General features: G+C 47.0%; 2 protein-coding genes across 3 annotated transcripts; both read right to left on the bottom strand.

The window, feature by feature from the left end:
- Positions 1 to 29,374: 29,374 nt before the first annotated feature.
- On the bottom strand, positions 29,375 to 30,280 carry LOC119405723 (putative deoxyribonuclease TATDN2). The gene has a single exon (XM_037672562.1). The coding sequence runs from the start codon at positions 30,278 to 30,280 to the stop codon at positions 29,375 to 29,377; it is 906 nt and encodes a 301-aa protein (XP_037528490.1).
- Positions 30,281 to 33,097: 2,817 nt separating this feature from the next.
- On the bottom strand, positions 33,098 to 52,685 carry LOC119406008 (transmembrane protein 59). 2 transcript variants are annotated; one of them, XM_049419282.1, is made up of 6 exons: positions 52,330 to 52,685; positions 51,587 to 51,692; positions 45,642 to 45,727; positions 44,158 to 44,361; positions 43,221 to 43,499; positions 33,098 to 36,473 (listed from the first exon to the last, which is right to left on the bottom strand). In XM_049419282.1, exons 1-6 carry the CDS (start codon positions 52,480 to 52,482, stop codon positions 36,345 to 36,347), a joined length of 957 nt encoding a protein of 318 aa, XP_049275239.1. In that variant the 5' UTR covers positions 52,483 to 52,685; the 3' UTR covers positions 33,098 to 36,344. The 2 variants fall into 2 exon arrangements, with proteins under 2 accessions (XP_049275239.1, XP_037528769.1); XM_037672841.2 differs by having other exon boundaries at positions 43,221 to 43,504; positions 44,163 to 44,361; positions 52,330 to 52,683.
- Between the last annotated feature and the right edge of the window lie 7,314 nt (positions 52,686 to 59,999).

Raw genomic sequence — 59,999 nt, 5'->3', positions numbered from 1 at the left:
GTGAGGAGTGATGAGTGAGTGAGTGAGTGAGTGAGGGAGTGAGTGAGTGAGTGAGTGTGAGTGAGTGAGTGAGTGAGTGAGTGAGTGAGTGAGTGAGTGAGTGAGGTGATTGTGAGTGAGTGAGTGAGTGAGTGATGTGAGTGAGTGAGTGGTGAGTGAGTGAGTGAGTGAGTGAGTGAGTGAGGGAGTGAGTGAGTGAGTGAGTGAGTGAGTGAGTGAGTGAGTGAGTGAGTGATTGAGTGTGAGTGAGTGAGTGAGTGAGAGTGAGTGAGTGAGTGAGGTGAGTGAGTGAGTGAGTGAGGGAGTGAGGAGTGAGTGAAGTGAGTGAGTGAGTGGTGAGTGAGAGTGAGTGAGTGAGTGAGTGAGTGAGTGAGTGAGTGAGTGAGTGAGTGAGTGAGTGAGGAGTGAGTGAGTGAGTGAGTGAGTGAGTGGTGAGTGAGTGAGTGAGTGAGTGAGTGATGAGTGAGTGAGTGAGTGAGTGGAGTGAGTGAGTGAGTGAGTGAGAGTGAGTGAGTGAGTGAGGTGAGTGGAGTGTGCGTGTGTGTGGCGTTAATGCAAGCGCCAAATAAATTAATTTGGGAGATAGAGCCACCAAAATTTTCGCCCCTTCTGCACCCTACCCCATAAGAGCAAACAGTCAAAACACATCGCATAAGTCCACCCCCTCCCCCCGCACCCTTGTCGTAAAGAACTCATTATCGTAGGTGCCCCGCCCCCATCAGTAGATAAATCCTGGCGCCGCCCATGCCGGAGTCGCTCCCGCTATGGAATGCTTCGCAATCACGTGGTTTTGGCCAGGGGCGTAGCCAGGGGGGGTTGAACCCCCCCCCCCCCGAAATTTTTCGATTTTGCATGTGCATATATAGACGCACACATACAAACGCACGCACGAACATACAAAAGGATGGTTGAACCCCCCTCCCCCCCGGAAAAAATTTCTGGTACGCTTCTGGTTTTGGCACGTAAAACCCCCGAATTGTTACACTTACGCTCCCATAGAAATTGTGCGAGCACCATGGCATTGAGGATGGTCTGCATTCCGACGATGCACAGTATGAACATGAGAGAGACGGGCTGACGTGCTCGAAGAAGCCGTGCCGCTGACGTTGCGGTACACGAACAGCGGCACGTACATCAGCAGGATGCGCCGAAGATGACGAAGCCGGACTCGGACATGTGGCCGAAATAGTAGGCGACGTCGCCCAGGCCCGCGCGGCGTAGCATTTCCTACGCGCAAAGAAACAAGCGTGCGTCGACGTGGGTAGTATGAGGTGTGCATATACATACAGTTCGAGGGGCTCGTTTCTTTGTTAAACACAACCAATGCCCGTTCCGTCGGTGGGATCCGAATCCACAACTTTCGCATGCTGCGGATTCGGATGCCAACGATGGACCCCCCGTCGCGCTATGTTACAGGTGCACCCGACAAGACAAAATCCTACCGATGCCCATGTGACCATCGGTCTCCTTTCATTATGCGATAGGTAAGCATCTTTCCCTCAGTTATTTAGGAAATCGGCCACCCCTATTTGTTCCCTGATGCACTCTGCAGTCGTCCTATCTCTTGATATTACGTCTATCATTTTTTGTTAAGGAGGGAAGGGGGGTAGGTAGATTACATTGGTAGGCCATTACAGGTTACTCGTCTTCTACGCAGAAGCAGCATACTTGCTAGCAAATGGAAAAGAAAAAGTAGCCTTTTTGAGTTTAATTCCCCTGTCTACAGACGTCTGCTGTTTCTAAACAGCCTGAAACATGTCTAAACTTACGGAGGGCTTTATTATTTTTATTTTTTTTTGGGGGGGGGGGGAGGGGGCGCACGAATGTGCCCTATCGTAAACTTTCGCGGCATATAACAATACCATGTGGTCTAAAGTACTTAGAACAACAGAGAGCTGAGCTAGTTGGTACGTATTCATTTAAAAAAAGAGACAGGGCGTGCAAGTCAGGACACCTTCTTTTTGTGTCCGTGTTTGCACGCCCTGCTCTTTTTTAGAGGTCTAAAGTACACTCGGCGAGACTGACGTCCCAGGCAACGTGTGCGCACCCTGGTGCCGACGCGCTTCTCGCGCACCATTCTTGACGAGTAGCTGAAGGGCACGAAGAAGGCGATGGCGAAGCGCAGCACGGTCCAGCTCAGGGTGTGGTCCTCGGAGCCGTAGAAGAGACGCGGGTACGGGAAGCGAAGCAGTTCCAGCTGCAGGGTCATCATCGTCATCATCATCATTATGATCATCATCAGCAGCAGCAGCCTGACTACACCCACTGCAGGCAAAGGCTTCTCGCGTGTTTCTCAAGTTAACCAGCACGTGCTAGCCGCGGCCGGTTATGCTCACAAACTCTTTAATCTCATCTACCCACCGAAATTTCTGCCGTACCCTGCCATGCTTGCCTTCCATAGGAATACAGTCTGTTACTCTTTATGACCAGCGGTTATCTTGTCGCTACATGGCCGGCCCATGCACATTCCTTTTTCGCGATGTTGAATAAGATGCCATTAACACGGGTCTGCCACTGACACACTCCTCATTCTTCTTGTTCCTTTTCACATATATCACATTCCTTCATGACAGAATGTGAGAAGAGCCTGCACCACTAATGTATATTCCTTCATGACAGTTGTAACGCCATTTTCCTTCGTCGTACTTAAAATAGTTTGTGGGGCTTTGCTGGCCAAAACCACGAGATGGTTTGAGGCACGCCGTAGCGCTGGGCTCCGGAAATATCGACAATCTGGTGCTCTTTACCGTACATTAACATCGCATAATACACGGGCCTCTGGCATTCTGCCTCCATTGAAATGTGACTGCCACGGCCGGGATCGAACCCGCGACTTTCGGGTCAGCAGCCGAGCACCGTAACCACAGTACCACCGTGGCGGACTTTCGATGATCGTGAACCCTTTATGTCGCGTTCTGTCTCTAATTCTGATGAGTGAGTTTTGGGCCACCAAATAAAGGGGCGCCAAAACGTCGCGGCAGAAATGTTGGCCCCGTATTATAGATCTAAGGCCAGACCAAGCCAATCTTTATAATTACAAACATAGTTACTTAATAATAGTGAGCTCTTATCGATGATGATTTCATCGCGAAATAAACTAATATATTGTTGAATATATGAGCTGGTGATTTGAGGTAGGGGCCTACTGAAATGCAGAAATATTTGTGTATTTAAATTAGGTGTCTGTCTTTGTTACGTCTGTACAGCCACTTGTGGCTGCCGACGATTTATTTATACAAGGAAACATGAAACGTTAAAGGGGCCCTGTGACAAATTAAGCATATCGTTTCAACGCTTGTTTTGGTACTGTGGAATGCGTCGACATCGTTGCGAAAGTGGCATCGCCGAAAACGAAGCCATTAAAATTTTATTTCACCCGATAACTACCTTGATTTCATACTACAGCGACACTCATCGGCTATTTTTGTTATGGGAAGTGACGTTTCGTCAGGTGGCAGTGACGACAAAGGCCGTTGCGTTTTGATTGGCTTGACGCGACAAGTACCATGTAAAATTCATGAGGTGGTAGCGAAGCCGTATTACTGAGCGCTAAAAAGAATAAAACCCCATTTTTATGCTTTCTCAGAAACAAATCACTCTTATTTCCAACTGATGTATTTTCAAAACAACGGTCAGGACGCTAGGTGCACTGTGGAAATGGTGGTAGTGGTAATCAAACGATATACTCTCTAGCGTTTTGCCTTTTGTGGCATCGGGCGATATCGGCCACACCGGCAGCTGCGAAACACGCAACGCTCAGTTCGGCAAAATGCTGTCAACGAAAGAAGAAATATTCTAAACGCTTACCAACCGACGCCTTCCGCGTCATCGGGCGGTAGCGTTTCGTCCGGGCCCTCGGAGCCATCCTCGCGTTGCGCGGGGCTCAGCGACGCACTTTCAATTTGCAATGGCGTGCACGACATGCAAGCCATCGCTGCGTCGCAAGAGCTCGCGCTCGAGGTCTGTTAGGTCTTCCAGACTCATTGCGCGCACTACACGACAAACGACGACTAGCTGACGCACGTGGTTTGTCGTAACCATGGTAACAACGCCGTCAAAAAGAGCGGTAGCAAGGTACTGCGTGAAGGCCACCATGAGGTGACATTTCCGGTATGTCTTTATAAGACGCGCGCGGTGATTGGAACCGGCCTTTGACGTCAGCGGAGAGAGATGAAATGCGAAAGAAAAAACGTTTCTCGTCGTCGTCTGCTTGAGTTTTGAACTTTGCGGACTAATAACTTCACTTTTCGTGCACCTACTTGCATCATTCTTTTTGCGTTTGTCTCGGCATTCATAACTATACACGCATTTGCGGTGCTACATAAGGCAGTCGCAAACGTTCGACACAAGAATCCCCCTCGTGCACAGCGCCAGTGCATTCGCGCACGCGTTCATTGTCGTCGTCTTCAAGCGAGACATGTCAATTCTTCCCCATACACGAAGTCTCCATAGCGGTCTGGAGGCCGCCTAACCTCTGGTGGTCGCAGTTGCCGGGTGGTTCCTGCTTGTGACGTCGAGGTCGACGGTTGCGAGGGAGTGTGTTTTGCATGTGAGCGAGTCAGGCCGTCGATCATCAGAACTCGCACGGCGTCTCTTCTGGCGTTGTGTCCGAGAAAATCATCTGCTACGCTCCCAATCTGTCGGTGATTGGGTTGTGTGTCCGGTCTGGCTCAGTTTTCCTCATAATGGTTGAGGTGACGCCGGAACCTTTTTGTGGTTGCTTTTACAGCCAGGATCGTGGTCCGACAGCGGCGCAGTGTTTCGCTTCAATCCAATCTGGCTTTTCAAAAACTTTCGGATGAGCACTTTCTCTCCTACTGCCGAAACGACGGGATTTCGTCAATGGTCTCCTGGCTCTCAGGGATTTGTATCTCCGTCTCCCGCTTGAGAAGATCGAAGAGGACATAGAAGCTCTCGTCCAAACATCGCTCTCGCAGGTGACATTCCTGTAGCAGTGTGAATGGTTGTGGTGCTGCCGATACAGGAATCTTGCAAGTCGGCACTGTATGGACCTGTCTGTATCCCTCAGGAGTGCTCTTTTCAGCTCTGCCACATAGCGTTCTGCCTGACCGTTTTTTGCAGGGTGGTGCGCTGTTGATGTAGCTTGTATGCCATTTGCCGTATAGAACTGTCTTATCTCGTTGGAAGTAAAAGCTTTTCCGTTGTCGGAGACGACCTTTCGGGGAATGCCAAATGTCGCAAACATGCTTCGGAGCACATCGATGACAACCGCGGATGTTGCTTGCTTCACGTGCCGGACTTCTACCCACTTTGTGTGTGCGTCAACAACCAAGTGGGTGCGCCCGAGTAGTGGCCCGCGAAGTCCACGTGCACCGTGTGCCATGGTGTCTCGGGACGGGTCCCAGGAGGGAATAGGAGCTTTGGGTGCGGCTCTTCTGCGTTGAAAGGCATTCACGGCATTGTCGCACCGTTTCCTCGATCACCTTGTCGATTCCGGGCCATTATATATAGCTCTTTGCGCACTTCTTCATGGCTACCATGCCTCGGTCACCAGCGTACAGAAGTGCCAGAACGTGGGATCGTGCAGAGCTCGGTATGATCACCCGTGATCCAAGTGTGAGGCACTCGAGATGAAATGCTAGTGCGGTCGCTCCGTCGTCGGTAAGGAGCGAACTCATCTCCAGTGAGTTTCTCCACTGTGCCATCCTGCACTGTCTTGTATAACCTCTGCAGGATGCTGTCTTGTTGTGTCAGACGTGCTATCTTTGTAGCAGTAAACGGAGGTCTCGACAAAGCTTCGAACAATAGTACATCGCCTGGTGGCCAGGGTTCATCGAGACGCTCTGGTAGTGGCAGGGGCGTAGCCAGAAATTTTTTTCGGGGGGGGTTCAACCATACTTTATGTATGTTCGTGCATGCGTTTGTATGTGTGCGTGTATATAGGCAAGCAAAACTGAAAATTTTCTGGGGGAGGGGGGTTGAACCCCCAACCCCCCCCCCCTGGCTACGCCCCTGGGTAGTGGCAATCGGCTCAACGCGTCCGCGTTTTGGTGGTTCTTGCCATGCCTGTAGACGATGTTGTAGTCATAGGCTGACAACTTGATGCGCCATCTGGTCATTCGTGGTTAGAGGACTTGAGCCGTTGGCTTCCCTGGACCCAGTATGCCGAGCAGCGGTTGATGGTCCGCGATGAAAGTCACCTTTCTTCCCGCAATATACTTATGGAACTTGTATGTTGCAAACACTACAGCAAGGCCTTCTCTGTCCAACTGAGCATAATTGCGTTCCGCTGGCCCTATAGTGTCCGAGATGCGAAAGCGATTGGCGCCTCTCTATTCTGATCATCACATTGAGAGAGAACAGCTCCTATGCCGTATGGAGAAGCGTCGCATGAGACGAGAAGCTCCTTCTGTTCGTCGTAGTGTGCTAGTATGGTCTGACTGAAGAAGCAATCTCTTAAGTTTATCGAATGCTTCTTGATACTTGGTCTCCCATCTCCACGTGGCTTCTTCTGAAGTAGCTGGTAGAGACAGCTGGCACTTGTTGCCCTGTTCTTCAAAAAACCTGTCGTAGAAAGCCAGCATTCCGAGAAATGATTGGTTTGTAGTTTGGTGCTGGAGCCTCCGTTATTGCTCGAACTTTCTCTTCGTTGGTGTGGACGCCTGTCTCGTCAATATGGTGTCCCAGAAAAGAAACTTCTGGAACTGCAAAGCAGCACTTGTTTTTGCCGAGGCGAAGGTTGCGATTGTGCAGCCTCTTCAGGACTTCTTCCAGTCTCTCGGCGTGCTCCGTGGTGTCCTTTCCACTGATGATCACGTCATCTAGGTACGCGCAAACGCCTGTGATGCCAGACAGCATAGTCTCCATAAAGCGTTGAATAATGACTGGAGCTGCAGAGATTCCGAAAGGCAATCGTTTGACCTTGTAAAGCCCTTTCAGCGTGTTCAGGGTCAATATCTCTGCTGTCTCTGGCGTTACGTGCAGTTGCTGGTAAGCCTGCGCCAAATCCAGGGTGCCGAAGACTTTGCCTCCCCTCAAGTGGCTAAGGACTTCATCTGTTGTTGGAAGTGGGTAGTCTGCCTTCTTTGATATACCTGGTTCACTGTGCAACGGTAGTCGCCGCATATTCGCAACGAGCTGTTTTTCTTTCGAACAAATACGAGAGGCGTTGCCCAATCAGAATGCTGCGCAGGCTCGATTATGCCTTGACTTTGCAGTCGATCCAATTCAGCTTCTACAGCTGACCGTAGCGCGAAAGGAACCGGTCGTGATTTTAGGAACTTTGGTTTCGCTCCTTACACGAGTTCCAGTTGTACCGCAGGACCAACGTGTCCTGAGATGTCCTCGTCGAACACAGACTGGTACTTGTCTACAAGCTTCGAAACAAGTTTGTCGTCTGATACGTCATTCATGCCCGTGATCTGTATACCCAGATGAGGAAACCAGTTTCGTCCGAGGAGGTTACAACCTGCTCCTTTGATGACAACAAGCGGTAATGTGAATTTCCTGTTCTTGTGCGCTACATTCACCGTTGCACATCCGAGAATTCGGAGGTACTGGCCTGACCATGTGCGTAGGAGAATGTCCGTTTGAAGCCGTGGTGGGTCATCTGTCCACGTGGCTTTGAACGTGGCCCCAATCATAGGTGTGCAATCTGCACCCGAGTCGACTTCGAATTTCAAGGACTTGCCATGTATGCGTAGTTGAGTCATGACCTTCTGCGTGCTGGACACGTCGATTAAGGTGTTGAGCTCGTAAAGTGCCACGTCTGGTGAATCCTGTTGAGCCGTGACTGGTGCTGAGACCACTGTCGAAGTTCCTTGTCGGGGATACTCGATGTTATTGTTCTTGTTAGTTCTTGCCTCTTTCCGCTTTTCAGGCAGGCCTTTTCTATGCGTCCGCGTTTCTGGCAGTAGTTGCAGGAAGCTGTCTGAAACTTGCAAGTGTCCAGACCATGCTGCGCGTCTAACGCCAACAGTGTTGTTTCTTCTTTTGGGCAGAGGCACTCGAGTGACATTGATTTTCTGTCTTGCAGATACTTGTGCAGGCTTCGTGAATCTCTTTGAATTCCATTTTCACGTTTTTCTTATCTTCGACGGCGTTTTCAGCTCACAGTGCAATGTCAAATGCTCTCTTGAATGTCAAGTCCTTTTCTGCCAACAGCCGTTGCTGGACCTGCTCGTTCCGAAGACCGCAAACGAAACGATCACGCAGCATTACATCAAGAGGCAGCATTGTCGGATTCGCTGCAGCGTCTTACGCTTGTTTAAAATTGCGATCTGCTGCTAGCTTCTTGAGCGCTGTTACGTAATCACTGGCCGTTTCGTCATGCCGCTGGTCACGACGTTAGAAGCGTGCCCCGCAGAAGACCTCAGAAGGCTGTGGATAGAAGTGAGCCTTGAGCATCTCGACTATGTCCTCGTAGCTCACTTGGCTGGGCTGCTTGGGTTGAACGAGGGCGCAGACGACGTCGTAAGTCTGTTCCCCGCATGACGTTAGCAGATGAGCACGTTTCTTGGAAGCGTCCGTAATCTCGTTAGCCTCGAAGAACTGTAGCCTCCCATACCAGGATCTCCAGGAGCCGGAGCTGCTGCTGAATTCGGATAGCCAACCAAAGTCAGGCGTCGCCATCTCGTTCCGTTCCTTGACGTCGGTGAAGTGCTGGTGAGTCCAGAGTCTTCCTCGTCACCAACTGTTACGTCTGTACAGCCACTTGTGGCTGTCGACGATTTATTTTATACAAGGAAACATGAAACATTAACAAGCGCAGCTTAGGCGTTGGAGTCAACCGGCTAACGTTCGACACAAGAATCCTGCTCGTGCCACAGCGCCAGTGCATTCGCGCGCGCACTTCATTGTCGTTGTCTTCAAGCGAGACATGTCAGTCTCTATTGTCATCAATTTTGCCAATAAGGGACAAATTAGTCGCAAATCTGTCTAAACTGACTTAATGTACCACTTTAGTGTCCTAATACCGCACTCTAAAAAAGTTTACTCTAAAAAAGCATGCTCACCGTTCTGTTAATCGGCTTCTTCAGCAATTCGGCCGTCATATTGATATACGTTGATTCGATCAGATACTGCAGTGGGAGTAGAAGCCCTGAAAAAATCCATAATACAAGGGCGTGAGATTGTGTTTTTTTTTTATTAAATGCGAAGCATTTCTTAGCGAACCACAGGCACTTTGGCCGTTTCTATCTACGTATCTATCTATCTATCTAGCCGCCTACGTCTGGGCGCTTTCCTGGTCGTCTCCATAACTTGTAATATACCAAAATTAGCATAGCAGGGGATCCGTGCATGACGAACACGATTCACTGGTCATGACATGAATAACGTAAAATACCTGTCGCGTACGTCATGAAACCCTTTCTCTCAGTCACGTGTGGCACATACCCCGTATACCACAGTTCAGGTTATGCGGGTATGTGCCACAGGCATGCAGACTGTAACCAACACAGTAATCGCGAACACACACATTGACAAGCAAGGAAAGGGATAATAATAATTGTTGGGGTGTTATGTCCAAAAACCCCGACATGATTATGAGAGACGCCGTAGTGAAGGGCTCCGGAAATTTTGACCATCGAGTATTCTTTAACGTGTACCGAGATCGCGCAGTACACGGACATCTAGCATTTTGCCTCCATTGAAATGCGACCGCCGCGGCCGGAATCGAACCCGCGACGTTCGAGTCTGCAGCCGAGCACCGTAACCGCTACACCACCGCGGCGGACGCAAGGAAAGGGAGGAAGCTGAAACAGAACACCCTTGGAAGATGCTCAGCTACCATCCATTGTCCACGTGTTCCGCAACGTAGACCACGTGGATTACGCAAAACCGGGGTGAATGCTTCCTATAATAAATCTGCTGAGAGAACCAGGCCCTCTCATCATTACCGGTGACTTCAACATTGATTTATCAAGACCCAACAACGCTTGGTCCTTATACTGCGTGAAAGACGGCTTGGATGTGGACATGGCATCAAAAGACCTCGCTGCCACGTCCACGACAGGAGACATCATAGATCATTTCATCGTAAGAGGCATCCAGAATTTCCACCAGCTGCACTATACCCCGCACTTACTACACTTTAGACTCCTCATAGCCGCGGTCATGAACAGATCCCATTAACAAGTCCGGTCCAGCTGCTGGTGCTCACTGATCACGGTGATGATGACCTTGTTCAAGAACTGTCAAAGAACCCCTTTCTATACATAAACACGGGTTCGTGAAACGTGCATGCGTTCTCTGTCATAACGGACACGTATAAGCCTAACAACTGTAACTGTGACTGTAACATACGTGTAGTGCGCCTGCGCGTGCCACTCGGCTAAGTATATACCTAGGGAAACTTTCCTGAATGAAGCTTAGTTGCGAGTAACGCCTGTCCTGTGAATTTGTGTTCCTTCTTTCTCCTGTTCAGATTCGCGCTATAAAGTATTGTAGAATATAAGCACTACATATCAGCTTACCACATCTTGTGTTGGTATCACCCATGTTGCTGTTGCCATCGTTACGCAGCTGTAAACAACTGGTTGTATAATAGATATGCGACTCTTCAACATATGAGTGTGCGTATACCACTTCCACATTTCTCTCGCGTCATTCCGTAACGTTTCGCTCAATGTGAAAAATTACTCCACAGTCACCATCCCCGCGCATGCTTCGCATAACATCGATTCCCACGGTACGTGGGATCTGCCAATTATTTTTTTCAATACCTCTGATACTCAGCTATTATGAAGGATCGGCCGTTCGTGAACACCCGACATTTCACGGGATTTTCCTTGTTTTTCTTAACCCAATAACTGTAAGCTCCACTCCGAAACGTGCAAGGCTATCGTGGTCACTCTGTTATCGTGGTGAAACACAGGATATCCTAAAACTCCACCGTCACACCAAGCGCAAGTCGGAAAAATCCCATACCACTAGAATCTCACGCAAACTTTCGCTTGTAAGCGCATATGAAGTATACCGCGGCCCTTAAAGGGGCCCTGCAACACTTTTTCAACATGGTCAGAAAACGCTGCCGATCGGTAGTCGAGGCCCCTGAGAACACGCGAGCCAAACATTATAGCGCAGCACGGGGCCTGGAATTTACAATGCTCAGCTAGAAGTCACTCACTCTTCTCTCGACAAATGATGACATAAACCCAAATGACCGCGCCATAAGCACAAAGTCCACAGTCATTGGCTGATTTGAGCATCGTGAGCTGCATAGTTACCGCGTTCGCCGCCAGATGCCACGACGTGCCTGCGCGCGCGCTCGCGATCACACCGAAAGTAAACCGCGCGCTCGAAGGAAAAAAAAGCGTGCTCAAGCTCATGACGCGCGCTGACGAACCGATGTAGCTTCTTACCACATCGTCATCTCCCCTCCCCCTCCCCCCCGCCCTGCGTAGATTTCAGCGCTCCCGCTGGTACGAAAGGAGAGAGAAAAGGCTCTTAAAGCGTGCGACAAACCCCGTAACTCCGCTCGCACTTGACGGATTCTAACAATATTTGTGGCAGCTGATTCATGAGGCATTCAACTCCTTTAATGAAGCCATTTGATTATTACTTCGAAAAGTGTTGCAGGGCCCCTTTAATGCAACGTATAACATAAGTATTTTACTCTTCTGAAGGACGAACAGGCGAATTATTACTCCTTACGACTCGTTAGCGTTTGCCGTCCGTGTGTCCCCTTCTTAATTTTTAGTGTACTAGTGTCTAGTAGTGGCACACTTGCCCAAATTCTGTGTCACGTACGCGCTAGTAGTTTTTGCGCACATCTATAGGACGGACGAATTTTACGTTTCGCCTAGCCACATGAGCGTCGCTGTAAGAAAGAGCCAACACGCGGCGCTGTTCATAGTGAAGTTGTTGCTTCAATGGCATTAGCAGCAACAAACTACAAAAGACCTCAGATCAATGAAAATAACTGGCTGTATAAGGGCCTAAAGTTACAGGCATGTTCATAACCTGAAGACATGATTTATTGACACGGGAACAGTGAACGTCAAGGAGCGGCCGACAGGTAAACACACAGACTGCAGGCATGGTCCGAGATGGTCGGTGCATGCGTGATCTCGCCAAGGAGATACGACCGCGGCCACAAGTTTGCACGTATGATGTAACGTAGAACCCCTCTACGTCCACCCAGAAGTTAAGGTGTACATCCCGAAAGGTCTGTATATCTGCACTTAATTTAGTAGCTGGCTCGCCAGGTTCTTAAGCTGGGGCAAAGTCCCGCGCCGTAAGCGTAACCTTCGTTCCAAAGGCGACCGCTACTAGCGCAGCTCGCGCGAAAGAGAGGTCTTCTTCCTCTTGTTCTTCGAGCGCCTTGATGATGATATTAACGCAGGCAAAACCACATATAGCATAGCCAACTGTAGCATGTGGCGCTCGCTCCACTCCGGCAGTGCGTTTCGATACTAATAACATGAACGAAGAAGACAAGGCGGCGGAGCGGAGGGCTCGCAAGGAAGCAGCAGCACGGGCTCGCCGTCAAGACCCTGCGGTGGGAGCTCGCGAGGCCGCAGAGAGACGTCAGCGTCGTGCGGACCCCGAGATACAAGCCTGCGAAGCCGAAGCAGCGCGGAAGCGGCGGCAAGAGAACCTCGAAAGGATACGGGAGCAGGATGCAGCGGCCAAGCGCCGAAAGCGGTGGCTACCTGAAGTTGGTGGCGCCGATGGGCGCTTCAAGCGCGATTTCCTCGACTACACGTTCGGCCACAGCTGCAAGGTCTGCGATCCGCTTGTGGTTCGACAACAACCTGACCACAATCGCTACTATAACAACGTATGACGTCTTTATATGACAGTAGAGGAATTGTACGGAGCATTCACGGTTTACCCAATTATCTCCGAGCCAGCTCCTCAATCATAATTCACTTCGGGGATATGGCGTGATTTTTTCGTTATCGCCCACAGGCAGTGCAGCAATAAGCAGGCGCATGATAAGTACACCTCAAAGGGACACTAAAGAGAAAAAAACACACATCTGTCTCGTATTTGTAAATTAAGATTTCACGATACCGAAAGCACCACTGTTACCGCGAGAAGTCGCTTGGTAAGCGAGAAAACGTGCAAAACGAAAATACGTGTGATCGAAGTTCTCACATCAGCTCGCCATGACGTCATAGATATTAACTGCGTCTGCTAGACCCTGCGTAATCGTTCATCGGTAAAAATGTTCGCATTATATTCTGCGGAACCCAAGTACTCAAAATTTGAACCTTCAGGAAATTTTACAGAACCAATATGGCTAAAATGCGCAAAAAAACTGTCATTAGTGGCGTCACAGTGATGTACACCTGCTGAACTTCGGCGCGAATTTTTTAAAATAAAATTTTTGCCTTCATTTTCTGTTCTAACAACTATTCTACGGTGGTGAAATGAATGACAATATAGTGCTGAAAGAATGATTTTTTTGTAGAAACCAACTTGATGTTTGACTTTCGCGTTCCTTTAAGCGCGGGGGTTTGAAAGCGTCCTCATCGTTTGGGTTGTATTAATCGCTTTTGAACTGGCCGAATTAGATCACGGTTGCCGGTCGAGCCAACAAGCAGCCTACCTAATGACTCCTACAAGCGCTATAACGACGCTCTTCGAATCATGATAGCGCAGTCTCAACTGATCTCGTCGAAGTCGTCGATCTTTGCGGGTCCCGGCACCAGAAGGTTCAGCCGATGTTCCTGATACAGGTCGAAGTCGGCGTCCGCAAAGCGCACGTGGTACGTGAGCTGGTTGGGCGCCGGCTGCTCGAACCACAACGGCCACGCGACGGTGCACGTCCATCCGCAGACGGCAACGCCGCAGTCTTGCCTCCATCGGCAAACTGCGCTGCTTCGACGGCGTCCTGGAAGGGCATCGGCTCTGCGCCGCGCGTACGATTTCAGTCGATTATGAACGACTCGTCACGCCTACAGGGGCGGCGTCAGGTGTGGGGGCGCCCCCACCTTCTGAATTCTGGTTTGCCCTCCTTAGCCCAGCGCTCCAAGGGCAAGTATAATCAAAAAACGCATAAGCTCTACACCTCCGTGCCCTCCCCCCTCCCCCCCCTCTCTGATAGAACTCACTAGTCGTGGGTGCCCCACAAACAAGGGTTAAAGTTGGGCGAGTTCGTACTGGAACATCTTAAGAAAAAACTGCGCAGCAGGACGAGACACCAAGTTCGTCAGTGCTTTCTTGGTGTCTCGTCCTGCTGCGCAGTTTTTTCTTAAGATGTGCCCCTCAAATCCTGGCTCCGCCACTGGCGAAGAGACCTTTGTAACTATAGGCGTGCGCACGAAGGGGGCGGGGGGGGCGGCCTCGCCCCCTTGTCATCTAGGAGGGAGGGGGCCAAAGTCTGCCCATACATTTACTCAGTCGGGCCTGTTGCGTCATTGCTTAAAGAGCAGGGTTATGGCCACGCAGGTTATGGCGGCCGAAGGTCCCCGACGTTGCATTCCAGGAACTGTTTACTTTCCATCTTTACTCCCGGAGAGCCAGGGACCAAAGGCAGGCTATTGTGAGAAGCACGTCATCGCGTCATTTCATCTTCAATTTTTTTTCATACATACATTGTGAAGCATGTTTTCGTTTGGACACGACCAACGAGGGGAAGGGCGGAGGAGGAGGAGGGGCGCTCCGATAAAACTTTGTCCCCCTCACGGGGAACCCTGCGCATGCCTATATGCTTGTAACGACAGAAACTCGAGCTAGTGAAAGCAGCTAAGACATGTTGACACGAACACTGAAGAGAACCAAACAATACAACGCTCAGACAAGACGAACCGACAACACAACAGATATGCGGCTTATGTGTTGCCTGGTTCTGTTCCTTTGTGTACGTGTCTGGACACCTTAGCTCCCTTTCATGACGAGCCCCATGTACGAGTCATCTAGCAAAACCAGTACGCCGTCATTAGCTCGCCCAACTATCGCCGTAAAGCCACGGCTTTAGCATTTCGAAAAGACGTTTGAACTCACTCCATTCTGGTCCCAACGCCGCGCAGACCCTGGCGACGAGGTCGGCGTAAAACGGCTGGTCGGGAGCGAAGGCGAGCGATCCACGCGTCCAGGTTTCATTGCGGCGTCCCCAGAGGGCGGTAGCCGTGGTGCTGTCGAAGAACTGGTCCTTGTGGGGCCTCGCCCGGTACGGCGCCACGGAGTCGTCCCACACCGAGCTCATCAGCAGCAGCATGCCGGCCAGCTCGAGCAGTGTGATGACGTAGTGGCGACGTATGCGCGTGAGCCACACGTGGCGCCACAGCACCAGCCACACCTGTCTCCTAAAGGTCGGTGGGAAGGGCATGCGCAGGATGTCCAGGATGTAGTCCATGGCCGTCCTCTCTTCCTCGGGAAGCCTTGTAGGTGCTCGGGGACTGGGATGCCAACGAATCGTTCTGCACACGAGCTAAACGAGTGTATTTCCTTGAGGCGCGTGCTTCAATATGCATAACTACGAACACAAACTGCGCGATTGCAAAGAGAAAGCTCAAAAATTCACTTCTATAAACGGTCGTCACTCTATACTGGCATTGGTGTAACACAGGCGGGAGGGGGGGTGCAGGGCTTAAATAACCCCTCCCCCTCAAAGCTTTCAATTTGCAAAGTGTGTCTATACACGCTCACAAACAAACGCACGCAGGAACGTACATAAAATGTGGCTGACCCCCCCCCCTCACCGTCTCCTCCCCCTAAAAAATTTTGTGGGTACGCCCCTAATAACTGCAACCATTTTCCAGGAGCTAGGCTAGTGTTACCGCTACGACAGTGGCGCACCGACGGGGGGGGGGGGGGGTTGGGGGTTGTAAACCCCCCCCCCCCCTGAGGCCGACCTGACCCCCCCCCCCACACACACACACACCTTGTACCTGCTTCACGTCATTGTCACCGAGAATCCAACGTACACGGTCAACGCCCTTGTTGACATGTCGTTTCAATTCAAGAGGTAGTCTGAGGTCGATTTTCTCTCATTTACTCCAGAAATGTGTTGTATTCACCTCATCTACTCGTAAACTGAAAGAGCGCAAACCGCGTGCTCTGTGGCTCTGCGTTCACTTCCAGTGAAGCAGCTTTGGACGAAAGAAAAGATGCTTCACGGGTCGTCAGTTCGACCCCTCTTCTTTTCTTGCCCCCTCTGATTACTGCATAGAGCAAGGAGATATTTCGGAATCTTCGAAACAAGCTATTGTTTTTTTTTTCATTTATTTGATTCTCGGAGGAAGTCTAAAAGGGGCAGTGTACGATGATAATGCGCCGCGTGACTTGGCCACAGACATCGGTGCACAGTGCATGTGACATCAAAAAGTATTGTGTATAGCAGCTCAGCCAGCTGTGTAAGCAGTGCTACATACATGTTTGTCCAGAACAAGAGTTCGCACTGTTGGCCGTTTATAACATTATTATCCGGTTCACATGGACAAATCTAATGCACTTACCTGCACACATGCAAATTATACCAGGTTCACTGGGACGCTTCTAATGTAATTAGAGATTAAGATATCAAGTGCCTAAATACCATTAAATTGTCGGCCTCACATGGCTTGATTTAGTGACACTAATGGCACGATGACGAAGTTGCGCAATAAATATATGTTGGTTTTGCCTTGAATGTGCAACTTTTTTCAAATTCTACGACATAAAACTCATTTTACAGAAATAACAAGCGCTTTAATGTATATTCCATGGCCTTACTCGCTATGGAAACGAAACAAAAAAAAAGCGTGATGAACATTTCCTGTTGCGATGAAGGTGGCGTTCTCGTTAATTTTTCTTAAATCCTTCATATTATAATGAACACGAATTATGTCCATCATGGAGCACCTTTGTTTCCTTTAAATAGTCAATAATGTATACACTCTCCTTGCCGACAAACATTCTTTTTTCATCATAGATGGGCTCTACAAAACACAAAATGAGAATGAAGGCACTCATTCGACGGCAAGCTCTAAAGTATATAGCCACGTGTCACCGCTAAAATGCCCTTTATATTTACGGTCTTACCAATTAGCTTCACTTTTTACGTGCAAACGGGGTCTAACGTAATTCAAATTGGCAGGACCGAATCAAGGTAACTATTGATTCCCCAAAACGAAAAAAAAAAAGGTAAAAGCATTTGAAGCACTCGGGCCCTTCCAGAGACATATGGTGCGAATCTTCTTTTTCTTGCCTTGTCACAATGCATTGTTTGCTAAATATGCAAACTTTCTCATAAACGTTTCACTGTTTGGAACCCTGTGCCCATGTCTGTCGCCATGGCAAATATAACAATGAAACTCATCGAGGAACAATGCCCTTAATCCATTGCAGCCGCAGTCAAAAATCTTTCACAGATACGTCTCAACGACTGTCATTCGAGCGTCAAGAGATCATAAGTCACAATTATTCTCTCATCTAAACTTATCGAACCAGTATTCAGTTCACCCTTGAAACAGAAGACTCCCTGTCGTTTTTGGATGCTCTTGTAACTTGAAAATAAAACTGTGCGAACACACCTACACAAGTCGATATTTTCTGTTCACTTCATACCTCCCGAAAATCCGCAATACATCAGTGGTAAAGATATTAATGCGAAGAGCCGAACGCACTGCCGCTCAGAACTTGAAGAAAAACAAGAAAAACACGATATATTCAGGAAACTCGCCAAGAATGGCTACCCAAACTCTTTATTCGGAAAGCATTTGGCTTCCAAAAACACAACGACGCAAGCTGAGAAATCCAGCAACAGGCCTCCCCCAATCAACATCACGACAGGAAATAACATCACTCTCCGCTATCCCTGGTCCCAGCGAAACCATCGCCCGTTTCCGCGGACGGCGCGCGACTTCAAAACGAAGCCACATGTTCGAAAAGCGCCGGCGTACTAGGCTGCCGAAAAAAGAAGGAAAAAAAAAGGTCTTTTTGACACCCGACCCCTTCGAGCGTGTGGCCCGCAGCCGACGACGGGAACGGGCGGCTCGTGAAAATGTTTTCAGCATTACGAACACAATAGCGCGTTCTCTGCCTTCTCCAAAGACTGGCCACCGGAAGAGCGTACCCAAGACATCTTCAACAAAACTACTGGTACTGGCTGCGACGCCAGCTGCACCAGCGGAAATGAGAAAGACAGGAAAGACGTCGCCAATTCCTCGCAGCTGAAGCCAATTACCGGAAATGGATGGCAGATTCAAACGACCCCATTTGTGAACCACGCTCAAGGCAACCTACACGTAGCACCGTCGCTTTTTCTGCGCAGATCGCAAGAAAAAAAGAAAAAGATGTCTGCGTACAGCCTCGCACAGTCCGGCCACTCCAAAGGAGCTCCCCACCCCCTTTTACTCTTCAACTCATTCCCACCGGTCAATCCCTCGCACTCCTCTGTTCTTTGCCGAAGATCACCGCCGCCGCCTGACTCACCCTTTCATACCCGCCGAACAAGAAAAAAAAAAACGCTCTTCATCCCTCCCTCGAAGTAGGGACAATGCTCGCTCAAAGTTCCACCGATAAGAGGGCGTCGGCTGGGCTTCGAAAACAAGTGTTTTCTGCTTTCTTCGGAGCGTGCGTTTTTCTGCAGACAAAGGGTGTCGCCAGCAGGGTGGTCGTGCATTTTTTCTCAACTTTGTTGACAGCGGACGCACGAGGTGCATTGGAGCGGCGAGAAAAAAGGCGAACTCGTACGCGGCTCGTTCGACAAGAAAAAAGGGGTTTGGAAAGTGCGAGAGGTATATTGGGGTGCCACGTTTTCTTTCTTTTTTTTTTCCAGTAGACAACTCTCGACCTCTCTATTTTTACTACTTCTTTTTGTATGTGGTACATCAGACGGAAGCTACGAAGTTTGATGTGCAGTTCGCTTGCTAGAACTAAAGCCCCTCCATGCGTTTTAGCTAGAACTGGCTTCTGTGTCTGCTGCGCGAGTCTGCGTCGACAGTGAGCTACCACACCACGCTACCACAAACGCCAGTTGAACACATCCTCACCTACTTCCCGACAAAGATTCCGTGTTCGAATTCAAGAGACGCAGCAAGAACACCGGAATACCCGATTACGGCCAGAAAGGAAGCGATGACTCAGCACTTATCGCCTTCAGATGCGTCAATCGACCAGTCACTTATCACTGAGGATACTTCAGTCGCCGAACCTGTGCACCCGAATGACATGGCAAATCGGTAAGCTTGGCTACAATGCAGGTTATCCGTGAGCTGATAATTGTGCTATATGTGGGCTGCATTGAGCTGCACATACTGTTTGTAATCAATGCCGCAAAGTTTATAATCAATATTTACGATGCACTTTCAGATTTATAGTTTGGCGAGGCTGGAAGGAAGTATAATATAGGATGTTCTGCTCGCATTAGGCACAAGATTCTCAGTTGCAAAGTTTTTTAACTGCTAAAATTGCCAATGGGGCTTGTTTGTGTGACATTTCCTGATTACTGTGGTAATCAGGCACAAGACGCAATAACTGGGACACAAGAAAGGCACACGGCGCCGCGTGTCCTCGTGTGCCTTTTTTGCGTCCTATTTGTTTGCGCTATCATACAATAATTTTTTAAGTAGCATTGCGCGACCGCCAGCCGGCCGGCACGTCAGCACCCTTATCAATACCTGGAGCTGAAAAATTTGCAATAACAAGTATTTCCCAGACATCTTTGTTGGAACTATATTACGCGTTGGTTTATTCAATTTGCCGTTATTTTCTACGTGCACTGCTTCACTGAACTGTTTCTTGGCCCTCTCAAGTTTAAGATCTTGCTGTAAACGCTGAAAGATCATCATCATCATCATCACCATCATCATCATCATCATCATCATATCACATTTGATATTATTATTATTATTATTATTATTATTATTATTATTATTATTATTATTATTATTATTATTATTCCATTAGTATTCTTATTATTAATTGGTATCTTATATTTTATTTGTCGTTGCATTCCTCCAGCATAAAACAACGAAATGGCGTAATATGCAATGCGCCTGCCCCCCCCCCCCCCCCCCCCCCCCTGAGAGAAATCCTGGGTGCGCTAATGGGCTACGAAGTTATTACACGCTACTCCGACACAAATTGGTGTTGGTCAATCGGCAATTTTTTGTAAAAGCCAAAGGTCGACGGAGTATCGGGCACTGCTTTAGTTACAATGGAGTTCCCAGCATGACTCACAGCTAAAGAACTACGATTAAGTAATATATTTCTTATGAGTGGCGCAGAGTACTCGACACGAGACCATGTGAGGAGGCGTCCAAGTTGAGAATGGAAAGCAATATAGACATTCGGATAATGCAGTTCAGCTATGGCCCTTTAGCACGTGACAGTGAAACACGGACCCCATAGTCAATGCTTTTGCGTGTAAACGATGGAAAAGCGCGATTCAATCATAAGTTATCCAGAATAGGGCTTCGAGGACGGCGCTCAGAACAATCTCTCCATTTGTCTTTTATTTTAAGCATGGCTTTCAGCGTGAACATCTTTCTTTCTGGATGACGTGATAGTAAGATGTTCCTCGCTTCGAAATGCTCAAGCATTTCTGCCACATTTGCGTCGGATGTTCCACCAGTGAATGAGCACAAGTAGCAAATCATACAAACACCGCAAGATAGCGCGTGACGTCACGGACGCAGGTTCGTAACGCACTTGGACTCCAACATGGCAGATATGATGGCGTCAGTGCAGCATAATCAAGTGGTGATGAACCTGCTTCAGTGTGATAACGACGCCGCTGGAACGTTTTTGACCTGTGTGCAAGAACATAACGAAAGAAACTGCGTGTGATATGCTGATAACGTACCGTGCCATCGCAAACTTCATGCCTCACCATGCTGGTACTCCAACATGGCGGTTTCAGTGATCTCAGTGCAAGTAATATATAGGGTAACAAAACGACAGGGTTATAAGGTAGCTGTACGAAAAAAAAACAACAGCGGATTACTTTTAGCCACCTACGATTATTTAGCTTGCAGCTGAACATATAACAGTTCTTGCATTCCGCATTCATCACGAAGCACGGCCACCGGTGACCAGTAATCGAACCCAGGACATCGTACCCGATGGCAGAACACTATCCACTAAGGTCCTGTTTATCCTCAAGCCTCACTGCCGCCCCGCACAGGGCGGACGGCCTTTCACCCATCTCTTATTGACTTTTCGCCTCTCTATTACTGAAAGCAGCCATTCATAGGGGCGGAAAGACATTCGCCACGTGCGGTGAGTCCATGGGGCTTGAGGATAAACAGGCTGTAAGGCAGTATATGGCGAGTCGTGCTGTAACAGAACAGACAATTACTGCGAATTAGACGCGTTCCCTAATGTCACTGCAGAGGCACACTACTAGCACTGACAGAGTTGACTCACGGTGCGCTGGAAAATCGCCGCCAAGGACCTGCAAGTCTTCCAGGGTACAAATAGTTATCGAAGGCAAGCAGAGAGACGGCCGGGCGTGCTGCTCTTACCAGTGCTTTTCAGGAACGGATCTCGCGCTGATACGTGGTAATTGCGACGATGATAATGATCAAGTATGGCACGTACTCCGACCCAGAGGAAGTATATGGAGGTACAATGTGAGACAATAGTGAAGAAAACAATCGTTAAGAAAATATAAGTAGCAATTATAAAAAAGCAATATAATTGTTCTGGATTCCATTATAAATTAAGGTGGCGGTTCCACAACCACCATCTGGCCAATAGTTCGAAAAACGACAACAGACGACGCCACTCATCCACGTTGCAGAAAGCGAGAAAATTGCGCGCGCAAGTATGGTCAGCGTCGCCTCGCGCGTGTTTTATATGTTATATGTCGCGCTAGGTGACGGAAATCGGCCGACAAAAAGCAAGGAGCACAAACGCGGACGGCGTCTTTCACCTACAATCGGGGCCAACTGTTGGCGTCGTTTCAACGACATGACGATAAGTGCCCCAGTTTGTAAGGACAAACGCTCGCTTCCTATTGCAGCCCTTGAGAAAGGACAGCGCAGCGTCTAAATACAATCGCTTGAGAACAAAAGAAAAAAAAAAAACACGCACACACACGCACACTGGTGCGTACAACAGCGTGCACTCACACACGCACACACACACGCTCTCACCCACACGCACGCGCTACGCTCTCACTAACGCACTCACTCACATAATATAATGTGCCTCAGTGAAATAGTATTGAACAAAACATCAATCAAACGCTTCGCAGCGTTTCAGTGGAATTGCATCATTTTGGTTCATTTTAGCGACCGTGCCAGTGACTTTTATAGCATCGCGCGAGCGCATGTCTTTTGTGCGTGTGTGTGTGGGGGGGGGGGGGGGGGGGGCGTGCTTTTGCTTATTCCAATTGGAGGAGGAAAAAATTTACAGACAGATTTCAGCAAATTATAATTCGAGAGTTATCTGCGAAACTTCATCCTCTCAAACTTCAATAAACGGTTACCAAAATAAAGTACATCTTGATGATCAGTTGAACACATGACTACCACTAATTACCGGAGTTAGAACCTCCTAGAACACATGCTTCTGCCAGCGAGACGTCTGACAATGAATGCGTTTTGCGTGAGGAAGAAGACAATGATTTTTCCATGTGAGGCATGATTTTTTTCTCTTGGAACAGTAATAAACCAAGATGGTTGTGCGTTGGAGGGCAAGACACCCCGTTATTTCGTCTCTTTGTTCTCATTGTAACCTTTCGCGACGCTGTGCAGGCGCGTTCGTGGTCGTCTCGCACGAGCGTTTACAACGATGAAAGCCAGGCGCAAGACGCGCGTAGTCACACATAATGCGGACTGAACTTCTTGTATAGCTTCCACAGCGTTGCATATATTGTATGAAACTGAGTATAGGTACATCGGCCAGCGTGCACACGAGGGGGCTGGGCGCCCTCCCCCCTCCCCCTTGGGAGGGAGAGAATACAACATTTATTGGTAGAAATAAGTCGCTATTGGGGTGGGCCTCCTAGTCCAGAAGACCATTGGCTCTTGCCGCCGACCGGGCACGACGGTCGACCAGGGCTTGTTGCTGCACTGGGTCAGAGCTGGACAGGGTCGCCTTGGGGGCTTACATGACCGTTCATGTAGGCTTTTACAGAATCCAGTTTTTATTTATGCTTGTTCTATAAAAGCATGAATACACTTATTTGTTGCGGAAAGCTGTGGTTTTCCTTTATTTTGACTTACAGGCACCATCGACAAGTTTTCCATTTAGGTTGCCGCAAAAGTTTTTCAACAAAATGTTCGTCAGTAGCATATGTATCGGCACTATTTTGTTCATGTGGCCACTCTCACGTGCGTCTAAGTCAGGTTATTCTTCGTTGACCAGACATTGCACTGTCCGCCTTGTACTTTGCTACGAACTAGTTGTTATCCGATCATTAGTAGTAGTTCTGGCTACGCAGAAAGCCGCTTTACGACAAAGTAGCAGTGCGCAACAGCGTTATCACTAGGTAGAGTAGTCCTCCTCAGTCGAACTGTTTCCTGACACCGTAGCGCTCATTAGTAGCAAAGACAGTGATCGTCTTATCCGAAGTGAGTGCGTCTTTTCACAAAGCACAATATAACTTTCCAGGGTCCCGTACATTGAATATTCTGCCACGTTGACTAGAACGTTCTGCATCTTCAACAAATTCTCGCTTCTGTCGCATCGTTGCAACTAGGATGTAATTACCTGATTGGGTACAACTTACCACTACTGGTCAGTGGAAGTTGTCGGCACAGTGCTCGACAGGCATACTTTGAAAATTCCGGCATGACAAGCTTTCATACGTTCACCATCGTGTCCCCTTTGAAGCGGCGCTACATACGTATCATTCACACGGCATGTCAGCGTCCTTCCTTTCACAATTTCGAACCTCACAGGCACGAAAACACTCAAAGGAACGCGCAAAACACGAGCAGCTGAACCACAAAGAGATGCACATTACTAAAGACGTGCCGGGGAACACTGGTTCTAAGAACGCGTGACGAACGCGCAATCTTCCTGCATACCGAAACCATTTGTCGCTTGATGAGACCGCCCCACCTGCTGACGTGGGGCGAGTGGAAGGGGTTTATCACTAAGCCCTCCTCCTTTTACGGTTGGTGTTTGTTACGCGCGGCGACTAGACTTAGCTAGTGAAGCAAACTATGAGGCCTGGAGATATAATTCATGCCTGTTCTACCCGTTTTATTATGTTTAATTGCGCCACTTTTGGCGAACGCTTGAACTCGCATAAAGCAACTTGATGTTTCATTTCATAGATGGGGCTACCACCAAAAAACGCCTGTGAGACTTATGATTCATTGAAAATATTTTGTTTGAAGCACTGAGTGGTCAAGTTAGTGAGCACAAGTAGATAAAAGACACAATATGCATCGACTAATGTGCAATACTCGTTGGCAATTAGCGTCTAAAAGGAAAAAAAAAGCGAGTTTCTACGGGACTGGTCAGCAGGAAAATTACGTAAATTCACTGCTGTCTTGCAGGTTCCCTAATAAAGATAAAGGAATTTTCTCTTCATAGAATCATAGAAAGGGCCTTGCTTCTTCATTATGTAGAAGTTCAAAGTATCAGCTTGTATAGTTTTGGTCGCTTCATCGGTAATGCGTGACCAAGTACAGCCATAAACTGCCGCATTGACACAATAATAATTCATCAAGTTTTCGTCAGAACACAAAGCAACTTCGCATGGAAAATAAGTGTAATGTAGTCTACGTAGCCACAAAATATTATTGTTCTGCTTCGCAAATAAAAAATATATTCTCACAAAAACTTTTAATATTATGCCCATATTCATTGGAGCGTAAATAAATTACTATTATTTTATGGCTAATATCTCTTCATAGAAACCTTAAATAGCACTTCTTCTAAGGCACGGTAAATTTTGTCTTGTTATGTTGAACAGTTTCGCCGTACTGGCAGTACAACGAGGCTTGTACAACGAAATGCCTTTTGTTGCTCACACTATTTTCATTGCTATTAGGTAACGCTTCCGAACAGGCATTAACACCAGGTGTCATTAGAAAGCGGAGATCATAAGCTTTCTGAATTATTACTATTATATTTATTTGTCAAGCGCAGCGAGCACAGTGCGTCCGCAAACAATGCGTAAAATGCGGAGGGGGGTTCGCCGGAGTGGGACCGCCACCTTAAGGTGTTGGTAGTAACCAATAAAACTCAAATTGCAAGAAATCATCATCATCGTCATGTTAATATTTGTTTATTTCATTTATATCTTCATTATCACTATTGCATAGCAGTACTGCTATTAGAGAGGCGTATTTCCAGAGAGCCTGCGACGCGGCGGTTAGGCTAGGTCTAACTGTGCCCACGTGGGAGCGCCCCGCGGTGTCACCCTATGTGGTGGCACTTCTCTGGACCATTAAATAAAGTTCTTCGTACCGTATGTCATTACATGAATGCTGTGACGTACATATGATTTGAAATCAATGACAAGATGTCATGCAGTCATTTATTTTTCTTGTGGCTCTCAATATGCAAAAACCGTTTGACGCGACATATGACATACATGCCATGCATAGAACGCATTTTTTTTTCGGATAGAAGCAACACTAGTTCGCCAACTATCGCCTATCCAAGAATACCAGAATGTGGAAGCATGCATGAAAAATCTACGATGATGAGTAACATATGTCCTGACATGAATCGTGTGGCGTGAGTGTCACGTACGCTATGACGTGGAATGGAGTGGCATGCTCGTCATGTGTGGCATGACATCAATGCCATAAGTGGCAAGATGCCGCGGCAGTCGTTTCTTCAGCTGGAATATCTCAATATGCATTACATAACTGGGCAGGTGGGGGGACGCCCCTGCACGCCCCCTCCTACGCGCACGCCTATGCTGGCGCTGACTAATTTGGTTAACTGTCACTTATACTCCGTTTCACATATCAGCTTCAACGCTATGGTGGAAGCTACGTATGAAAGAAGCTCGATCAGCAAAATATATAACTCCGCACGTCTCGTTAGGTTGATGACGTCACACAATGACGTCATCACATGTAATCGCCTGTCACCTCTTGGTCACAGGTGAGCCGATCCCAGAGGCACCGCAAAATCATGTGAGGTGCAGAAGGGTTCCAATTCATCCGATCCCGGAGGCTATGCAAAACCACGTTGGTTGCAGAAAGCTCTCGAGGGGGAAGGGGGGTAAACACAATCGACTGAGAATGAAAGATGGCTTTCGCCTTGCATCACTCGTGTTGACGCCGACGGCCACTTTTCGCGTTTGATGAGACATTTAATATATCATAATATCTGGGGTTTTACGTGCCAAACCACGATGTGATTGAGGCACGCCGTAGTGGAGCGTTCCGAAAATTTCGACCACCTGGAGTTCGTAAACGTGCGCCTTTCTCCAGATACACGTGCCTCAAGCATTTCACCTCCATCGAAAATGCGACCGCCGCGGCCGGGATTCTATCCCGCGACCTTCGGGTCAGAAGTCGAGCACCGTAACCACTACGCCACCATGGCGGGGCGACACGAAACAACCAGTCTCGGTTGTCGGGAAAAAAATATTAAATATAAACCATACACATGGAGAACAGTGGTAGACACACCCTCCCCGGTCGGTTTTCTCCTCAGACACATCGTGCCTTAGGAGAAAAGTAGCCGGCATGGTACCGGTCTTTGTGTTAGAAAATAACTGATCATGCCCCCCCCCCCCCCCCGCCCAGCCAACTTTGCGACTTTTTCCAATGTTCCACTACATAAGAACAATGTCTCCGTACCTAAAAAGAAATTAGTATATTCTTTACCATTTACGCAAGTTTATTTTCTATTTCCATTAAATGACGGCTATCCGTAAGCTTTACGCAAGTTTCGCTCGTGCATTATACGGAATTTTTTCACAGAGTTATAAGGCTCAGTTTGGTGCCACTGCTCTTTCAACATACTGGCGGGAAATGTGCATACCGTGGCCAGGACTAACAAAAATGTTACGTAAAGCGATAACTCGAAAACAAAAGTGATTTCATTATACGAAGGGGTCACCGTAGACACTATGCACATCTTATATCGCCCATTATTCAACATCCATCAATAGATATCGACCGACAAGACAACGATTTACAATAGACATCGATTAAAAAGCCAACTTCTCTGTATCAATCGAACACTTGTCCAAATACCAACGCCACTGCTTATGGCTGGAATGAAACGCTATCTCGTAGTGCTGTCGAGGCTTGTCTCATTGGCTTTGTTTTATCACGACAGTTACGTCAACGCTTCTTTTTCTAGTCGTAAAAGAAGGGAACAGAACACGTGCGTGCTGTTTGCGATAATAGACTCGGCAGCCGCCAGCTTGCAAATTTCCTCGTGGAAAAGTGAGCGCTGCAATCAAGAAAAAAAAATTCGACTCCGCCCACTCACTTCGTTCGCGTCTCAAGACCTTGAAGATCCCGTAGCGACCAGGTCAGCGAAGAAAGGCCGATTGGCAGCAGCCTCGTAAGAATTGGTCGCCGTGGCGTTGGACCTTCTGGGGCATCGCATGGTCCGTGGCCGCGAAGCCGTCCCACACCAAGCCCGTGAGAAACAGAAGCATGCCAGCCAGATCCAGCAGCGTGACCATAATCTTGGTTACACGCTTGATGGGGAGCCCTAGGTCTCCCTTTATCATTTTCCTCAGGACTATTAAATAAAGTTCTTGTCACTATCACGCCCGTGAGCCCGCCAAAACTACCAAAAACACATCCGGGACTTCGGATCGCCCGCGCCGCCAGTGTGCTAAGCCCCAAAGGGCATAAAAACCACCTGACGCTAGCGCCGGCCGTGGGTGGGCCTGCGTTTCAGTTTCTCTCTCCATCGCTGTTTTTCCTATTGCGTGCACCGTCAATCGCGGAAGATGCGAGAGATAACGGCGATGCTGTCCGCGACGAAGTGCGAAAGCAGAGAGTGATAGTCATCGAAAGCGTCGATCGGCAAAGCGACGCTCCGACACTGAAGTCAATGGATGGTTCCAAAAAAAAAGTAAACGCCAGGGCATCACTGAACAAAACATTGGCGTAGCCAGGGGGAGGTCGGAAGGGCTCAAACACCCCTCCCCCACAATTTTCAACTTGGCATGTGTTTCAACTTTGCATACACACGCATGAACATACTTAAAGTATGGTTGGACCCCCCCCCCCCCAAAAAAAAAATGTGCAGCGACTAGTGTAGTTCTAAATCCTGCGCTAAATGCAGCTCCGCTACTGTGAAACCTGAGGAAGTGCGTAGCGAAGGGGTACCCAGCGATTCCCGTTCGTAGAGTTCCCACTGCTCCGTTTACCAAACCGCCGATGGCGTCAATGTTTGAGGTATGTACGGTTTCTCTGGCACCGAGTAGAATCTTGTTAGGGAGATTCGCAAACTCAGTGTGTGACATGCGGGCTACTTTTTGCTGCGCTTTATCAAGTTCCTGCTTGTTAGGGCACTTGAGATACGTGTCGTCTGCAGCGAGTTCCGTCAGATTGTTTCCCCTTTCAGATGTAGCCGGAGAAGTGCCGGTGGGAGGAGCAATCACTCACTCGCGGTAGCACCGTCTTTAGCGCGGCTCGGGTGTGAGCTGGATGTATCCGAAACGTTTTAACTATTTTAAGTGATTTATTTCGATTACCTCTTTGTGAGTTCTGTTAATTACACTGATTTAGACTTCTTTTATTTTAACCCGATTTTGAGCATTGCTAGCCTTGTTTTAGGCCTGTATTGGGCGCTTCATTTTGAGCGTAACCATGCGACATGAGACACAGGATGGACAAGCCGGGCCCCTGAAGTGCTACGCACTTCAAATTGTGGCTGGCACAGCTGTTTTTCAGAAAAGAATGGCAAGTGCATAGCTGTTGCGTGCGGGTTTTGTACTGAATTCTTAAGCTCTCACCGAGCATATACTAGGTGCCAACTGTGTCCTGCAGGGGCGTAGCCAGAAATTTTTTCGGGAGGGGTTCAACCATACTTTTTGTATGTTCGTGCGTGCGTTTGTATGTGTGCGTGCATATATACGCAAGCAAAACTGAAAAATTTTGGGGGGGGTTTGAACCCCCCCCCCCCTTGGCTACGCCCCTGGTGTCCTGTGCCAGTCTTCCTTTTTCAGCGGCGTCTATTGCGAAACTTTTCGTTACTCACACATGTCGTCCACATCGTTGACAGTGTAGACCAATATTCTCCAAATGACTCGACAACGAAGCACTGGTAAGAAAACTCCGTTTCGGTTTAATGACCAGGTGTCGAGAATACGAACTCTACATGGTTTGATACAAAGTGAGTATAACGAAGAAAATTCGGTCGCAATTGAGAGTTTCTTTCCGGAGAACGGGATGTAGTAGTGATCAAAGCTGCTGACCACCGCAAAGTCGAAGACGGTAAAAGTTGCGTTCCCCATCTGTACCAGCGAACGCCATCTATAAAAACTTCGTCACACCGCACAACACCTGGTTGGGCTCGCAGCGGGTAGCTCTGTAGCCGCAGACGACAAATGATGGCGTGGCCAAATCGCGTTATCTCCACAACCTCAGATGCCGTAGACGCGGCGCGTGTTCTCCCGGACCGCGCTAATGACGTCGTCGACAGATATGTCGCGGATAGCGGCCATCTTAGTAGCGACGTGGATAACCATGCCAGGGTGAGAGCAGGCGAGCCTCCTCGATTCTCGCTTTGGCAGGAAGAAGGGTGCGTCCGTCTCGAGCAGCAGACGGTCCAGCGGAATCCTCTGCGCCGCCTCAACCAGCGGTTCGACTCCCTGGAAACCCAGCAACGGCGTGATGCCCAGGCAGAGCCGCGGGAACGTGTCCAGCCAGCACTTGGCATCGTCCCAGTCACCCGTGAAACAGTGCCGGTGAATCGGGTAGTCCGCCGGGACCATCTCCTTGAGAATACGGATCGTGTCGGCAGTCGCGTCTCGCGAGTGAATCACCAGGGGCAGCCGTCGACGCCTGGCCAACGCGAGCTGCCTGCGGAACACCGCCTGCTGCGTTTTCTTGAACTTCTCCCAGTCCGGCTCGGCGTCGTTTCCGGACATGGAGTAGTCGAGCCCGATCTCGCCCAGGGCCACCACGCTGCGGTCTTCCAGGGCACGAACGAGGTATCGCTCGATGTCGTCGGTGTAATCGCGAGCCCTGCGTGGGTGGCAACCGAACGCGCCCCACACACCTTCGTCCGAAAGCACGGACCTCCAGAGGCGTCGCTGCTCGAACGTTTCGGGCTCGCTGAAGTTGGCCACGCACCCTTCGTAACAGTACGGGAAAGTGTTGCGATGAGCGAGGCGGAAGTGCGTGAAAGACTTTGTGTGGCAGGTCTTGGTGAAGACGAAGTCCAGGTGGCAGTGAGTGTCGATCAAGCCCGCCTCCGACGCCGTTGTGTAGGGCCACTCCCTGATGCCCAGTGGCTCGACCGCGCGTCGCCAGTCTGGCCGAGCCATCTGAGATGTTGGACGACAGGGAATACGTCGGGTTTTAACGACCAAGCAGGCACTTGTTCGTAAAGGACGCTGGAAAGTGAGCGAGAAGCGAACAAGACTTCTGCAAATTTCAATTGCTGGCTTCTTCGTCGTCTTCGTCGTTCATCCTTCATGCGTACGTTTGCTATCAAGCAAAGATGTGGCAGGGTGTCTTTTAATGTAAGACCCACTCGATAAATCACAACAGTCAGAAAAAACGGAAACGTGAAAAAAGCGATCATGCAAGCTGACCGGTCGTTTACAGCTTTCGTTTCGAGCTTCCGTAGCTATAAAAATAAAAGTATCGTAGCCCCAGCGTCTCTCGCTCGTGTTAAATCCGTGAACCCGCCTGTAGGGCGCGCAAGTGTATCAAGCGCCGAAGTCTCTCAAGGAAGTGGCGCTGTTGTTGTTGTGTCAGGTTGTGTTAGCAGAACCCATTGATAGTTTTATTAAAGGAGCATGCTGTTATAGCAGGAAATCAAGGAAATGGTTGGCATGCGTTCGTCGGCAATCGGCTGCTAGTGGTATCCAACTAAGTGTTGTGAACTTGGTTGTGAGCGCTGTCGCACTAGTTTGTTGATTAGCTGCGAATGTACTGTGCCCATTACCGTGCCCAAGGCATTAACTCGGGACATTTTTTTTGCAAATCACGCATTGATTTTCTTGTCCCGTGAAATGATGAACCAAACACCTATCGGGTACCCAAGCTCAAGTTTGCGGCGCGACGACAGCGCCGCACCAGCCGCGCTGTGGCTCTGTCGGAAAGTTCTGCGCGGCCGACTCAGCCCCTTTCACGGCAGCGGTAGCGCACGTGCGCACGCGTTCTTCTCTCGGTGCGGGTAATTGGGGGGCCGCCAGCTGGGTACGTTGAACCGAGGGGCTTACTGTGCGAAGCTGCGCATTTCCGCGATGGCAGAAGCGATCCCGCGGAAGCGCAAGCGTGGTCCGAAGTATTGCGGTTTAGTGGCAAGCCACAACAGTGCAGACAACACCAAGGCACACGATTCACGTGTTAAACTGTATCGGTTCCCGGGCGCGTTCACATTCGCGTTATACCGTTAGCGTTGCGCGGTTGGTTGAATTCAACTGAACTCGGCACATTGTCAGAAGTTCGGCGCCTGCATTTCACGCGTCGGGAAGGCTGCTTTATCACGCCGGAACGGACGTCTGTGCATTTTCAGCAAGCTTAAGTTTGGCATCGTTCTGCAGGTTTGCTTTGTTTTTGTCAGTTTACTAGGGTGATACATATTTAAGCCGCTAAATATAAGCACTTAATACATGCTTTGCAATTGCAACCTTGAAGTAACCACCTTCTGATTTTGTGCGATTTTCTAGCCGCGTTCAAGCAACAGTATCAGAGAGCAAGAAAGCAGCACACTCTTGCTGGGCAGGTCTGTAGCCATATATTTGCCATGTTGATTCAGGCAACACTGATAAAGAGAATCTGCAATGACTCGGCTTTTACTGGCACGTATGTATCTTACTGATCCAATCAATGCCAGACTCTCAGTAGGGCACATAGGAACTTACGTGCCATCTATTACCACTTCCTACGTCTTGGCCTTGTGCAAGAAAATGGCTTCTCTATGCTTTAGTGTGACGAAGGAGCTCACATAAAGGCTCTGAAAAATCCTTTTGAGACATCAAGACGGTCAGCAAATGTAACGTACTATCTGACCAGACAAATTTCTGTTGAACTCTTGACTACAGCTCTGAGAACGCAGTACTTCTTGGCAGGTTGTATAGCAAGAGACAAAGCAGCTCAAAGAGAAAATCACTTTGGCCTCGTGAGATGGCTCTCAAAGCTGCATTTCCGTTAATTTGGAAGTAACATCAATTTTTTTATATTGCCGTAAAAGCAACAATTAACGCTCCCCATGTAGGCACACTATCATAATCCACTCAATTGGCACTGCCGCTGCCAGTGCAGCACCCAGACTTCCACTACTGGCATGAGTGTCATGTGCTTTGACATATAATGCATGTTATTAGGGCTTTAGCTAGCCATCAACTTGCCATTTGCAGTAGTAGCAACATCTTGTGGCACTGCATCCAAGTACTGTGCATTTGAACAATTTTCTATAAAGCGAGCGATCTTGCCAAAAGGAAATCATAAAAAACTGCACATTAACGATTAATTAGAATATGAAAGACCACAAGAATATCAGCTTTGTATACTCAATGGAGGGTTAAACTCTGCGTTTGAATATGTCACTACTAGTTGTGTTACTGCCCATACACTGGTACCCAAGCAAAGCAAGATGTTAGAGAAAAAAGGAAACTGTCTATTGTGGGGATCATCTTATCACCCGCAGAACTAAGGGACTCACATTTGGGACTTGCACTGCTAGCTTTGACGAGATGAGAAAGCAGCAGCTTTCTAACTCAGTTTGAAATGATTATCAACATATGATAAAACAACCGGCTAAGTTTTTTTTTTTGTACATCAAAGAGAATACGCGTGCAGCACAAATATGCGTATCAACATCAAGCATGCTGCATTTTGACACAGCATCACAAGAGATCATTCAGTGCAATATGTTTAGATTCTACTGAAGTGCTGTTTATGAAGTAGACTGCCCTCCATATAGTGCTCAAATCATATAGTTCATAGGAATAAGAATACCGAAGCATTCGGCTTATTTGCCTAGGAACACGCTACATGCAGGTAGCATATGCAGTCTGTCCCAGCCCCACGCAAGTAGTCCCTTACATAGGAGAGATATTGAAAAGTGGAATCTGAGGCAATCGCAACAACACATAAAAAAAAGACATCGCATGTTAAGAATCCGTGATCCAATACCCAAATCCAATTTTATTAACCAATCAATGAGCTTACATGTGCTGCTCACAAGAGCAGGAGTAAAACAAACAGTCCCTTTAATAAGGATTGTACTTCAACAAGAAAATACTCGACTATACAGAATCAATGGCTAAATGTTCTCGCGACGCACACGAGCTCTTGCGTGGAAAGACAACTGGCTTTAAAGTAAAAAGGACTGGGCAGCCACTACTGACGTAACACAGCAACTTACAGAAAAATTTCCAGCCAATTGCAAGCGACACAGGGACGGCAGTTTCCAACAATTAGCAATGGGGCATCAGAAGATTGACGCAGCCAACAACACTGCGTGCAACTGAAGCATTCCAATTTTGAAACCATCCCGTGCGTAAACAGTGCTGTGCATCCATAACTGAAGCAACAGCATGAGAGCTTGCATGTGTGTGTGTTTGCATGTACGTGCGGTGTTCCAACATCTAAAGGTGGATTCACATAACGAAACAATCGTATAAAGGTTAGGCACCCAATGACTGAACTGGTTGGAAACTGTCACCATGGGCTTTCAAAGATGCGGAAATATTCCTCATCAAACTTTTGATGTGGAACACAGCATAGTTACATTGAATAGCACAGCATGAACACAGTTTGACTACTACTGGTGTACTCTTAGCTTGCTGGCTACCACTGATTTGGCCTGCTGCAAATGGTACACTGAACTCTCAGGCATCTTTCTTACGGAGATGTTTAGTTACAGAGGCTCCATCACTAAACACTCCGCATTAGCACTCACCGTATTAGAGTACTACTATTATACGTGCATGGAGAGTACTCCGTAACCGACAGCAGACTACAGGTTTGTCTTGACGACATCACTGATATGCCCACACACTTGGTCCATCACGTGAATCCACCTCAGAGACACCAACAATGCTTTCCCACACAATACCTTGGATGGACTAGGTGAAAAATTCTCTAACTTCATGCGACAGTGTGCATGTTTTCGGGTGCAGAACACGCTTTACTTTATGTGATGTGCAATAAACCCTTGCCCTCCGCTTTTACATGTGCCCAGGTCCCACAATGGTGCAAGATTGACGAAAAAAAAGACAAGATAATGCAGACACGAACACAGGAGAAGCAGCGTTGTCATCAAGCTTCTCCAAAAATGTGAGCGGGAACAACACACAGCATATGTGTAACCAGGCATGTAACAATGCTATACGTGTATATATATATATCACAACGTGGGTACCTACAATTGCTCAAAACATTCGAGTGGGAAAAGGCCTGCTGAACGCAACAGGACGTAGGAGCAGGTGCACGCTGTATTGCGAGGCCACAGCTTTCCTTTTATTCTGCTTCTTAAACCAAAAAAATTTTCAACGACTAGATGAGCGAAGTTATCATTTGGGAAAGAGAGCTCAGAAGTGTGCAAATAGCTCATAGGGGGCACAGGAAGCCCCTCATGTTGAATGATACACTATGAGAAGAACCCAATTTTGTCAGTGAGGCAAGCAATGCAAGCAGCATTCGAAGCAACATTAGACTGCCCTCCGCATTTCGGAAAAAGCACTCACTGCCGACATCCTATTGCACATATGAATGAAAGCAATTTCGTCCTTTCTTTTACCTCAGGTGGATCGTGTAGTGACGGTCTTTGAGACCGGTGATCAGCCCGTCATGCTGAACCTCAGTGACGGGGTTTTCGCAGAGCATACGTTCAGCACGCAAAAAAAGTTCACTCACAAAAATCACTTGCAGCCTGCTTCAGCTTGCAAAGTGAGCAATTTGCAAGCATGGCCGTGCACCCAGTAATTCAGACATAGGTGCTGTGCACAAAATGCAGGCTGCTTCAGGAGACAAACAGTCACGCACTTCAGGAGTTCTGTTCCATATCAAAGCACCATCCTAAAACAGCCTACAAAAAAAAACAGCACTACACATTCAAATCAGGAGCTTGTGGATGCAAGCTCAAAAGTAACTTCAGAGCCTTAGACAAAAAGACCAGGAGCCGATAGACTAAGCTAAAGTTCGTAAGCTTCCACAATGTCTCCATGTTGAAATGGCTGACCATTTTTGGTTTTCTTTCTGTGCTTTCCGATAAAGCCATCCTGCGTTGTACACGCAAAGTACACAAAGCAAGAACAGCATGTAGATTGGAAGGGACAAAACATCAAAAAAAAAAAAAAGAAAAAGGAATACAAGCTGCTTACTTTTTGCATTTAAGATACACACCAATCTCAGCAGTGTTAGAGAAGTGTTTTAGGTAAAAGTTCTAACAAATGTAAAATACTATAAGGCTCTAATCAGAGCAATTAAAACAACACAACCAAAACAACACCACCCCCCTCTTTCTTTTCACTTAAGAGGCCACAACTGGCCAAAGGAAACATTCATGGCACAGCAGAACATTTAATAAAATCTTAATTGCAGAAACGTTTGAAAGGCAAGCAAACAGCAAGTTATGATGAAGCATGTAATATAGCAAGTTTAGAAGGTGTATGTATATGGTGAAGTAAGCCGATGTTCCGAACATGTGCCTCAACTCTTTTTAAAGCTAAGCTATACAAGTTTCAATTATATCAGCACTTTCCAAATTAGAGGCAAACAGAAAAGGCTTTCGGTAGACAGTAAAGCGGATCTTAGCTTTACCGTTGCATATAAGAGCGAATCCTACATAAACTCGCAGAAAATTTAACAACGCAGAAGAGCTGGAGCAAAACCATGATAAGTTGCTAGAGAAAGTCCCTACGAGAAAATCCCTAACAGAGATACAGCGGAATATTTAAAACTGCTTCTGTTGCACTACGGCATCCATTTACACCTTCACGGTTGTCGAACCTAGAAATTCAAGTAAATAGAAAGCATATGATTATACAAAACGTTACACTAGAAAGAGAGAGGAAAAAAGAAAGACAGCACTGCCTCTACCGACAATCTCACTCATCAGCAGAAAAGCACGGAGGCAAACGCCATTGCACTTTCCTACAAAGGTGACAACACACTTGTCTCCCATCTCACATGTGGCTATCAAGAGCCCAACAAGCTGTAGAACAACCAAAACAACTCAATCCGCAAACACTGTCCACAGACGACAGGGCCAAACACACGTCCATCGACTAATGCTGTCCGTGACAATGCAACAGAGATACAGAATTAAAAAAAAAGAAAGTGAGTAGAGAGATACGAAAGAAAAAGTGAGGTGTGTGAGGAGGCGGCAACTGCAATGGTGGCGGTGCTTGCTTGGCCTCGGCTTGGCTCGGCTTAGATCTGGCTCAGCGGGACCTTAACTGGCAGCGGTGGTGCCTCCTGGTCGACAGGAGGCTGGATCTTCACCTGCTCGGATGGGTCGTAGATGAGCAGGTAGTCGAGGTCTCCGCTGACGCCCATTTTCTGTGGGGAGAGGATGCGAGGTTGTTCTGATATGCATCGTCAACAAGATCGGAAAAGTCTCTGTGACCACAGATCAACTCAATCATAACCGACTGAGTGTGACAATGAATACCTACCACGGAGGAATTTGAGCCTTCTGATTGGCGTGTGCACCGGTGACAGCTGCCAGTGCGGATCGTTGCAGCATGCTAAAGCACTCTACAATTAACCACACTTCTAACGCAAAGGGCCATGATGTTGAACAAGCTCTATAAATGAATGAACGTCTTTGCCACACCTGACTGGTCAAGGCTTGCGGCCATCCCCATTCGCGAGATTTGCACGAGCTCCAGTCACTCGCATGCGGCAGAAAGCTTTGTTCTTTGATGTAATGCGTACAAGATCGCACCCCAGGACAATATTTTCTATACTAATATAACCCAAAAAAAGCAACTTTTAGGACAAAGACAGCGTTATTTATTGATACAGCAAAACCTCATCAACACACACACAGGAAAGCTCCTATTGCCTTTGAAGCAATGGGGCCTTGCACTTTTCTCGATACAGTTGAACCCCGTTATAAGAGGCACGGACGTAACGGACAAACGGGTATAACAGACAACATCTACACTTTTGGTTGGCCAGCCTATCCCTCTCATTAATTTGACTTTTTTGTAAGAGACCACCGGATATAGAAGACAATCGGTTGTAAAGGACAAGTTATCAGTGAATTCTGGTCAACAACATCGCTTGTAACAGACATTCTAACTTGAATGAAGCGCCATCAACCGCTAACTCGACTTGTGTCCATCTTTGGAAATAGAAAAAAAAAACAATAGACGTATGCAAACCTTGTTTATTATAGCCTCAGTAAATGTTTAATGGATCAGTCAGTTATAAAACAATGATAAAAGGTCTTCGAAACTGGTATGCATCGCTGATATGCACTTCAGGCTTACCGCCAAGGGACGAGCACTTCCACGCGTGCACTTCACAGGCACCTAAAGGAGCCAATACCGCGAGCACGCGGTGTGAACACATTGCAGAAGTCTTCCAATTAAAACGCCTCACATGCGTGTTCTCCGCAAGTCCGAAAATAGCACCAATGCACCGCAAATGCTTTCTTTAGTGTTACGTGAACGCCGCGATCAGCCCTGCGCTGCTTGACAAGCTACGGCCGCTCGATTACCGTAGTCTTGCTTTCCTAAGAAAAAATATTAAAGGCTACAAAGCACGTCAAGAGCCAAGCCAAACGGAAGCCAGAAATGAGAGAAAAAAAAATGGAGTTGCAAGTCTCGGAGGCTATAATTGAAGCTCCCACACAAACAGCGCAAAAAAAAAGTGAGTTTCGGGTCTCGGAGGCCAAGCTTCACTGCGAGTGCAAAAAAAAAGAGCTTTTTTTCTCTCCCAAGCTTGGTGGCGCTCAGGTCACCGGCCCGAATGGCCCACGTTATTAAACGAATGCTCGTAGCATCAATCCAGTCCACCATTCGTCTGCCACGCATCAGAGCCGCGCAGTTGCTGGTACAGTGCATTTTGTGATCGCCGTCGTCGCTGTCAGTCCACCACCGGCCGCCAGCAACGATTCACAAGAGACGCTAGACGTGCTTCGCCGCAGCGCCTGCAGTAGGCGTATCGCTGCCGTTCACTACCGGATGTCACGCCGTGATCACTACGCTTCGTGGCCGCTTTGTGTTAGATGGTGTGATCGCTATCAACGTTCGCTGCTGGCCGCCAGTATCAGTGCGCAACAGATGCTGCTACTGGCCTAGACTTGGTTTGCCGCCAGGCCGTGACCACAGCGCTTATCGCGCCATTATCTCCGCTCACCGCCAAAGCTACGCCGTGGTCGCTGCGAACTAGGCTTATCGCTGCCTTTATCTGGATTTCGCTGCCTCAGCATGGCGGAATGCTCCGTCAAACGCCGTACTTGCCTCACGGTGTCAAAAAAGCTCGACATTGTAGCAGACATAAAGTGTGGCATGACGCAGGCCGACGCCGCCAGAAAATTCGGCTTGTCAAGAAAGACTGTTAGCGGGATTTGGGCTCAGCGAGAGAAGCTTTTGAAAGAAGCGCCAACAGGAGCCAGCCGGTCCAAACTGCGTAAGTCATCCCATCCTGCCGTAGAAGAGGCGCTTCTTCTGTGGATACAGGATGCACGGAGTAAGAACATCCCGCTCAACGGACCATTAATTCAAGAAAGAGCCAAGCAACTTGCATTCGGTCTTGACATTCAGTTTGAGGCCAGTCAGGGATGGTTTGACAGGTTCAAGCGCCGACATGGCATCAGCTACAAAAGTGTTTGTGGCGAAAGCAGAGCTGCCGATGAAAACTCCGTCAAGCAATGGAAAGAGGAGACGTTGCCAACTTTGCTGAGGGGGTGGAAGGCTAGCGATATCTTTAATCTGGATGAGTCTGGAATATTTTTCAAAATGCTTCCTGGAAGAACATTTGCCTTATCCAAGGAAGATTGCAGTGGAGGCAAAAAGTCGAAAGAAAGAATTACTGCTATGTTCTGCACAAATATGGAAGGAACAGAGAAAGAAAAAATCCTAGTTATAGGCAAATCAAAAAACCCACGCTGCCTAAAGAACTATCCAGTCAATGTTGAGTACACGGCAAACAAGGCTGCTTGGATGACATCAGAAATATTCAACAAATGGCTAGCAAGTTTCGATCGCAAGATGGCTATGAAAAGAGAAGAGTACTACTGTTCCTAGACAGCTGTTCAGCTTACATGAAGCCACCACCATTGAAAGCTGTTGAGCTTAGGTACTTCCCACCAGGCTGCACATCTGTGCTACAGCCCCTTGATCAAGGGTTATTAATGCAGTCAAAATCAAATACAGAGTCAGACTTGTTCAACGCCTGCTGTTCGACATGTTGCAAAAGCGTGAGACAACAATCAATGTGAGAACAGCGATTGAGATGTTAACAGGCTCATGGAACGATATTCAGAGGAGCACCGTGACAGGGAGCTTTCGCAAAGCCGGTTTTGATCTGCAGGAGGAAGATGAAGAGGAGGATGTTGCAGACGAAGACCTGCAATGTGCAGTTGAGCCAGAATCATGGCCACTTATTCAAAGAAGATTTGGTGAGTCTGGCACATTCTTGAACTTTGTTGAGGCAGACAACAACCTTGCGGTAGCTGAAGACCTGTCTGATGAAAGCATCATAAGAATGGTGCAGGAAGGGGAACAGGAAGAAGATACCGATACGGATGTATCGGACAGCGAGGACAGTACCCCGCCAATGACATCTGGGGAAGTAATGACAGTGCTGGGCAAAGTTCGGAAACACATTCAGCTTTGGCCTAGCGGCCACGAAGCCCTTGACCTTGTGAGCAGGCTAGAAGGAGCTGTGTTGAAAAATGGGATCGACACAGCCCTAAAACAAACAACCATGGAGAACTACTTTACAAGGGAATTGGTTTGAAAGCAAATTCTGCAAAATAAATATTTTGTAACCGTATATAGCCTTCTTTTGTGCTTATTTTAGCAGTAGTGTGCCCACAATGAAATATGGACTGAATATGATATGAAAAAGTGGTACCCTGCTTATAAGAGACCTCTCATATAAGAGACACAAACTGCTCCCCGGTACGTGTCTCTTATAAAGGGGTTCAACTGTAACTAGCAGTGGGTACTTGCGGAAGTCATTTGTGTTAGCACACAGCAGCACAGTCACGCACTTTTTGCTGTGTTTGTCACCGCACCAATGGTAACCTTTCATGTCGAGAATTTTTGACAGCAGCATTTCATCAAAAAGGCCTGTCTCGTTACCACTGTAAATGTCGCATATGGTGTAGTTCAATAATGTACAGACGTATGTTTACACCCAGGTGGATGCACTGCTTGTGTCTGCAAATGCCGACTTGTCTTGCTTGTCAATAAGTCTTGCCGACAACGTCATGGAGGCCTTTAAATCTGCTGAGCCAGCCAGTGCTCTCCTTGAGGTCATAAGATTCCCAGCAGGCTAGCAAAATTTAGGGTTTTCTGCTGCTCAGCGATTCCACTGATTGGAAAGTTTTTTGCCCTCATCTCCACAAACCACATGTACAAAGCCTTGTTGAGCTCTATGTGCTCCGATGGCATCAACTTCTCCTGCTTCGCTGATGTGCCTGATGCAAGTGCTTTTTCTATCGTTTCTTTAGACTTGAGAATAGTGGACAGTGAACAGGGAGAAATTCCAAACCTTTCTGCAATGTCATCTTTGTTTTGTCAACTTGAGACTTCAGCCAGGAAGCGAGCTTACAGTCTAAGGACAAAAACTTTCGCTTTTTTCATGGCAGCATTATGTCGAAAAGCACGACAAAAAAAAAAAAAACAAAGGCTTCACTTAACTAGAATGACCTCAGCTGAACAAACTACACACACACAAAACAACCAGTGCAGTTGCACTATGACAGTTAACACTAGCTATGCACCAACACCAAGATGCTCGGACTGACAAGCTGGAGGAATGGGCTGACAGCTGAGCTTTGGCTTTGGATTGTCTGTGGCTGAGAAGTTTCAAGCCAGAGGCAAAGGCAGGGCAGTCTTGCTCCAACACAACAATGGCGGCCCCCATGCTCAGTTATAGGCAGCAGTTTCCGATGGTGCCAACACGTGAGTGAGACTCTGTAGCAGACTTTTCATGTTCCAAAATGCCAAAAATGCACCAAAATGTTAGAGGCTGTGTTTACTGCGCAGCAAATTAAATTTTTGAGACTGGAATGGCATTGCTAAATTTTGTTGAAGTGGAACAGCACAAAGAAAAAAAGTGTTTATTGTGGTGAGCGTAATTTAATCATTAATTCCTATGGACTGCTGCCAGGACACTGAGCATTATTCAGTGTACAGTAAAATTTCATTAATTCGGATTTGACGGGACCGGAAAAAATGGCCGAATTAACCAAATGCCGAATCATCAAAACTATCAAGAAAACTATAACCATGTGGCTATTACATCCACGCATTTTCAAATTCAGCGTTTATGCATAAGAGCAGTGTAAAAGACGCAATTTTCGCCATTCGCAACTTCGTTCACAATGTCACCGCGGCTCAAACCCTGTTTAAGCCGAAACATGTTCTGAACCCATCCCTTATTATGACCGACACCACCAACACCACCACGCGCAGATGACAATAATTTTTTTTTTCCGGAAAAATGGCCGGCAACTGATCGTTTGTCCATCCCAATGTAGCAAACGAGTTTTACCGCATCAGAACGTTTAACTGGGCAAGTTGGTGTGCTTCCATCGTGAACGTATAAACAGCACGAAAGAATGAGAACATATGTTCATCTCTAACCAGCCACTAAGGCTTTTTTTATTACTTTTGTTACCTTGTACATGCGTAACGGTTGTTTGTTATCGTTATTTTCCAGATGCTATTTATCCTGTTCGTTTCGAAATAAAATTTTAGTTGCTACTCAGCACCGTTGTCTGTCGTTTCTTTTCTTCATCCTCGTTTTTTCGCGCTGTTTATTCGTACAGGATGGAGATTTATGGCAGCATGTGAACTGCGGCTGAAGCTCTTCACTTCAACAGTTTCCACCATGCTTGAGACACAAATATAATAATAATAATATCTGGGGTTTAACGTCCCGAAACCACCATATGATTATGAGAGACGCCGTAGTGGAGGGCTCCGGAAATTTCGGCCACCTGGGGTTCTTTAACGTGCACCTAAATCTAAGTACACGGGCCTCGAACATTTTCGCCTCCATCGAAAATGCAGCCGCCGCGGCCGGGATTCGATCCCGCGACCTTCGGGTCAGCAGTCGAGTGCCATAACCACTAGACCACCGTGGCGGGGGAGACACAAATTCAAACCATGTCAATGTCACAAATTCAAACCATGTTTGAATTTGTGACATTGCGTGTCGGAAGTCAGCACGAAGCTACTCAGTGCAGCATCCGCTGAGGACATCCGCTGAGGATGACATCGTGGTTGCTAATGGCGCGATAATAGCGTCCACACAGGTTCGAAGGCACACGTGCAGCACGCTCAGACTCAAAGAAACTGCTGAGCACGCATCTGCTGAAGAAATCTGGCTCGCTAATGCACAATCACGGATGACGACTGTGGAGTCGTGAAGGGGCATGGCAAAAACAAAACTACTGTTTGTCGCAGCTTTGACTCCAGTCGCTATCGACGTGATCATAGATGGTGCCCACGCAGTTCGCGTGCACCAAGTAAAAACAAAAACGAAACATGTTTGTCGCAGCTACTGAAGCCTTGGTCGCTAACCTGAGGGCCCGCGGCCGTTTCGGTTTTAGTGAACGCTGTTATATCTCCTTTGCGGCGGTTCGTGCTCGGCACACTCCAAGGGTCGTCCAAATTAAACTGGTTGCTGCCAAATATGACCGAATTAATGAGAGTTTGATGCTAATAAACAACACACATGCTTGCCGGGACCAGAGAACACGTCCAAATTATCCGATTTCTCGAATTAAAAGGGGGCAAATTAACGAGGTTTTACTGTACTGGGAAGTTTGTTGAAGCGGCGTTCATTGGAGCATGGTTTGACTTTATTCTTTATAGGTTCATGTGCCTCAGCAACAGACATGCCGCTGTTTACAAGCAACAGCTTTATTAGCATTGTGCTTAGACTGCAAACTTGGCACCTAGTGAACCGAATGTAAAACACTTTTAGGCCAGTCATTCGAAGCCAGTCATTGGAAGCCCTACTTTATGCTGAAATCAGATTTTTGGGATGTCAAACTCAGCGTTTTGAAAACACGTTGGTGTGACAGACCAGAAGGGATGGCGCAGCAACACTCACGTGGTGCGAGTAGGCAGGTGGCGGCGAGGTGGATGACGTCACGCTGCTGCTGGGAGAGGATACCATGGTGGCACAGCACAGCCACACCATGGTGACCACAACGAGGAACAGGACCATCATGAGCAGCCACTCGGGGATGCCCGACTGGCGAGAGATGCAGTCCAGCCAGCTAGAAGAGGAGCTGGCCGCTGCAGACACCGTCGACGACGTCTCGGCGGCAGCTGCCTCTTGCTCCGACTTGGTGGACGACGCTGGCTTGGCTGGCTTGTCTTCCGCAGGGTCCCCTGTGGCAAGGAAGGTCGGAAGACAAAAGATCTGTAGCCTACAGTCAGTCACAACAGCTGAGTCATGGTAGTTAGTTGTGCTCACGAAGTATGATAAGACGGGAATGCAGACTACTTCCGCGCAGCGCATTCGCTCGGGAAAAACCGTGAAACGCAGACACGGTGGTCTCATTCCTTTGCTCCCTCTCTCCACTCCCCCACATGCTTTCTCCTTTCCTTGTGCTACTCACAATGCATAGTGGCATCTGTCGAGGCGCATGGAAATCATTCAACAACCTGCTCTCATAAGTGCATGCGGTGAATAAGCGCCAGCGGTGTTGACAAAACGGGCAGGCAAGCAGACACAGGAACGCCGCGAAACGCAACAGTGCGCCGTTGTTATAGAATCGACCGAGAAAACCCCCACCCACGGCTCTGCTCGAGAACCGGCGTCTCTCCTCCGCAGCTTTTCTTCATTTGGAGCACCATCTGGTGAATACACTGTGAAGCAGGAACCAGCGTTGCAGAATGTGTCCCTTCCAGATGAGCAGAGTCAGTGAGCTTATCTCACTGTCTTCTCCTACTGCATGGTTGTGCCCAGTGCCATTGACAATGGTCAAGGAAATTTACAGCTTGTGTGGAAATCTCAGTTCGCACGAATCTGCCATGCACAGCTCACCAGCATGGGGGTCGAGGATACGGATGGGTGTGAGCTCTCCACGCACTACAACCAGGTGGCCAGTGTCCTTCTGCACGTAGACGGCATAGAATGTGCGTCGGATAATGCGACACACGTGGTCCACCACCGTCTCGTACATCTTCTGCACCAGCATGAGCAGCTTGAGCGGGTGCAGGTGGGACGACTTCTTGTGCTCCGACTGCAGATGCAACGGGGGGAACCGGAAAAGAAGCAAAGACAAGGAAGAGTTGACATTGCAAGCAAATAAGCGAGTGGAGGCACCATAACTTAAGTGACATCTGTGGTTCTCCACGCAAACCTCATTTTAACCAACACGGATATTACGAATTATCGGTTATAACGAAGTAAATGAAGAATAGTCTTGCAATAGCTACAGTGTTACAAATAAACGTTTAAACCGAATTTTCGGATATAACGAAGTTATTTTCGTGGCAGATGCGACTTTGTTATCACGAGGTTTGAGTGTAATATTGAAAATTCTGTGGCTCAGTAAAAGTGGCTATTTCATCACTGACTTTACTGAGAATGAAGTAGGATGGCAGACTGGGCGAGTTGGTCGAAAATCATGGTACTTGAGCAACAGCTCAAAAGGGCTGGCCAAGAAAGAGAGGACGCACACGAATGCTAGGTCTTGAATAACACTTTTGTTAGGCTCCATGAGCATATAAATAAATGCAATGCTCTCAATCTTGTCTTTTGTGGAAAAATTCCATTAATCCCCCCACTTCCCCAACCTTCACATTAGTACGCTGTTTTACTGCTGCGTAATAAATTTTATGTATCTAACGCAATTCAATGACTGGAAGCAAGTGCTTGTTAAGAGGCCATTTTATTCTACTGTCCCTACTTTCCGTGCCACATTTCTGAAAAGCAGATTTATGGAGGCAGTGCTACTTGAAAGCTCAGTGCTTTCCTAAACCAGATAGTTGTGAAAATCCGGTTCTAATAAACAGCCTTGGCCCTCCAAAGCAAGCAAACATTCAAAGCATCACACACACTACAATAAACAAGGCCAAAGTCTGTGGCCATCAACATCAATTATGTGCTTTTCAAACCACAGTACATACCTCATTCACACCGTCCCTTCCTCCCCAAACTTCACTGCACGTCGCAACTAAGATTTGCTTGCATAACTAGATTTATGCAGCCATCTGCTGTACTATCTTGTTTACTATTGAAGTTTGAACAGTTAGAGCAATCACAACAAGATCCAAAGCCACTAGAAGACATCAAAACACAAGCTGGTTGCATAGCTGTTGCACTAGCTTGCTGTGAACATACTGCAACTTGTCCAAACTTCACGGCTTGTGCACGAAGACATCACAACTTGTCCGCTTTTAAAGCTTTCCACTGTTAAAATTATTCGGCTGCAGTGGAATCTACTTTGCAGTTCTCTGCTGGAATGCAGTCAAGGCAGGGTGCAGGGTCTTTTCTTGCAAAGTTGGCCACGGAACTCACCATTTTGCTAACGTGCCTGAACTGCTCATCGCATCCTTCGGTGCACGCATAGTAGCTAGGCTGGCTCGGATAGGCCTCCGTGCAGGCTGCAAAATAGAAAAAACAAAATTTAGGTGATCACTCCTACTCCCAGAATGAGCAAAAGTCATACAGGATAACTATGCCCAATGCTGTTCATTTCGGGAGGTTAAACACTGACGAATGATTAGGTCGAGAGAAGAGAGATGATGAGGACAAGCAAAGAGACATATTAAATGCTCAAAGCAAAATAACACTTGCATTTGTGTCCCTTGTCCTAGTTGGCTTTTACGCTTGAGTTGCCTATTCAGTCAGGTACAACCGTTTTAGAATATGTGGTGCTATAACAAGATACTTCAAAAGGGACATACAAAGTATAACATGCCCAAAAACCTTGCATGCAGCCATCTAAAGCCTTAAAGGGACACTAAAGAGAAAAGTGATTTTTCTCACATTAGTGAATTACTATTTCACCATACCCAAATCACCACTCTTCTTGAGAGGACTCTTCACAAGAGAGAAAGCACACAAATGCAGGTGGCGACACCAACTTGAAGTTACCTTGCCCATGGCCATCACATCATATAGATTTTGACGTTGTCTGTTGAGGTGTATATAGTTCCTAATCAGCAAAAATTAAGTAGATTTTCCTCTGTGGGGGGCACAGACCTAATATACAAAGTTTCTGGAAATTTTGTAGAGCCAATGTGGCCAAAATAGGAAAAAAAAAAAACACTGAAGTCTGACGTCATGCGACATACATGTGCAGAGTTTCAGTGCAAAATTTTAAAATGACTCTTTGACCTTAATTTTTTCTTGTATTAATAAACCTGTGATAGTGAAATGAACGACAGTACAGTTTTCAATGTATGATTTATCAGTCTATGAACTAATTAACTGTTTCAATTTAGTGTCCCTTTAAAGGGATACAGAAGGCAAATATTAAGTCCACGTTAACTGTTGAACTACCATTGCAGAAACTTTGTAGTGCTTGTTTCATACGATGTGCAAACTGGCTCCTTAAACAGAGATGACAACTGGATCAAATAACCATGACTTTTGGCTCACAAGGAAGCCCCCCCCCCCCCGTCAGATACACAAAATGCACTAAACTCAGTCAAAAAGAGCACACAGTGAGAGTTCAGGGTTTTTCAAGATTACACATTCATTTGGCTTTTCAAGAGCCATCCCGAACCTTATGCTATCTCACTAAATGCTAACTCACTAAAAACTGCCTCTGAAACAAATTTGAAGCAATAACCCTGACAGTGATCTCTTTAGAGGACGGAGCAATGGTTAAACTTTTCCTTGCAATAGGCTCTGTAGCGGTACGCAGCAATGACAGCTGACGCCTACTAACAATATGCATCGAGACTGGCCTTGGATGAGGCAGCAAGGAAACTCAGAGCAAAAGACTCAAGAGGGAGTGGGCGGCCTATCTGTGGGCTCATAAAAATGGGAAATGCAGAACTAGAGTTGCAGATTATTTTGCAACATGCACTTGCTTCTGTGGGGTCAGTGGCCACGAAAGATAGTCTCAACACACACTTGCGCGAGCACAGCACTTCCCTTGCTAGTCCAGTTTAGCTCTTTGAAGCACTGTTTGATGAAGTGCCATTTGCTGTTACAGATAACAACACACTAATCTACACACTATTGCCACGAGTGTTGTATGAGACTGCAACATCAATAGCCTGGCAAGTTGAAAGCAATAAACTTGAAAAATATCCCCAAACATAGGAGACCTTTGAAAACAGTGCCTACACCACTCCTTCATAGGAACGCTAACCCTTATAATGATTTGTCATTTTTGCAAATTAGTACTATCAATTTGGCTAGAAATTACTGACTAGCTATGAAAAAAAAAGAACTGAGACAGAACTTTCCTTTTGTTGAATTTTGCAATGAAACCTTAGAGCTACAGGTCAGCAGGTTTCGAGTACCGTATTTACTTAATTCCAACACACGCACATTTTCCCAGAAAAATATGGCAATATAAGATATGCGTTAGAATCGAGCGTTAAATCACAACATCAATGCATTTTGAAACCTTTGTTCTGGCATACTTGGGATTCTGGAATCTCCAACGAGTTTTTTTGCCAGAGTAACGAGCAAACACACTGTTTTAAATTACCTTCTTCCAAGTGAAAGCAAATCAATATTCACATTTTACCATGCAAATTTGCCAAGGAAGCAATAGAGGATATTTCCTTTTCTCGCCATAAAAAATAGAGAATCCATTATAGGGAGCAAATATATTTTCTGGTGTTTCGCTAAGCAAAGCAATCATAGAAAATGTTTCACGAACTTGCCAGGTTGTGTGTACAGCTTCTCTAAAATGCACTGTACTTTTCATTTTAACTGATGAACAATGAAGCATGCTTGAGCAGGCACTTTCAAAATCAATGACATCACGGCCAGCCAATGCAGGGACCTCAAGGCGATGTTGCTACCTTGGGTTTCCTGAAGACTTGTTCAACACATTGCAAACTGAGAGCATGAAAAAGATTGCTTCGTTTGCACTTCAAAGCTCCAGAGTAAGCTATCAGGCCTTACAACAGAAAGTTCAAATTTAATGTACTTGAACGACGCAGAGCTCTTCCAGCAGCAACGAAATGTTGCAGCCTCCACAAAACGAACGCCAAAAGAAAAATAAAGGCCAATCACTGCCTTGCGATAAAGGTCACTAACGCGCTTTCGCTAACGACCTTGTTATTTCCTGTCACCGCTCTGAAAGCTAAGCATAGACTGACATACTGCTGCTCTTTGCATTGCCAGCCTGTGCAAAACCTGGTTGTTCGCAGCAGTGATGCAGTCTTTTGCAGTGCATTTATATGTACACAGTATCGCTATGGAAACTGTCATAAACATTGTCACACGCCGAGAAACAAACAACAAAAACTATTTACACGAGGCATTCACAAAAGCAGCACATGCAGACAGATCAGATGCCCTTGTTTTTGCCTTCCTTTCTGACGATCTTTTACTCTGCTAGTCGGAATTTAAGAGTCTCTCGTATCGCAACAATATAGGTAACTTGCAATACGCCTTGCTACAGTGCAGAAAGGTACCGGCGCAAGGTGCATGCAATAAAGGGCACTTTTGAAGCCAGCTCAGCTGAGTTGGTTTTTGTTTCCTTTTCCTGTCTAAAGTTTATATCTATCAGCCTTCCGATTTGTCAGCACAGAAGTGCCCGACATCAGCCTGGAGTCAGCCTGGATAGAGTGTCGGATGCCTGCAGTTTCATGACAAGTTAATGACATGACGAACCAAGCCATACAATGTTGCCGTACGTTTAGCGATACTAAACCGCTGAAGCACATTAATTTATGCTGGTAAGGCACTCTTTAATTAGAGGAAGAAATTGGCAAATATCCCTCTTTTTTTTAATGCTGCAATGGAGCCTCAGCAACAGTATGCCAGCAAGACGCCATGGATGTAAGAGTTCTGGTTGTAATTGTTTGTTTAGGCTGTCCTGACATCCAACTTTGCAAAGAGTAATAGTTAGCTGTTCTGATTGGCATTTCGGACCCGCTGGTGCTGAGGCACACAGGCATGAAATCATGCAGCATTTACTGTAAGCTGCAAGTGCACCAGGAAAAAAAAACAAATAACTTAATGAAATGTTTCACGATGCACTGACAAATTTCCATCAGAAGTCAACCCCTCAATTCGAAAATTACCATCTTCTTTGGATCTCATCAGCCAGGTAAACAACAGAATATCCTGGTGGCAGTAGATGACTGATCATCAAACAGTGCAGGTCTCATAACCTTATACTGCAACTGTTTTGAAACGTTTTAGGTAATGCCAGCTGATATATCCTCTACCATATGTGTTTGATACCCAGCCACGGCGGCTGCATTTCAATGGGGGCAAAATGTAAAAACACCAGTGTACTTAGATTTAGGTGCACGTTAAAAAATCCCAGGTGGTTGAAATTAATCTAAAGTCTCTGCTATGGCATGCCTCATAATTGTATTGCACGTTTGGCATGTAAAATCCCAGCAATTATTACTATTATTGTTGTTGTTATATCGCACAAAGGTCTACAGATTGTTGCACAACACTTTGATAAAACTATAATACAGAACACCATGGTTCACAGTGCCTGAAGGCATTGTCCCAAAAATCGAAATGTGTATCTGAATTGCAAACCGAATAAAACATTCACGTGCTTGCCATACAGATATACGATTCCACAGTTTTTCAACCGTCATCCCAGCAATGGCGCAAGATTGCTGCATAAAAAAAACGAGGAGATGCATTTGATTTCATTAAATTCCACTTGAAAAGAAATCCTAGGCTTCTGAGTTAAGCTGTATACCATGCAACATTGTCTTGTACAACTTGCAGCGTAGCTTGCATCTAAATCCCCACATATGCTCACCGCAGGCCAGCTAACGACAGGCAATTCTATCGTTGCAATCACCATCAGGCAAACTCTGCATACAATGCAGACAGAGCACAATGACGGTGTCATAATCATGGTGTAATGCACACGGTGTATGACGATGCCAACACGTAACCTTTGTGATATACTGGCCTAACAGAAAAAAGAATGCTAAAGAACAAAACAGTGTGCCTCGGATTGGTAAATTATCCCTTCACTATACCAGAAGTACAACTCTTGTCGAGAGAAGATGCTCAGTAAGCGAGAAAATGTGTAAAAAGAAAATGCGGTTCTGTGATGTCACTCAGACACTGAAATTACGACGTGAAATTGAAAAATGCACTTTGGCCTTCTCTTTTGATAATAATCCTATGACAATGAAGTTAACAATAATTTATTTATAAGACAAAAGAATAATTTATCAACCTCAACTGATTTAGTGATTCACTTTAGTGTCGCTTTAAATCCCAAGTTTCTGCGTTCACAGAACTAGCAGCTAAGCACAAGTATGTGCTTGTAACTATCCTAAAAATCCTTAAAACGACAGCTGCCAGGGCTACAGACAATGGCTTTCCAGCTCTGCAGTCGCCTTCATGTCAAAAAATGTTCAAAAAGAAAGTGAGCGAAAGCAAAGGAACTACGCAGGATGCCAGTTTAACGGACCATGCGACAGGTTGCAACTGTCAGCTTTGTCAAAAAGAAAAGAAAAAAAAAACCTAGCCCACGCATTTCGTGCATCACTCCGGTGCAAGAACGTGAGCATGTTTTCCGGCTCACAATGGATTTCCTGCGCCCGTTCACAATGGCAAAACTATACTGGAGTTATTTCATTATCGATACTTTCTATAAACCGTGCCCTCTGTTTAGAAAAAAAAAAGCTCTCAAAGGAAAAGGAGCAAGCGCACAGAACTCTGCCCTCCGTGGATAAAGAAACCGACCTTTGTCTTTAAACGGGCACCTGCTTTTGTTCCATACAAGTGACAGGGCGCGCTATGACACAGTTTAGAAAAGAAAGAGAAAGCTCTAGTGGCCACCGGCTACGCTGCAACAATGCATAGGGACTCGGCCCGCACTCGGCTACGCATGAACACACAGCTGCGTACTGGAAAGGAAAAAGGTCTCGCGCGAAGGCCCCTATCATTCTTGCCAAGCTTCTGCAATCAACTTCTCTATCACTCCAGCCATTTCTTATCGAGCGTGCATGCACCAATGAGGTGCGCGCTGCTCCGTAGGTCCGCGAAAGATTAGACCTTGCCGTCTACATGCTGTACCCCGTCCGCGGCAATACCATATTTCTTATGGGTCTCCGCTTTCGCCTCCAGCGACGGTTGGTTGGTGCGGCAGGCGTCAGAGAAGAAACGAGAGACCGGGAAAGGGTGGAAGGCACTGGAGACGCGAGGATAGGGAGGGGGGGCGCGCGTTGTGCGCGCCGACAATCGCGCAGCGGGGCGAAAACAACTTCGTGTTTGTGTGAATCACACAGGCGCCTTGTGCCGGCACGGCACGCACTTTGTGTTTCAGGATGTCATCGTACCGTTGAAGCAGGCAGCGTGCGTAGCGTTCATGTCGTGGGTCACGGCGTGGAAGCCGGCTTCGACGAAGTTGCGACATCCTTTCTTGCAAGCGTCCAGATGCTCGGGCTGCGAAAGCGAAAACGGAGAAAATAAGTATACACGCACGCGCGAGACAGCACACAACTGGCGCTCTCGCGCGTTGAACAGATGTTTCGCCCTGCGACGAGCAAAACGCTGCGTTGTCCCCACCAACACGGCGCGGTACTGGTTTCGCCAGCCAGCGCTCGCGGCATCTTTTTTTTTCGATCGCTCCTTTATTTTCTCTCCCATTTCGCTGCGTCGCATTTTCGCGAGCTACCTCACGCTTACCTTACGCCCCAAGCTTAAATTTGCGTGCGTGGCAGGACGATCCGAAGCCCATCGCGACAGGAAAAGGTGCGAGGCAGTTTGATTCCGGTCTCACTCGAAAATGGCAAGGTCCCCAGCCCGGACGGGCGAGCTAAACAAGAAAAAAACAAAAGGCAACTCGAGGCGCCATATATCCTGAACTAGTGAACTCCTTCGCGCGCATCGAATACCCACACTGCATCGACAGGCCCCACCTAGTTGCGTTGCTCACGACCCTACTTCCGAGACCAGCTGACAGCGAACGGCTGGTGCTCCAACGAACATTGTAAACACGGCCCCCCGACCGAGATATTACGGTCCGATAACGCGCGCGCGCTGCAAAACGGAAATTCGCCGCGCACAGAAGACGGCTCACCTTTGGGTAGGTGTGCGCAGGGTAGGTCAGCTCGCAGTGCGACTCGCAGCTTTCGTATTCTTCCACCGAGTTGACTCCCTTGCGTAGCGGTTCACAGCTGCACGTCGCAATGGCTAGTGCCACAAACGCGACTAGGCCTCCTGCTGCGTGCATCGTCGCGTACTCGTAGTAGCCGCTGCGCTCAAAGCAGTGCTGTGCAGCTCTGTCGTGATCGAATGCCGACGCACCGAACGCTAAGAGCAGCGCAGGAACAATAGAAGCGTGCAGTTCGCTCGCTTCCGATTACCAGGCCCTACACGACAGCGCACCGCGCTTGCTTGCCTCTCTCTGCTGTAGATTCGTTTGTGGCTGTGCGGCAGAGCCGCCACCTGTGTGCGAGATCGGCGTTCCTCCATTGGTCGTGCCGCCGAAGGCGCTGCATGCGAGGTTTATTTTTACGACGAATCGATGAAGAAAAACAAACGGGTAACGGACGAACCGCGGGGAGCTCAAGGTGCGCGCGGCAATTTCGAATCGTGATAGCTCGCGGCAATGTCGAGCATTTTTTAAAATAGTATCTACAGCTAGTGGGCAGCTCAATCAAATGGTTGTACGTTGACTACATCACCTGTTGCACAGCATTACTTTGAAACAGTGGCCACATAATAAACCAATGCTTTGGTATGCTTGCACTTCGTGGTGCGCCGTTCAGCTCATGAGATTACAGATTTAAAATTCTATATTCCGAAGGGGTCTTGAACCATAACTTCATTTTTACTCCATATGAAAGTGGACAGGGACACAGGAAGGTGAAACGTGCACACAAAATGTCCTGAACCACTTTTACAAGTAATATCGAATAACCCCCCCTGTCGAAGTTGATTGCCGCAAAAATTTCTCTAATCTGTCAAGAACAAACGGTGTTGTTACAGGCACTTTTGCTCTTCCCTAGAGTCCCAAGGAGCACACTGGAAGCTGCACAGTTGGGGATGACATGGGAGAAAGAAGCTACGTAAATGTGCGTCATGAAACGTGATTGCTCTCTCCTGTTGCGATTCCTGTGTAATTTTTATGCGACGGCACGTGGTGACACCCCGTGTCAAGAAGTGCATCTGACCCAAACAGCGCTCCTGATTTATGTCAGCTATCAGCCAATAGCAGCAATCTGCTGTTTGATGACATACAGCTGGCGCCCCTCCACCCAACTCCCGACGCGTTCTGGTAACATCTCCTCCCCCCCGAAAAATCGAGATGCTGGATAAACTACCTGGAGCCAAGTTTCATCGCAGAGCCCTCAACCTCATTGGTTGAGTCTGAAAAAAAAGCTGTGCAATGGATGCAAAAATGAAAGTTGAGCAGTGATGTACTTCTCACAACGGCCCGCCCTTGGTCCCCAGCTTTCCTGGTGTAAACGTACGTGGGAAGTAAACAGTTCTAGTCAGGGGCGTAGCCATGGGGGGGGGGGGGGGGGGTTGGGGGGTCAACCCCCCCCCCCCCGAAATTTTCAGTTTTGCTTGCGTATATATACACGCACACATACAAAACGCACGCACGAACATACATAAAGTATGGTTGAACTCACCCCCCCCCCCCCCGAAAAAAATTTCTGGCTACGCCCCTGGTTCTTTGTAATGCAACATGTGGGGTCCTCGCCCTTAGTCGCTATTATCATAAAAAAAAACTGCGTGGCCGTAACCCTGCAATTTAAACAATGATGGGACTCATCTAAGTAAAAGTATTAGGCAGACTTGGCACCCCGTTTAGACGACTAGGGAAAGCCCCCCTCCCTGCCCCCCTGTGCACAAGCCTATGGGTCCACTTGTTTCCCGCAGCTCACTTGAAGCAATGAATACGATAACAAAATGGCACATGTGACGACATGTGTTCAATGCGCCCTATAGCAAATATTTCAGTAGATTCGATACAATTGCATTGTTGCACCAAAGCCTTTTGAAGTACTTCTACTCTCTCCAATATCACTTGAACAACTGTTGCTATAATATGCCACAAAGGCTGCGCATTCACTTTGCCTGGTTGTGGAGTACCTTCGCGGCTGGGATGAATGACGAGTGCGTGGCTGTTCTCAGTGACAGGTCATCATGATTGTTAGCATCCGGGTGCGTGCGCTCTCGACCGTGCAACCATTTCTGGGCTCTGATGCAGCTGGCGCAAGGTGCTTGATTGATATATGGCCAACATGCTATAAAAACCACACTACCACTGATTGCTATTCTTCATATTGGTCACAAGCAAGTTCTGAGCATTGTGAGCAAAGACAACGACGTTTGGTGAAATGTGGGAAGCAAGCAGGATGAAATATCGCAACGCAAGGAAGCAGTTGGGATGCAAAAGACAGCAAGATGTTAAAAGAGGCACGAGCATGTGCACATGGGAGGCTCAAGATGATGGGGCAGACATACAAATGGAGGTGAAGAACAGAGACAAGGGATAGTCTACGTAGGCACAGCAAGGGACTGCTGCCTCACCAGTAAAGAGTGTCGATTACGCCATCTTGATGCGCTGAAGCTGGGCATCTGATAAGTGATCGTAACCTCTTTCTTTTGATCCTCACAAGCCTGCAACTGCTCTTCATATACATTGCCTCGTATACAACAAAATACAACAATGCATTGTATAAAAGGCAATACGAGCTCCTTTTAAGTGCATGCTCAGTGACCACTGCTTTGTTGTTAATGCCCTCAGTTAATTATTGTTTATTCACAGCGAAGGCACTAATTATGACTGTTATACTGCTACCATGGCATGCTAGCCAGTAATCATGAACGTACTAGCCTTGGCATGCTCCTGATTATTGGATGTCCCAGCACCAGACGAAAGCACAGAAACTACAAGCAAGGAAGCCAGTCGTGACAAGGGAACTGAAGAGACCTTGTATTAATGGTAAGATAAACTTTGTGAAGTAAAAGACTGATGTCGGCATGAACTAACGGCTACACGTTATTCCTGCAGAATGGTGACTTTATTGAATCTCGGCTGCATGCGTACACAATTGGCAAAATACCTTTTCACAGATAAGAGACACAATGCACACCTTGCAGCAGAAAAAGTGAATGTTTCATATAAAACAGTGCACATGGCATGCATATCAACAACAGGCCTTTATTTTTTTTTTAATTTCTATATATCCTCTGCATCGACCAATAACTGCGCCATTGGAAATGCCTCAACACTGTGCAGGCCAATATCGGTCATGAAGTACAAACGTTTAAAAAAAAATGCGAAAAGAAGGAAGAAACATCTACTTGGTCTTTCGCTAAAAGAACCCTTCAATGAAGTAAGTCAATACTGAAACTACAGATTCTGAAAACAAACCAAGATTGCTGCAGCTGCTTAAAACTTAAATATGAATAAATGAGCAGCACCGTTTCTAAACCAACCTTTCTTTAAAGGCTATTAATGAGTGAAAAGCTTCACACATATGTAAACAAACTCCCCAGAGGGCTAATATTTACAACAGAGGTTCATACATAGCAAAAATCCATAACTAGATGCATTATTTACATGCAAACGCACTGTACAGACAAGTTGCACGCCATGTAAAACAAGAGTCACACCTGCATGGTTTGTCATGACGGCGCTAATATGATCGCACCAATGAATTCTCTCGGTCACATCACTCCTCGAAGATGGCCTTCACTTCCGTTACACCGAAACTTAGAATACATTATTGCAACATCACACACTGCACTGAATCTATACTAGGTATCTTCCCGAGTATCACAGTAGACAATCTTGTCTAAGTACAGAGCACACTTGCAAAAAGTACCACACTTGCACAATTTACTGATAGGCCATCTCAGTTTACCTGTGGTATGTACAAACTGACGAAGTTCGTCTCAGACATCAAAGGGCAACAGCGCTAAGCAATCGAATGTATGCACTAACAAACTACGTCAAAAAAACGCACAGGTAAACCGGGAAAGAAACCACAAAACTGTAAAATTTGTACGAAAACTGCTAAGTCGTGACAGAATAAGTGAGCGAGACTAAGCATGCTGGACAAACTAAGAGTATGAAATAGAGGTGTCACTGCAAGCATGAAGAAAGGAACAGGTACATACGCACGATTCAGGTGTCGCCACGCTTGAGCATAAAAGATTAAATAGCAGCTCAGATACATAAGTGAGGTCCAATATTGGTTTGTTTCCAAATGTGAACAGAATCTTCTGTGGCCGCTTCTAGACTCTAAAACACTGTTGCTGTTGGCCTGAAGTTACTACTGACTAAGTCCTTTTCTCATATAGAAATGTATATTTAAGTTTATTCATTGATCGGTAAAGTACATCACAAGAGAAGACTGCGACGACCTGCATTAGCAGCTAGAGGCCAAGAACTCGATTTCACAAGACTACCATTTAGCCATACATACTTCTAATTAAGAATCACCATTCGATGCTTTATTCATCCGAAGTCTTTTTTTTGGACAGCACGGCAACATATAACGAGGATGAAACAGGCATACACTCCCTCAAGCCACCAAACTGACGTCGAAAGTGCAATGTAAGTGGCGTCCCGATTGCTAATAAAAAGAATGAGCACTTGTTTGAGCACAGTGAAGAATATTACCTCCTGTGACAAGCAATGTTGGCAACACCATCTATTTACCGGTACAAACATAGCCTACAACACAAAGTGATTCAACCACAAGGCTCACTAAGCAGGCAACTTATAACAAAACCATGTGACATTGATTCCCATCAATGAAGCGCATTCAACCAGCTACAGATGCGCAGAAATTTAAATTTGATGATTAGGTTGAATGAAGCGAAAGAAAAGAAAAGCATTATGACAAGGTAAAGAAATTACATGCAATACTGATCACCTCTTGAGCGAGTGAGGGCTAGTAATATGACTGTTCCCGTGAGTACACAATCGTCTCTGCTAGAACCTAAAGTGGCAAGACACTACAGAACCTGCTAGAAAACAATCCGCACAACGTAACTACCTCCTTTTCTCTCTCTCTCTCCCCCCCACCCCCTCTCTCTCTACAGACATGGCACTTCTTATCACATTTAAGAGTACAAATTCCTAGGAAAAAGCTTTGGTAACTGTGCAGAAAAAAAATAAGGTTAACCTTCCAACAGATGATGGCCTGTTTATGCAAAATGCAATAACATGAACCTGCTACTGTGTGTGTACAAATGACATAAGTGTGATGCTGTTGACAATATTAAAACTGTTCAGTCACACGCGAAAAGAAAAATCGGTGTCATTTTTTAAAATTTTGGAGCCTCAAAGCCCGGCAGAGAAGCTTCCATCATGAAGTTATGGCACTAAAGCAGCACTGCATGACACTGGACAGATTATCGGGCAACAACATTAAGGAACTCGCTTTCAGTGTATTTTGACGTGTTACTACTAGGTGTCATGGTGTCTGTGTTTCACTGCGTCATGGCTACACCACAATGCCGCTCACAACGCATTCCACGCACACAGCGAATGACACACAAACACTGTTAACAATCAGAGAATGTGTGCACGTTAAATAAAAAAATTTCTTATAAACATACCTTCACAATACTGTATACAATGGCAAAACTATTCTTAGTTTACTTAACTATAACCAATAATTCATTATAACTGATGGTTAGTTATATAGAAGTTTGACATGAACAAAGGCTTCTATGCATAAAACTAATTTTTGCCGCTTGTGATTGAGCACAGCCTTTTGAACACAAAAGCAAAAACATCATACAAGATAGGGTTCAGTTTCAGTGACAGTACACACTATCGGTGACAGTTGAGTTTATCAAGAGGTCAGTGAGAAGTGAATCCACTGCTGCCTGGTTTATTTCACGTGAAAAAGGTTTAAGTGTGCTCCCGGTGGTTGCTAATAAAAAAGCAACGAGTGCCACCAGAGTGTTGCAGGCGACTGGGTGAATTCAACCGACAGCTTATCACACTGCAATTGAACAGCACCGTGGAAGGCAAGTTCTTATAAACGTTTCATTGACTGGAATAACGTTGTGTCGGCATTATTCTATAGTTCCATTGGCTCTGGTGCCGTGAAAACACAATTCATTCTCTTAAAGAACTACGATTCACAATATGACGAGATTCAAACGGAAACTTAACAAGTACTGACTGAACTTCTTTGTTGATAATATCCAGTGCCCGAATGACCATTTGGCATATAGATACAGCTCCTGCAAGCAGCTACAAATCACTACAACCTTAACACGTAAACAGCACATGAAGTCTCAACTGCTGGAACTCCATGGCTTTTGACATGGCAACGGCAAGATGAGGTAAACCATCTATTGCGTGATGAATCTGATGCACAAAGATGCTGCTTGCTTCGTTGTTTGACGTGATGTCCATGCTTTGTTCCATTATAAATTAAAGCACACATTTACTTGATCTATAAAAAAAATGTCACTTGGTACAACCGACACAGTCACTGAGGACAAAGCACATCATTTGAAGACGAGTTGAGCTTCACATACTGCTCGGCACAACACTACCTCGCCTGACTAATTGACACGAATGTCACAATGGACAATATTCATGGCCCAGTGTAATACATGCCTGTCATTATCACCGAGTGATCTGTAGATTTCACCGAAGGACGCTCGCAGAACCTGCCCCAACAGAAGGAAGCACCGATTGACACCTGGACGTCAAGGTGTGCAGAGCGCTGTCAGGATGTGAAACATCTGCTGAGTCATCAGAGTCACGTTGCTCGCGGACCAAATCACATGACGTGGCCCGGAAGAGACAAAGCGTTCTGGAGGACCGACTCCTCCATGGCGTCCTGTCAAGTGAGCAGGCCGGCCCACTCGTGGAAGCAGCACGTGGTGACGAGCTCCTCGATCAGGCTGTGCAGATTGGACACTCCCGAGGAGGTTTTCTCGGCAGACGACTTCTCTTGCTCCGCAGTCTCCCGGTGCACCAGGCTCAGATCCTGAAAAGGGCCCATGCACGGCAAATCGAGATGTAATCGGCATCCCATCAGACAGTGTCCCCTGCAGGCTAAGGCTCTTACCACAAATATTCAAATATAGTATGTACTTCAATTCAGAAAAAAAAAAGAGAAACTGCCAACCACCCGTATGTGGACTGTGGCTTTGTGCTACAAACGAGTGGCTGTTAGTTTCTTTTTCTTAACCTTTCTGCCACCTAGCAGGATTCTGCAGAACTGATTTGTAATAATATGTGTTCCTGTGCTTGGGGTTGTTGATGAACTTGCCCTCGCGCTGCCAACTGCTAGCTTCCTGGTTAGCTCGACTGGCAAAGCGACCATCCCAGAAAGGTGTTGGTCCTGGGTTCGATCCCCAGACCAGGACAAATTTTTCGGCAGCTAAGAAGCTTTCTTTCTGAGAAATCTGTATGGATTTCCTTGTGCTTTGTGCTACAAATGGGTGGTTGTCAATTTCCTTTTCTTAACCTTTCGCCACCTTCTGAGATTCTGCAGAACTGATTTGTAGAGCTGTGCGAATAGCAAAATTTTGGGTGCGAAGCGAATTTGAATATTGAAGTGTGAGTGCGAATCGAATCGAATATTTTTCAAATATTTCTAGAATACTTTTCGAATACAGTAAAAGCTCGTAAATTCGGATTTCTAGGGACCGGAAAAAATGTCCGAATTAACCGAATGTCCGAATTATCGAATGGCCGAAATAAACACAAATGCACGAGTTTTTTCAACATACCTTTACTTAACAAAGTAA

The sequence above is a fragment of the Rhipicephalus sanguineus genome, chromosome 9 (genome assembly GCF_013339695.2).
Source record: "Rhipicephalus sanguineus isolate Rsan-2018 chromosome 9, BIME_Rsan_1.4, whole genome shotgun sequence".
NCBI classification, from domain to species: Eukaryota; Metazoa; Arthropoda; class Arachnida; order Ixodida; family Ixodidae; genus Rhipicephalus; species Rhipicephalus sanguineus.
The sequence above is the reverse complement of the archived record's forward strand: the minus strand, read 5'-3'. Positions and strand labels throughout refer to the sequence as shown.

What these genes read in the sequence shown, in the direction of transcription:
- LOC119405723 (XM_037672562.1), bottom strand. Translation starts at nt 30,280, where the DNA reads ATGGCTCGGCCAGACTGGCGACGCGCGGTCGAGCCACTGGGCATCAGG.
- LOC119406008 (XM_049419282.1), bottom strand. Translation starts at nt 52,482, where the DNA reads ATGCACGCAGCAGGAGGCCTAGTCGCGTTTGTGGCACTAGCCATTGCG. An exon ending in TCAGGCACGTTAGCAAAATG is followed by an intron (nt 44,362 to 45,641) that starts GTGAGTTCCGTG and finishes TTGCATCTGCAG; the next exon opens with TCGGAGCACAAGAAGTCGTC. An exon ending in TCGACCCCCATGCTGGTGAG is followed by an intron (nt 43,500 to 44,157) that starts CTGTGCATGGCA and finishes GCCACAGGGGAC; the next exon opens with CCTGCGGAAGACAAGCCAGC.